At 40.5% G+C, this 53,760-nt stretch overlaps 1 protein-coding gene across 1 annotated transcript; it reads right to left on the bottom strand.

Annotated features, from left to right (window-relative positions):
- Positions 1–360: 360 nt before the first annotated feature.
- On the bottom strand, positions 361–45,124 carry CTDSPL2 (CTD small phosphatase like 2). Its single transcript, XM_059823804.1, has 13 exons — positions 45,104–45,124; positions 24,007–24,215; positions 19,338–19,476; positions 17,038–17,187; positions 16,341–16,556; positions 15,180–15,258; positions 14,793–14,904; positions 13,846–13,932; positions 6,582–6,644; positions 6,407–6,486; positions 3,956–4,082; positions 2,992–3,087; positions 361–2,477 (listed from the first exon to the last, which is right to left on the bottom strand). The coding sequence occupies exons 2-13, from the start codon at positions 24,196–24,198 to the stop codon at positions 2,412–2,414; spliced, it is 1,407 nt and encodes a 468-aa protein (XP_059679787.1). The 5' UTR covers positions 24,199–24,215; positions 45,104–45,124; the 3' UTR covers positions 361–2,411.
- Positions 45,125–53,760: the final 8,636 nt, after the last annotated feature.

The raw sequence follows: 53,760 nt of genomic DNA on the forward strand, positions 1-53,760 counted from the left end.
TATTGGAACAGGTGATCGTCTCTTTTTACAGTCCGAGAAAAGCGATGAACTACTCAACAAAAATCGGTTCATTCTGGTAGACTAGTGAATTTTGAAGTGGTTCTATTATGTCAGTTACTTGGAGAAATCTGGAAGAATTCCACATTGAACAAGGATTCACTGTTAAACTAATTAAAAATCTCAGATTTAGATTTACATTTTAACGAACAAGTAAAAAATGGTTGGCAAACCATGTAGCAATTCAAATACAAGCTGACCATTTTCAAAATCTGTAAGTATTTCCAGAACCATCTTATTGACAGAAGACCAGGAAGGAACGGGGATGGTTACAGGGTTCACACGTCTGCGCAAAAGCATATATAAAGGTAATGTTATGTACATTTTATTTCAATAAAGACATAAGACAAACAGCGTAAAGATGCCCAGATGCCCTAAAGATAAATACATTTAAAAGATTCTCATTAAAATGAATCTGTAGTATTTCTTTCCTGCAAGCAAAATACCTTTCTTTAAATACAAAAAAAATCAGTATTCTGAATTGCAAATGTTTTCACTTTTTTGCAGAAAATCTGCTATGATGATTTTTTTTTTTAATGAATAAGGATTTTCCACAAAACAGGCTTGCTCTACATGCTATTTTCTTTAAACAGTTCAGTGACACAATGTGCTAGCTACATACACAACAGATAATATAGTAAGAAAACACTCAACCTGATGAAAAGTTAAAATCTTCATTAATACACTGGAAAAAGTTGACATAACTCATGCCTTTTAAAATCAAAAATACAAAAATTAAATGTTTTCCTAAAAAGATTTTCCTTATTTTAAGGACTCATTTGAAAATGAAGCTGCATGTAATTTGTACAATAAAATTGTACAAGTAAACAGGTAATATACATAAAAAATTAATTGACATACTTCTCAATTATCAGTTGTCCACCTTTAATTTCCAATACTGTACTTTCTTAACAAGCATACAAAATATCAAACTTCTCTTTAGAAAAAGTGCCGTTCTGTGACATCTTTTACACAAAAACAGTCTGAGCCTGTGGCGCGTTAATGCAGTCGAGAGGCAAAGCATCCTAACTTTTACAAATTATACCTTCCATAAAAAGCCTCCTGAAAAGGAGATTACACACCGTTATAAAAATATCGACCTCTTGTAGCAGCTGCATTAGAGACCCAAGGCTGAAAGACTATTTCCATATAGCATAGAAAACCACTATGATAGCAGACGGACTGCGCCGCTGGCGTGGGAGTGTGCTGTACCACAGGATGATGCACAGCTACTGCCAGGTACCTTGGCTGTCACACAGAGCTTAGAACTGATTGTAACGACGAGTGTCACAGAGGTACCGTCAGCCCATGCAAAACATCTTAAAATACTGAGCCACTGTGCAGAACACTTCCATCTCGGAGGAAACAGAAGGCAGCAGTAACTGAACTGCGTCAAACCTAAGAGGTGACCAAACTAGTTCTCCTTTCAGGACTGGCATGCACAGCATGGTCTGAGGTATTCCTTGTCCATCGGTTGTTTGTGCCACTGCCAGATATTGTCTGTCCAGCGTACATGCCATCACAATGGTTTAAAATATTCTGAATATTAGTAATTCTTATATTCTTCTTATCTAGCCAGTCTCTTGATTTTTTGAAAAGATTTCAACTACAGTAGAATATTACAGAAAGAAAATATAAATGCAGGGTTTTTCTTTCTAAATGAAACTTACATGGACTAAAACTAGAGAATATTTTTAAACAAATATACAGTATGCAGGCAGACGAAGCAGGAAAACGGCCATCCAACTGTTTAATAAAAAACTAAGAAAATTTGGCTATTTCCAGAAAAACTATGAAGCGCCTCAACTAAAAGGAATGCATAATGAAAGTCTAATCTAATACAGGTCAAAAATGTAAAAAGGTTATAAACCTTAACAGGAAAAATAAAACAACTTTTACTGGCCATTCCTGTTGAAATGAGAGTCCTAAAAGTAACAGAAAAGTGGCTACAAACCCACTTAGAGCACCGAACAGAGAGAAAATAAGAGTCCATTTTCAATCTCTGTTATATCATAAAATCCTGTGTTTCTACAGGTCAAACTGCTGGTGGCAGAAACAGAATTCTTTATAAACTGCAGATGTCCTGTACATAAAAAAATTTCATTGGAGTTGCACTAGTTCTAAAGACTTTTCTGTTCTAGCCTACCTACTGCGTTGTACTGTATTGTACTGAATGTATTCAATCTCCGATATAGAAAGTCTCTTTCTGTAACCCTTGATCATTGTTGGGCACCAAAGATAAGAAAAGCAAGACGGGGTACAAAAATGCAAAATTTCAACAGTAATGGCAATGTTTTGTTTTAGTCCAAAAGGGTCCTGCATTTTCTCCCCCTTCAGTAATGAGACAAAAGGCTTTAATCTGGGGGTAGCAAGTCATGCAAGCGAAATCTGTCTCTGATGTGAGGTCGGACATCTTCGTTCTGTGGGAAGGGGGAAAAAAAAAAAAAAGGTGCAGGATTTAGGAGAATGAACACATCTATAAATCAGATTTGAACAGGGTCCATTTTCTAACACCGGTATTTTAATATAACAAAATATAAGCCATGAATATATGTAATCACAAGAGACTTACAGAAATAACTACGTAACATTCACAACAATTTAGGAGTACTTTATTTACATTTTAAGAATAAAGGCAAGCATCACAGCCAACGATAGGCATTATTTAATCTAAATGCCTACAGATTCTCAATTTCATTGTAAATGATGTTACAATTTTCCATTTCTTGATTAAAAGCACAGTTAGAAATAATGACATTCTGCCTTTTACTGGGCAGTCCTTACTGCCCAGAGTATCCTTTTCAAAAAGACATATGTGACTTTTACCAGTCTAAATCTCAGCGACTAAAAAAATCTTAAAATATGTGAAAATACTTAAAAGAGCTAACTAACATATTGGGGGAGGGGGGAAGGCCAAATAAAGGAAACACTTACCAGCTCTACAAGTTTCTCCAGAAATGGAATCAATTTTAGGAGTTCGTTGTCATTTTTATCCATGAACCAGCTTTCTATAGGAATTCCATTTGAAAGCTAAAGTAAAGAAAAAATAAAAATCATCAACACATGATTTATAGTTTATTTATCTAAAAATACGACTTGTGAAATAGCATTTTGGGGAAAAATGTTTCCAAGCTAGACTTAATTAATACGTATTTTTCCTCTACAGTTTGTATTAAAATTAATTTCCAAAATATCTCCTTCCTTTGCATACATCACTACAAAAATTTCCACATCAAAGCTGAAATAGAACGAGCTCTAAAAGCGTTGGTATTTTGAGAACATTTTATGCTAAAGCGCACATGGATACTAACTGTGTACTGGCTGTACGCAGTTTGTGCAGATGAGGCTAAGTCAAACAGGGTTTTGGGGTTTTGCTTCTTTAATGTTGCTGAGACGTTCGAGATCACACTCTGGACTTCTTTATCTATATAACAGACTAACTGAAATAGTGACATACCGTACTTCTGGGAAAACCTAAATCACAGGGTATAACTTTGTAACATGTAAGCATGAGCCATTTTCACAGCTGTGCGGCAATTCAACCAGCGATTTGTTCTTAATCATTTCCCTAGCATTAAAAAACTAAATCCACAATAAATTCCACGCAACAGACTGAGCAGATCAGTGGTTTCTTTAGAAAAGCTGAACGAGAAATAAAACTGACTGGTTATACAGTCTGTTCGTGTTCAAGTCACTTAGTTTGCACTCGATCAGCTCTTCACAAAAATAAGAGAAAAGCAAGCGCACCCGAGTGATTTGTTACAGTTTGGTTTGTAAATCTAAATACAAACTTAAGCACAAAAATTAGGTAAGTTAAATCAAAATGTAGTGTTTCGCTGTCTTCCTTCAGAAAGTTTTTTGCCATAGCTGAGAAGTCTGCTGACAGCAGCATCCTTACCTGATAAGCAAAGGCTTGCGGTGAATTGTCAATTATGATCGTTTTTGAAAGATCTCTACCAAGAATGTTTAAATCCTTTATGTAATTTCCTTGTACACAGACACAATGCTCACGGAAAAGTCGATGCCTGTGATTAAAGTAAAATACTAATTAATGAGACAGATTACATCATCTACATTGCACAGGGGAAAAGAAGAGTGAACTTTGCCAAAGGTTATCCAGTTTTTTTTCTCTTCTGATCCACTTTGCTCCTTTTAAAGAATTGTTCCCTTTTCTTCAATTCGCTTTTGAGCTTTTTACTGGTAAAATTACTAGTTAAGGTGATTTTATATTAACCTAGTTCTGCAGGCAGTTGTATTTAAACAGAAAAGCTCAACTCAGATGTAACAAATATTTGTCAACAGGGTCTTGCTTTCTAACCATTTTTGCAGATGGATTGACAAAGGGACCTGAAATACTCAAATGATTTTGCAAGGCCCCAAGATCAGAGATTAGTTCTGCACAGGAGCCAGTTTATTGGGTCCTTTATTTTGTTCCAGCTGTTACAGCACACGGCCTCCCTATGCCACTGCATGCTAGAACACAAAGTATTAGAAGAAATGTTTTCTTTTTCATGTTACCTCTGTTTGCAATTAACCTATTTCAGTTATTAGAGCTTGAAAAAAGCCTTGAGGCCAAAACATTCCATCAACTTCTTCCTTTCCAATTAGTCTACTCCCTTGTAATTTATTAGAGAAGAAATACATAGTAAATGGATGGATAGACTAAAAGGACTCAGATTAAAAAATACCAGGAATAAAACTGAAATTTCATGGAACATCAACGTAATCATGTTAAAAATAAACTGTAAACTAGACAGATTTTGGGTTTTACACAGCCGTATCACAATGCAGTTTCTTTAAGGCTGCTTATATTTTTAAATGAAGTTTTCAGAAGCTGTACATAGTGTGCTTAATTTCATAAAGGGGTTGAGTTCCTAATGTTGCTATGGAGGAAAATAGGCTGATGCCTCGGCAGCGAATGAATTTATATATAGATTCTGAGTCACACGTGTGGAGTGCCTGACAAGTCTACCTTTAGGCTAATGTCAAAACTAATCATGCTTTGATGTCAGCTTTTCAGTGGCACATGAATCACAACTAAATTCATGCATCACGTGACTCTTTCTGCAAATTCTTAGAATATTCTTTGCCTGTATATTTTATTACCTTTTTCCTCTTCCTAACACAGTTTAAACTGCAGTCCTGAATCATATGTATTACATTCTTGGAGAAAGATTTTTAACGCTACGGATGCACGCTTAGACTCATTTTCTGTACGTACAAATATCTTGCTTGTTGATACATCCCGTTTGGCTGTGTGATTCAGCTAGGCTCAGATATTCCAATGATTGAAAGCCTTTGAAAGTCTACTTTTGTTTCCCCGTTCCAAACGCAGCAACAAGTAAGTTTACCGAAACCAAACTAGGACTTTGTTGTGTGTGCCACATAAAAACAAGCAGTAAGATGACTGTTCCTCGATGAAAACTAGTGAACAGTTTATCTTTACGCTCCTAAGGAAAATGAGTTACGATGTGCCTCAACTACCAAGCGAAAACAATGGATGCAACCACTGTCTCAGTCCAAATGGTAATTTTATTATGTGTGTAAAGAAAATCAAGTTTTCACTGCAGAATATTACAGTAAAATGATGCAGAGAAGTGCTCTGCCAATGATGTCTCAGGTACGGAATTTATACAGTTCTGACCCTCATCAAGTACAGTTGTTTTCTTCCCTTACTTGGGACACCCTATGTAGGGTGAACCCCTGAGAAGACCCCTCTTTGGTTTCAACTTCCCACATAACAGTCCACCTTCCAGATGAGAGTAACAGAAAGAATCTCATCCGGCAGCATTTCTTGATGCCTGAAGGAACTGTTCTTGAGAAATGCCAATCACTTCCAAACAAAGCTCAGTAGTCAGAAAAAACCAAAACAACCCACAAATTATTTTGTGATTGAGTAAGAAAGAAAAACATGCTGATTGTAAAGATAACTATACAATTAATAATTTATCAATAATACATCAAGTTTGAATACTTTAAAAGTCATTTAACACTCAGTTCATTGTCTTTATTCGCAATGTATATTCCAAAGCAGCTCAAACACATTTTTGATACCCAAGAGGTCACTGTCCGTGAGCAAGTCTAACACGCTACCGAGGATGAATGGGTACGTTTTCTGGCCACAGAGGGCAATGTAAAGCTGCCTGGGTTTATCTTATCCCCAAGGCAATAATTCAACCACTTCATTTCACTTTTCTTCCACTCTTAGACCAAACAAAACCACAAAGAATCAGTTTAGTGAGACACACTGCAATAACGAACATGTCATAATCACTTTCTTCGCCACGTTTGTTAGGAAATAGTAGTTAGTTTGCTTACAACAGGTATGTTCACAATGTTTTATTTTTACCTGACCAGTTGCTTTTTAGGGTCTAGTATGTTCAATAACTTGTCTGCATACACCTTCTTAGAAGCAGTAAAAAGAATGATCTATGGATTAAAGGGGAAAAAGTAATTATTTTACACAGAAGTATGTGAATATAATTTAAAAATTAAATTCAAAGGTAACGTCTAATTGTTTTTACCTCATAAATCTGAGACATACGTTCCAGGAATTCTCGGAAGAACGGCCTTAACCGGACATAAACCTGAAGCAGAAATGGACTTTATTAAGGATTCAAAACACATCAGCTATTCACCTCACTACTAAGTATCAGTTTGTAAAGATTAGGTCAAAAAGAGCATTACGAGTAAAGTAAACAGCAAGTATTAACCTCCTACAGAATAACAACTCAATTAAAACAATATTAAATTAGCTTGCAGCCTAAGCAGCTATAAGTGAAAGCATACGATGATAAAATTAGGCTTAACAATTTTACTGGAAAATTTCATGGAATTAGAAATTATTTCAATTAAAAGTTGGACAATCTCTAAAGAAAAAATGAAACTGGTTGCTTTGACTAAACATTTTGAATCAGCTTTCATCAGCTGGGCAGCATCAGTTCAATTACTAGATAATGTGTGCCAGCACATAAACTAAATAATCTTCTTAATAACCTTCTTCCACTAAGAATTACACACTGAATAGGGGGGTGTCAGAAGTGATTAAAAAAGAAAAAAAAAAAAAAAAGGCTTCAGCTGCTTCCAAATTGCCATAAACTCCAATTCCACTGGCACAGAACTGCACACGTACATAAATTATTCCCTGTAAAAAGTTGCGGACTCGCAAGAAGAGATACCAAGTTTGGAGACTTCTGCATCTCTCTGATTTAACTCAAAATACAAGACTTGGGCTCGCATGGAGGCATCTATATAAATCTGAAGCTTCAGGGCAACGGCCCCACACCACAGCAGATGTGAGGGCACGTATCAAGCACTATTCCATTCCTGTGGTACAACACACAAATTGATATTTGAGTGATGGTCTGGTGTGGTGTTTGGTACAGATCTGGACTTGACCTCAACCAACAGTGACGACACACGCTAAGGGGTGAAAATGACAGCCTTATGCTCTGCTTACCTTTCTTTTTGGTTCAGAGATTGCCCACATATAGAGTTACAGTTTTGAGGAAAGAGTTACTAAAATATCCAGAAAGAGAAGGGAGTGTACTGAACTTCTTTTAATTTCAGCTGAGGTAATTTCAGCTTTATCAATTTTTTTTAACAGCCAGTTAGGAACGGGCTTAAATTTACCTTCAAATCACAGTAAATCTCCAGAAAGGATTTGCATTACTTGAACCGAACTGTATCAAATTTATAAGTGGACACAACCAAGTGACCAGAGGGCTAGAAAAGGGGAATAGTTTAAGTGAATACAAAATTTCATATTGTTAGCACATGCTGCAATAGATCTTAGTCCCTTAAAGGAAGCACGTATCTCTAAACCAATGTGAATTTCATTATTTAGCTTAAAATTTGGTAAGGCTTTTATTTCTTTCTTTCTTAAAGTGTCTAAAGTTCTGACTGAAGTTTGCAGAGTGACCAGTTACTACAGTAACACTTAAGTTTTTGTTCTTTTTCTACGCGAGGAGCAATCATCAAGAGCAGACAATCCTACCACGACTGGTAACAGGACCTCTGCTTCTGGCATGTGAAGATACACCCGTTGTCTGTGCAGACAATGTCTGCCTCCCTTCTCATTCTGGCAGACCCACATTTGGAGGCAGTAAAACAGTATCCCTCAAATCGGCTACCAAGAATGGTTTGGAGAGACCGCAGCCTGTGCTTAACAGGCTTCCGGGCTGCATTTAGCCGAGAAAACTTCTGAAAAGACGACTTCCTAAATACAGAGTTGACAAGTGTGTCTTCACACCAGTCTGCTGACATGAAATCTTTGTGAAAGTGACGCCTCATCTTGCCATAATAAGGTAGTGAAGTTTTGCTCAAAGGTTAGATGACGTGTTTACCTTACCACAAGAACAAATGCAAAGAATTAACTCAGAGTCTCCAGGTGACCAGATGCTAAATAACACTCAAGTTGTCCATGACTGTAAATTCGGTGCAAATTGTTCACTCTGAACGTTTGCTCTGTATCTAGCAAGCACATCCTGCAGCCAGCAACCTCCCTAGTTGTAACCCAGAGTTTAAGGGAAGGTAAGTTTTTCTTTGCAAATGCCAAAAGGATTATTCTGTTCATGTCATTTTTCCTGAGCAAATATTTACTTTATTGTGACCTAAATCTTTCTCTTCAAAACTAAATAGTCAGTCACAGAAAGGATATTAATGTTTTCACTGCACACAAGATAACAGTTGCTAGTAACGGTAGGTAAAGAGGATGATATTTCTTAGGTTTCTTCAAGAGCTTGATTTCAAATTAACAAGCCTATTCTCTCTTATGGAAGAAACACAGATGTCATTTCAGAAACAGTCTCTTCAGCATCTCTTCTACAAACTCTCCTGGCAACCGAAGCCGTAAGCTAAGGTATCTGTCTATGTAATATAAGTAAAACCATTTTCTATGTAATTTATTGCTCCTTTTAAATCTGGATTGAGTTATATTGGTCACAATGGCCAGTTAAAAGAATTTTTAAATTCATTCAATTGGATCAGAGAACGGTTATGGCTGCTTGGGTTCCTCACGAGTGCACACTCTTTCCGGTTTATTTTTTAGTTTGTTTAGCCTGTGGATAATTGCAGCATCTTTGTAATGTTTTCTACTTTAGATTACTGCTACACAGTTATAAGTGTGTATCTGTCTTAATATAATATCTATTTTAATATCAATCTTTCTCTAAGAAGTTCACAGGTGAATGCAAACAAGAAATCCAGGGAAAATAATTTCTTTGTAGAATACATATTTCTAATCACAGCTTATACACACACACATATAATTTAACAATGACGTCGATGGCAGATTCACTGCTCTGTTTTTACTGGTTTGTGACACTCTGGCACAACATAAGGCAACCACATCCTTACACCCAGCTACGATGATCAGACACAGAACTCCGGGTAACCAAAGTAGAAGAATTAAGTAACCAACAAAACGCATCCATCGCTCTGATGAGCGGATCTAACATGAAAGATAATTTTTGAAAATATAGATAGAAGTCTAATAATAATTTTCACCATTTTTAATGACTGAAAGTTTGTCAACAGAGATCCATGATATCATCTACTTCAAAGTGACTTATCAATGCGTAACATGTATGAAAAGCCCCCTCAAAGTTTTTTGGTGGTTTTCTTTTTTGTTTGTTGGGGGTTTTTTTTCCCCCCAAATGATCATCACATCCCACTATTTCAATGGCAACAAAATCTAAATGTGCAAAATCAAAATTGTCATTCAATGTCTTCCTTGTTCAAAATACATAGGACTTTAATTCTTTGAAGGTGGAATTGGAAGGAAACATTATTCCTTTCGTGCACTAAAAAACCCCAACAAAAGACGTGTTCCGCTTAGTGTCAAAATCCCTGAAATTACAATACTGAATTTCACTATACCTGTAACATATCTCTATACCTGATGATTTTACATCATTTAACACAGTGAAAACCAGAGACAGGTTAGTTAACTTGCCCATGTGAAGCTGCACTTATCCACTGCACTTCCAAGATGAGCACTCTGCAGCACGGCAAGACCCCCTGTCTGGCCCAGCTGCATCCACGTACCCCAGCCGCATCCACGTACCCCAGCCGACCTCAGGGCACGCCAGACACCGATACCAAGCTAACCTGACTGCTCCTAGTTTGCCCTGAAATAGCCTTGATGCAGTCTGCTGCAGGGACAGGTGGCACGTGCAGACAGCCTTAGCTCAGACTGCACGAGACACACACGATGCATGGAGCTGGGTCTTGCTCTAGGCCTGCAACGGGCTGGACTTGCCAGGTAAACAAGCCCGACTCATTTCCGACTGGACCGTGTCTTAAGTGACTCAAGACGAAGACTGTCTCATAACCAGACAGAACTGCCTGACAGTAGCCAGCCACAGCTCTGCAAGGGGCAGAAGTGCAATTCTAGAGGTTCTACTGAACTATAATTAAGTCTTCCCAACCCAAGACCAGATTTCTTTATAGATGCTGCCCAAGAGACACTAAAGCTTCCTGGCTTTCAGATCCAAAGATTGACGGCTCTTCTGTTATTTCTGAGAGACAGACAGAGTGGAGCTCATGAGAAGGGAGAGACAGAATTCACAAGCATTGTTTGCCTCATTCCACTGCAGTAACAAAGTAAAGCATTTAAGTTGTCACTGGTGACGGTAAGATGGAACACATGTAACACTATATTCAATAACCTACAACTGACCTATGGAGTTCCAGAACATCTTTCAAGGATCACGAAGATCAAAGGGAATTACTCTGTGATAGATCAGTAAAGTTGCATTTCAACTGAGTGAAAACATCTGCCTTTTGACTACAGCCTGCTAATGCTCGGAAGGTGCCCTTTGAGTGGCAAAGAGGGTGAGATGATCTCATGTCTGGGACTTGAAGCCAGCAACAGAAACAAAACCTCTTTACCAAAAAAAAAAAAAAAGATTAATTTCTTCGTAAGATAAGCTGCTTGTCTTATTATGTAAAGTAATACAAAGAGTACAAAGTCTAAAGTCTACAGTGGAAGAGCTGAACATTTATTTTTGTTTTCCAGTCAGATGTAAGATAGCACTTAACAGATACAGTATTTAAGAAAATTTCAGTTTTGCAAAGACTGTATTTTTACTAAGTTCAAAACTTAAACACTGGCATAATTTAGAGATTTTTTCAACCAAGAAAACACAAACAAATTCATTGTCTCAAAAGCCTGATGTAAGTAAGCCCCACTGTACCCATTTCACAGATTATTTTTTCATTTTTTATTTTTAAACAGAAATCAGTAAGTGACTCATCCAAAGGTTTAAAAAAACCTGTATGTCAGTGCTGGAATCACACAGTAATTTTTAAGTTTGCAGAACACTGCTCTATAATCAGGCATTGAATAGTTCTTCTCTTCTCCATAACTCTGGGTAAGTTGTGAGAAACAACTTATAAGCAAACAAGCCCATGTTTATAGAATCCTTTCTTTAAAAACAGACCATCACTTACAATCACTGAAACACGCAACAACAGAGCTGAGCTCCTGGACGTGAAACCTGTGCTTGTCTCAGAGGCCAATGGAGTTTAGCTGCATTTTACAACAGACCTTCTAGAACCCAAGTCAATCTGATTCTTAGATGTAGCATCCTACAGAGGCCAGCTCTGGAGCATCTTTTCGAGAAGTGCCTGGTTTATCATCACACTATTACTGCAAGAGCACTGGCTTGATGCCTTCAGATGGGTAAGAAAACTGAAATGCTATGAACCCAGGCTCACATTTGTATTAGTATTAGTCAGTATTAGTCAGACTTAAGGTGAGAAAGATAAGATATTCGGTAGGAAAACAAGCGCTTAGCTAGGTTCTACTCTTCCTTAATAAATAATTACCAAGATATTGCCTAGTATTTCTGGAAAACCTACATGAAAGTGGTACATATTTTGATACTAATGGAAAACATCTTCAGAAATGTCTCTTTCACATCTAGCATTGTTTTCAGTGGGTTATATTACGCAATACTTTATATATAGTAACTTGCTGACTTCTACTTTGCTCAGACAGCTTAGCGTCTGCTTCTCTGTTGCCAGCTGAAATGACTTTCAAAATTAATTATGGAGATGTGAAATTAATACAGGACTATACCAGAGGTGATGGTCAAATTGATAAGCCAAAAAATACATTTTAAATGCTGATAAATAGCTCATCATTGACTAAAAATGCTAAGAAGGGTATTGTCAGCTTTTATCACGGGAGAAAATTATTTGTCTTTTTGCGTATTATACCCTAGTTAAACATGAATTTAATTGTATCCTTAAAATAGGTGTCTTGCTTATTACCTGTTACTTAGCAAGAGGTGACTGTTTTGTCAGTGTGTACTGTGATGTAAAACCAGCAAAACAGGGTATAGTGATCAGGAGAGTGTGCTCAAAGACAGTGGCCGACTCTCTCAAGGCTGCAAGAAGCTATTGTTCCATGGCAAATCCAGGCCAGACTCTAGAGAACTAAGAGAAAACTTGTCCAGGACCCACATAGTACCTGTGCTGTATCAAGGGCTATACAGCCTTGTGTACGATGCCGTGAAATAAAGCTTTAGAAATACTGTAAGTCACTCTTTCCATTAACTTCCATTTCCTAAAGGCAAAATCCTGGTTAGATCTCAGCATAAACATACAACCACCCAAAGGACCACAGTTATAGACAGAAAATACTCAAATCATACTAAGATCTCTTAAGAGAAGGAAGGAAAAGAATGAAGCTTTAGTCTTCCTGATTCTGTTAGCAGTGTCAAGAACGTCCAAAGAACTAATTCTAAGGCTCATTCTGAGTTCAGCCTGGAGGAAACTGTGCATGGCCGTCACCAAATAAGAGGTAAGATAAACCCATGTTCAAAAATTATTTCAGCTTTTCAGATTCCAAGGGTTTTAATATGAAACAGCGAAGAAAAACATTTTTAAAATCAGGAAAAATACCTGGACAAGTATCCTTTTAAGGTGCCTGATGACTGGCTCACTCTCCAAAGATACTACAGTGGGGTCCAATATCGTGCGAACTACATGGTGGGGAAGCTGTTGCTACTCCCAGGTACATCACACAAAAGGACCTGAGAACAACAGCCTGGGTCAGTGCAGCATCTTTGGTAGTTGCTGGAAGAGAGTTCCTCCTTCCCATGCTTGTTCCTCTGTGGTACGTCCATGTAAAACACACACAACTAACAACGCCTCCCAAAGCAGAACAAAAACCTAAGTCTAGCAGTCTCCACAAGACAATCAAAAATCACTCTAAGTACCCCGCAGACTCTCTCTGGGAGTAAAGAGGTAGAACTGGCACTGGCAAAGTCTACAGCAACACTAACGACCGAGGCGGAAGCTAGTTAATGTCAGGCTCTGAAGAAGTCTTCTGTGTAGAAAGAAACGATCGAGCAATGTGGACTGGTTTTCCCTACGAAGGGAAGGAAGTTAACAGTCCGTGAGAAGCTGTACCTGGGAGACGATACCGGCTAAACTGCCGGTGTTCCTGCCTCCACCTGCCGGCAAGGAGAAAGGCTGCTGCCGAAGATTGCTGCTGCAAAGATCCTTCGCGCGCTCGCAGCAACGAACGTTTACAGCTGGAATCAGTGACCGACATTACCACGCTGTGGCGGCAATGAACAGTGCTCCACAGGGTTTCTCACAGAGAAAGAATCCACCTCGCAAAATTTGACGCCCGCAGTTTATAACCCAGACAGTTGTTAAATGCCAGATAGTTACTTCTCTCTCTTTAAACAAGATGGTAACAAATACACACAGCAAGAATTCACATGTTGAACAAAATAAAAAGGTATATATTTTTTTATGCACACTAATTACCTGGTAAATGACATCTTGAAAAAGAACTGGAAAAGTGAGTGCAGCATCTTCTAATTCATTTAGACTACAGTGCACTAATGTTTCATCCTATTAAAAACAATAGAAGATGGTATAAAAGAGAGGTTGTGAAAAGAATGCTGAAAACAGAATTCGTTTTCTGGATTTTTATGCTTATTTTAAGGTAAGTTTATTTTTGTGCAAGTGCTGTCAAGATCGAAGAAGAATTCTTAGAATGAATTATACATTTCATTATTCTTGCAGTTTTCCACTTAGAATTGTGTGCTAGGGGCATAATTATGAGAAGATATTTTAATTTTGTAAGCTATCCTGTCATTCAGTTCCAAACTGCATCTGTCAATTTGAATAGTCTATCCATTCATACGACCACTAGAGGACATGCTAGCTGATATCGTTCATGACAAAATAATGTTCCTGACATCGTTAACAGGGTCTGAAACAACTTTCAAAACAGACAGACTAAAAGAAATTATTATAAAGACAAATATATTTTCTATGAATATTTTAAAAAGCGGGTTTGTGCCCTCTAAGAATAAGAATGTTCTAAGAATCAAAAGATTCATTCTTGATCAATCTTGATGCAAGACTTATGAAGCTGAATTTTCCTATTTCTTACATCTCACTTTTTTCCACATTGGATTTAGGAAAGCTTTATGGGGACAAATAACTCTTTGTTTGAGACGATAAAAATCGGAATGCCTTTTTTTTTTTTAACAGGATGTTAAGTATTCAACAAATACAGCAAGCATTCTATTCTTGCCACTATTGATTTTTTTTTAATGCAGACTATAACTAAAAATACTAAAAATTGTGTAACATTCAACAAAGCCTTTTTGTTTAAAGCAAACATTACTAATTTCAGCAACAAACAAAATAAATTAAATGCTACAGATCGCCTGCTTTTGGTATGTGTTTATAAAGATATTTACCAAGTCTAGAACTAATGAGAATTCTGGTGTGCTTCTTGTTTTCAGTGGAAGAGCTGGCTTCCTGTTAAGTTGTTCTTCTGTTAGTGGTGGAACATGTTTGATGAAATAATATCTGAAAAGAATACAGATTTTGCTGTAGAAATGCATATACGTTATTTAACTGGCAATGTTGTAGCCCAACTTAGTATTTCAAATATTTAAGGCTGCACAAGAAATAAGTATTTTAAATTGAAAACCCCCACATCAATATACACTTATTTTTTAAGTTAAGAGCTTTTGGAATTCATTACCATAATATAAAAAGGGTCCAGCTAGAAAAAGAAACTGTCTTAATCCAATACCCCAAATGATCAATTTAGTATTTTCAGTACAAACATTAGCACTTACGGATCAAAGACTTCCCAGTCTTCTTCATAGGTGGCTTCTGCATGAGCTGATGAGTAGCCACTGTCTGGAGATACTGGTGCTAAAATTCAACGAAAATGACCAAAACAAAAAATAAAACAAAAAACCACAAGAGCTAGTCTTATTAGTGCAGTTTTTAAAAGTGAAAATTTGCACTTGATACAGGAGTGCCTCAAATAACAGTGAAAAAACAATCTCCCTTCAGCCCCACTCTCTCAGTCCCCATGTCTCATCTGAAATAGCCTGCAGAGCTCCTCGGGAAGCTACCCGAGAGCCTGACGTCACGTCACGCTACAGACCTGCACGACCTGGCCAAACTGGAAGTGCCGTATGACACAGCGAGGCCTCCATACAACTCTGATGATGCGAGCTACCCGGATGCACATTCCAGCCTAAGAAGCGAGCGCAACTCTTCCAGTCTGCGGCTCGCTCTCACCTCGTGTCCAAGGGGCTCTTCTGACAGACCAGGTCCAAACCGGGGCTGGAGCTGCGGATCACAGATCAGCCCCTCTGTTTAGAGGTTACACTCACTTCCTTGAAAGGAGTTCTCAAAAACCTCAGTACTACTTAACTACCAACGTTTTGAGGGTCTCGGGAGGATTTAGGTAACTGTTAAGAATTTGATGCTGGGCATCCACAAAGAGGACAAGCTGAATTTTATGGATACAATTTTTGTCAAAAAAGATGTATGATGAGTCTTTTGAAGGAAATGTGGAAAATTAATGTAGGATCTGTACGTTCCTCATTCACCTCACCATGTTGTTCTAATATAAGATATCAAAATGTTGCAAATTTCTCTTTTGTGATCAGCAAGTTTAGGGTGTGCATTTTCAATGGAGGGGGGTGGGGAGGGCTCAATATTAATAAAAATGCCTTTCTTCTGGAAACTTTGTTTTCATTTGAAGAAATGCTATGAGGTCAACTGAGTTATATCGGGAATAGATGAGACTCGCCAAAACTGGGTCTTTAGTGCATAAAAGAGATTTGTCTGTTAAACATAAAAATCAATATTAATACTGTTTGCATGCCCTAAGCAAAAGTGAAATATTAATTTATATAAAATGCAGGTGTTAGGATTTCTGTAAGAGTATAAATTACATACAGCTTCAATACTGGTGTCCAAGGCAAGTACACATTTCTTACCTGTAAGTGGTGGCAGGTCACGGTCATTTGTTTCCTCCACCTCTTCCAAACCATTGTTGACAGTAGATCTGACCTGCACTGCTTGGCTAGTGTAAGCTGCTCCGTTGGTTGATGTTGCAGTACTTGTAGTAATCTCATCTACCTGTTCCATATCAAGCTGTTTGACTATTTCTTCAGCTTCAACAGCTTGTCCTGGAGAATCTGATCCTGATGTTCCTGAATTAAGATTTCAGTACACTCATAGTCATTATCTTTAAGGTGAGTTACCTATCAGAATACTGATTGTCATTATTAGCCACACAAAAAAAGTTTCCGAATAATTGAAGATGGCTGCATTTGATTCACGTTATGAAAATAAGAACCAAAATGAAGACCATGACAAATGCCTTGTCCATTTGGGACAAGGAACTTAATACCCTTTTTTTTCTTCTTCCCTTTTTTTTTTTTTTTTTTTTAATAGAAGGCACACTGCTAGATACTTACACCTATGAAAGAAATGTTCTAAAGCATATAAATTTATTCCTTCTTTTATTAATGATCAACCTTCTAAGAATTAAGGAGACCTTTTATCTGGTAGTAGTAACTCTTGGTCTGTAAATCAGAATGAAAAGTGTATTGCTGCTCAAAACAGCTTTTTCTTAAAAAAAAATCTATCATTCTTAGCTTTAACACTACTGGCTTTTTCAATAACACTCACCATTTTTATTTGCTGGTGAAAAAAAATTGAAAACAGGAGAAAATATGGTTCCCAGTAATGTAGTTCGTGGGGGACTGCCAGTGGCAGGATTATCTTCTAATTTTCCATTTTGCTTTACATGTTGGTTTGTCATTTCGTAACTTCCAGCTTCTGTAAAAGAAAAGTTATGAAGTATAATACCATGCTTCTCTTCTTAACAGTTACATCCTCTCTTTTATTGTTATTATTTTCACTATAGGAAAGATCCCTCTTGCTCATGGTTCAACTTGGTCGACAACAAAATTAGCTTAAGTATTTAATTGAAAAAAAAAAAGCTAGCAATTTAGTATCAACATAAAAACAATATGGCAATTTTCAACACCATCTTAAGTTTAACACTACAAATTAGGAAGCACTCATTGTTTCTACAAAGTATGCTATAAATTAACAAATAATAGAAGCTTAAATCCTTTAAACGGGCTTGATGATGGAAGACAGAGTTTAAGGTGCTGCGCAGCTTTCACAACAGATAGATGTCAGTATCAGTGGGACTCCACTAGATGGAAACAAGAGAAAGGGTCAATGGAACTCCAGTGGCTGAACCTCCAAACTTCACAAGATCAAGTCCGTAGTTTATTATTCTCCACATATATGCATAAATACAATTATGAAATAAAGTAATTTTTAGTTGTTATCACAGATAACAAAGGACATAGAACTAAAAAATCTTCCCATTACAAAACATAACACATAACAATTAAGGTTTTCTATAAATGTGCGTGTACAGTAAAATACATCCTAGAACTAAAAATTGCTGTCTCATGGCTGAGATCCAAGACACAGTTCTGAGACTGAAATGAAAGAGAAGTTATTTACTTCACAGTAACAAGTCTTTGAGACGTCTGTCCATATGGAAGGAAGCAAATGTATTTTGTGCACATGAGCTGAGAACCTTTTTGTCAGCTGAGCGTGATGGAGCTGCACAAGTACTTCACACTTCCCATCGTTTCTATATAAAACGCAGGGTGTGCCAGCTGCAGCTCGGTGCCTTCACTAATGTGGAATATTTTACCTAAGAACTTCATACTGCTGTAAGAGTAACATGGGCCCAGTGTGCCCTATGTGCGTATCTCGGAACACACTTTATTTAAGTCAATAGTTTCTCTTTCATCTTTGAGCACTGTCTGCATGCATCGCACTCTAAGTGGGTGCATATCCATTATCTCTCCAGGAGGGAAAAACCCTTAATTAACAGCAGCAAGTATTGGAAAAGGGGTTTCTCCTAAAGCCATGTTACACAGACATCTGACAACAACCAAACAAGGAGTTCTCCCACATTGTAACCTTTCCATCACCGAAGTCAGTCATCTGGAGCTCTATCCTCTACTTAGCTACCGATTTTGCAAACCTTGTTGGACTATAACATCTTTGAGACCTCTGCCTTGCTGACAAACTTGGCAGAAACCAGACAATGGATTCCCAAGTTACTGGGGGAATGGAGAACGAAGGAACACTGACAGGCAGCGCAATCACATTAAATCTTGTTTCCTTAGAAAAGAAGTCTAAAAAATGTTTTTTTTTAAAGTCAGACTTGGAACTACAGCTGATACTTTAAATACCATTGACCATTTTATCATGTCATTTTAGATATATTAAAAAAAAAACAATTTGCACAGGGAACAAACAGGGTTGTGGAATCTCCATCCTTAGAGATATTCAAAACTTGACTGGACCAGGCTCTGAGCAGCCTGATCAAACTCCAAAGCTAGATCTCGCTTTAAGCTGGATCAACATTGCTGTGAGGGGAGCGGGGGGAACCGGCCCAGGTGACCTTCAGAGGCCCCTTCCAATCTAAATTTTCCTATGATTCTATGACAGAAACCCGTCTATGTGTTTGACAACTGCTTTCAATATCTAAGGACACCTGGTTACTTCCATAAAGGTCATGAGTTGGGAAGTCATATTTCACTTTTTTTGTAAGAAAATGGGAGAAGAACTAAATCAAACAATTATCACTGGCTTTTCAGAATAACAATTTTTTTAAAAGAAGTTAAATTAGTTCCAAAATAGCTGGTCACGATCACATATCCAAATTGTTCTTACAAAGATACTATGGATGTGTCTGAGAAGTAATGTAATTGTGCTTACAGTCTTATAAATCTTATTTTGCTACTATTAGCTCAGCCTTGCTCTCACTGAAGTCAGTCACAAAACCCTTAATAACCTCCACCACTGAAGAAATGTCTTGTATTAGTTAACAGCTGGAAGACTACTGAATCACCATTCAACTGCAACAACACACAATCAGAATATTTACAAACCTCCATTCATTTGACTTTTCCGTCGTACTCGAGAGATCTGTTTATTAGGCTTTTCTCCTGTTTGAGGTGTGGATGTAATCAAGTTGTTATCTATATCCCGTTCAATTCTACTTCTTTTTGCAGGATTTTCTCTTTCTTCCTTAAAATAGAAAAGGGGGAAAAAAGAAACATACTGAATCGTGCCTTTTTTCTCCACTGAACACTACCAGAAAATGCTAGCTGTTAGAGAAAGTTTCACAAAGATCCATTTATTGTTCCACTTCCAGATGCAGAAAATGCAACATCTATCTGGCCAGCTGGAATTTTAAACTCATTTAAACTGACACAGCTCAAGGTAAATAGCAAAGTATCGGGCAAGAAAACTGTACTTGGAACTTCTGTAGCAGAAAAACTGGCTTTAAGCACTATTTCACTGGAGAGCCAAGTTATAAATAAAGTGCTAGGGAGTTGGGGAAATGTAGAGACAAGGCAACTAAAATTATCTGAAACTTGATTTCTCTGCCTCTTAAATACACAGGAAGTAAACTGCACAACAATATCCAATATGAAATTCTCCACCATGCTCCCTACATAAAGTGGCTTGCTAAATTGTATACAAGTATATAACTCGCTGCTATTCAATCCGTATCAGCTAGTACATGGCAAAACTTAGCTGTTAAAGATGTTGTAAGCAAGGGTTATGACCCAATGATTCTTCTTCCCTTTAAGTAAATGACTGTTCTTCCCTGGGGCACTTACATGAATGATACAGAACCAAATATTTTTGCATGTTTTCTGTGCACGAATACATGTGTAGGCACACGTGTTTAAGACAGGTTTCGTCCCCTTTTTCCCCAAAGCACCTACTACAACTTGATAAAATGGCAATCTGAAATCTAAAGCATGACATACAGAGTACACTGAAATGTAAGGTGTGAGACAATGCAAAACAAATTGAGTATCAAAATAAGTAACAAGGCCACAGACCATATCAAAGTTAATTAAAATTTCAACTTTAGAATCACAATATTACCTTTCTGGAGCAGCAGTTTCACATCTTTAAAAAGAAAAGAGAAAAATGGTTTGCGTGCTCCAAAAAAAAAAAAAAAAAAAAAAAGTAAATAGATTTTTTAGAAAAATTAATCTAAAGCCCATGCTAACAGCACAGTAGCTAAAAGAAATACTAACAAACATGGAAATGTATTGACATCCATATCAGAAAACAAGTGAACACCACTGATCCCAAAAGCTTCCTACTGGCAATACCCTTGACCAACAACCTTGGTGAGAACAATCTAATTACTACCACTTAGAATTAATCACATTGTATGTACCATAAATCCATATAATGAGAGAAAAGGGATGGCTCACTGAACTGATAAAAGAACAGTAAGGCATCTCATCTTCTAGGTCATTTCTTCAAATGTTCAACACCGGAGGAAAAATGGGAGAAATTAACTAACTTCTAAAAGCTATCCATCGGCCTTCACAAAATGAGTTGTGCTCTCATTCTGCTTTATGGAAAACAAGTAGTGGAAGCAGGAAATCCGGCTGATGGTATCAGCCGAGGCATAAAGAATTCATGACATCTGGAGACTCCTTTCACCCCCCAGAAGAGGAGCTATCATGACGTGGTGGGAAAGCTCACACTGCTGTGCCCATGTTGTGCTAGTTAATAGAATTCAAAGGTGGAACTAGATATAATGTTATTGTGCTACTTGGTTTATACACTGAAAATTTTATTGCACAGATATAGAATTAAATATACCTATTATATGTATTTATGTAACAATCTATTTGAATTCTACAATCTATTCAATTCAGTATTACCTATTATTATCAATAGTTGTGCCATAAGAAACACGGCAGCATCACACTGACATAAACATTTTGTTTGCTTTTAGGTTGTTTTCGAAAACCATGTACGTATTAAGGAATGGCCTAAAGTGAGACTAGAAGTAATGACAACACATTCAAAGTGAATGCGATTTCTGACAGAACCCCCCAAATTGAACAAGTTTAGAGGAGCTTGCACCCGCAAGTTCTACAATATTTCCGATGTTAACATTTAAAAATTTTAACAGTACTTCCTGTACGCATACGTGTGTCAGTTTTCCTGGTGTATCAGATTTGTCATTTTGTAAATGTCAAATACCGTTGCGCACTCCATACTATTGCTGACTTGCGCGGGGGCTGTGAATTCGCAAAAGACCTCAAGATCAGACCTATCACCATCCACATTCGAAGAGCCACATTTTAGTCTCTCGCTTCTCTAAATAAAGAGCTATAAGGTTTTTTCAGGTTTTGTTTGTTTAAAGAGTATTTCTAATAAGACGTCTTTACAATACCAGATAAATGACCTACGACTACGATCAAAATTGTCAAGATATACTTGTTATGAAGACACTTATTGCCGTAAATCCATGTAACCCGAGTGGGGATTCAGATTTTAGCATACCCATAAACGAAGTACTATGCAAGTTGTACACATACACTATCTCAAAGAGTTATAACGTTGCCATGGCAGCCACAAGACTACTTTGTTAAGTCATCAGCGCTTTGGAAGATAGCCCGGCAGTATCAGTATCATGCCATGCTAACGCCACTGGAACCACTCCAAGTCCTGCTACAGGCACAGGACAGGACATGAAAGGAAACAGGAGAAAAATGTGGACATTTTATGTTAAAAAACCTGTCAAGAAAAAAAAAGAATAAAATGTAATCCAGAGATTTGGGAGAGAAATAGAAGAGGGGAAGAGAGAAAGTTAACAAAACCTTAAAGAGACAAAGGAAAGGAAAACCAGACATATTTTCCTTATCTTAAAATTCCAATGTAAAATGTTTTGCTTAGATTTCAGCATTTTGTTGCAGTGGTTTTGCAGCCAAAATGTTGCACTACTGAGCTACAATGTAGATGCTGAATTAATTGTTCCAGTTTAATGAAAAACAAAATGTAAGCAGATTCAATAATTTGTTTTTTCTGAAATATTTCTTTGTCAGTACAACAATGTTTCCATGATAGGTAATTAACACATGCCACGAAATATTATATTTCACTATATTTTTGACAATTTAAGAATATATTGTTATTTTAATTAAAATTATTTCAATTTCAGCTTGTTACAAAATTATGGTTTCAACACTTAGTTCAAAACCCAGAAAATACTTCTGAATTTATATCATATTTTTATTTATCATATAGTTAATCTGGGATAAATTTTAATTTAGTTATGACTTCTTGGCTACTCTTCTTCAAAATCTAATGCTACATAATGTCAATATCTGGACTGCTGGGACTGAATGAAGTTTTTTTAACTGGCCTCCCCTTACAGAAAAAAACACAGGTTTTTGAGACAATTGCAAGGTTACATTCAGCCTATCAAAGTAACATATATCATCACAGAATCATAGAGTGGTTTAGGTTGGAAGTGACCTTAAAGATCACCTAGTTCCAACCCCCCTGCCATGGGCAGGGACACCTTCCACCAGACCAGGTTGCTCAAAGCCCCATCCAACCTGGCCTTGAACACTTCCAGGGTTGGGGCATCCACAACTTCTCTGGGCAACCTGTTCCAGTGCCTCACCACCCTCATGGCGAAGATTTCTTCCTAATATCTAATCTAAATCTCCCCTCTTTCAGCTTAAAGCCATTACCCCTCGTCCTATCACTATGTGCCCTTGTGAAAAGTCCCTCTCCAGCTTTCCTGTAGGTCCCTTCAGGTACTGGATGGCAGCTAGAAGGTCTCCCCGGAGCCTTCTCCAGGCTGAACAACCCCAACTCTCTCAGCCTGTCCTCACAGGAGAGGTGGTCCAGCCCTCTGATCATCTTCGTGCCCTCCTCTGGACTCGCTCCAACAGGTCCCTGTCCTCCTGATGTTGGGGGTCCCAGGGCTGGATGCAGTACTGCAGGTGGGGTCCCACCAGAGCGGAGTAGAGGGGGAGAATCCCCTCCCTCGACCTGCTGGTCACGCTGCTTTTGATGCAGCCCAGGATACGGTTGGCTTTCCGGGCTGCAAGTGCACTGCTGGCTCATATAATTCACCCTCAAAACATACACGCAACAGGTTTTGATGTATGAAGGTTAGCAAAGTTCAGATGCCTGTCTGGATCAACAGAGATGAGATTTAGTGGTTTAGCCCTGAAAATGTTTGATTTGACCCACTAAGCGGGGGCAGCGTTCACTGCAATAATACACTGAGCAGTCATATCAATTTCATGATAGTAGAATTTGTGAGGTTTGACCTTTATTGATTGATGGACTCCTAAACAATTTTGAATAAAAATACTAAAAATATTCAGGAAATTTATGCTTACAGACTTGCTTTTCTTAGTTGCCAGTACTGGTAATTCCCAAATTCAAGGAATCTTTAAAAACAGAAATTAAAAATCTACTGAATTTATTAGTCAATATTTTCACAATCACAGGTAATAAATCCTGTGATTTATTGGATTATCTTAAATATGCCTACAATTGACTCCTGTAGGGTTTGAAAGTCTGCTTTTTTTAAAAAAAATATCTGTTACCTGACACAACTATCACAGGTACTCCTTGCCTTCCAATTCTTTACAAGAATGTTTTACTTCCACCACATTACACGTTTATTTATTCTTAATAGAAATGGTTTTAAATTAAATTTAACCAAAAATGACCCAAATAAAAAACAAAAGAAGAAACCCACTGATACTGTACCTTGGGTGTGCTTCCTTTAATAAACTTTTTGATTGAAGACAACAAGCCAGTTTCATTTTTCTGTGGTTTTCCTCCACCAACAGGTAAGCTCTCTTCCACCTCCGAATGTTTCCTCTTTGCCCTCAAAGCACGCTGTGTGTGAATTTGATTCGATTGCTGAGAAGCTTTCCGCGTTCTCAGCCTCATTTTCATGTGTACCACATGTAAAGCTATAAAAGGAAAAAACAAGAATACTTAGTCATTGAAGAAATGTATTAAGCTTCAGATCATGAATTCAAAAAATTATATAACACTGACAGTGTTCTGATGCACTGAGCTTTCACATCCATATATATGGCTTAATTTAAATCGAAGAGAAGAGCTATTTAAGTTAAAGCATAACATTGGCAGAAGAACAAATGAATATAATCTGGCCATGGATACATCTAACCATTAGATCAATGAGGTTTTTGCATAACCCTCCAATCCGAGTAGCAGGAACAAAAAATCTACCTGCTTTTAAGATGAAAAGGATTGTATGGTGCCTGGTGTCTTCAGTATCAAATGACTAGACTCAATGACCTAGGCAGTCCTTTCCAGCTCTGTGTTTCTCACAATACTTCATTTTAAGTCTCTACATTAAATTTGAGATGAGGCATAAATCTAAATTCGTGTCAAATGTTCACAGAAGAAGAAATCATAAATGAGACTATGCATTCAATATGGCTGAGGATATAGCAGCTCAACAAAGGAACCTAGGATTGATCTTCAATACAACTGTACTTGGGAATAAGATTAGACCACCGGAAGACTCATGCAAGGGCAATACTTATTAAAGCAGAGTAAAAGGCCATTCCAGGGAATCTGTCCCATTTATCTCCAGCCTTCAATTGGACTGCTGGTATAGTCAAATTTGTGCATAAATATAACTGCTTTTCTGGACTGAGGGATAGGCCTTCTCCAGTTGACTGAAGCTCATTCTTGGGTTGATCTGAATGGGACTACTCATGTGCTTAAAATTATGCATATACCGGATCAGGAGCAGAAAAAAGTAGCAAGAAATCCATCCGAGTTGTAAAGCACAGAAATACTGGTATGAAAGTAGTATGCATTTTCTGGCCGAAGTCATGACAAGAAGCATTTTTTTTTTAAAGAAAAGCATATGCTTATCATGATAGGAATCAGTATCTGCTTTTCTGAAGTTCATTTAGCATGCATCTTATTGCTGAATAGACATAATAAATAATCTATAACATTTAAATTGTAAGTGATGTCACAAGCTATCTTGTTTAGGAAAAGGCAATGGTAGCACTGGTATGATTCACAGACATAGGAATACTGTGATAATATTTTTCATAAACAGCCCAAAAACTGCGCACAGTTGCATTTGTTCGCAGTCAGATAAATCTCAACCTCAAATGAAAGGTGTTCCAGCTAATGAGGAATAACAGAACTACTGACACTATTTTTAGAAGACTTAGCAAAAAAAGTACTCAATTGGTGTTGTCAAGAGTGAAATATTTTAGTTACGTGTAATATTTAACTGCCAGCAGACATGGGATTTCATTTTTCATACATACATGTCCAGCATTTTCCACCAGTAGTTAACACAACAACTGTTTACAGACGGGAAAAGGACAAGTCAAGATTCTTAAATGACTGAAGTAACTACAGCAAAAGTGATACGTGAGGTTTAAGGAAAGACAACAGAAACTGTAGCCTACATTTATAAAAACTGGTTCCTTATAATCTCGTGCCCTCTAGTAAGAGAAGCATTAAAACTCTGAGTCCATGAGAGTATCCTTTCATTACTAATATTTGCAATAAAATTTGTATTTTGTTTAAAAGAATCTACTGTATGTGGAAAAAACCAATGCAGAGAAATAATGAAAAAAATCCCTGAAGATTTTAATCCAATTTTCTGTTCCTACTCCTTGCCACTAGAAAAATAAAAAGATAAAAATAACATTCTTATACAAAGACATAAAATAAATGTCTGCTATCAGAAATTGCATCTCGACTTTTCTTTCTTACAAACTGCTGCCAGATTAATTTTTTGGGTATGATTTATAGTGGGAAGGATCCACAACAATAGACATGGGCTCCTACTGTACTTCTGTACAAATCAGGTAGACCTAATTATAAAATTGAAGAAATTATCAAACATCAATGGACAGGATGGTCCAAAGATACCTTAAAACATGTCATGTATTTTCACTTCAGAAATATTGAGGAAAGCATTATTTTTTATCAACACGGTGTGGATTAAATCGTGTACTTTAAGTTAGTATGACTTACCAAAATCATATTATCCTAGGCGGCTGAAAAAAGAACAATTACATTTAAAGTTTCTCAGTGTTCTTGTATGCGGGAGATGAACTAATTCACAACCCTAGCAGGAAATGCAGCCTGAGACAGAAAACGGCCGTTAAACTTTTAAACCAAATAGTTTAAATATATCAATGTTTCCAGTTAAATAGTTAGCAATTTGTTGGAATGAAGTTAGAGAAAAACAACACTGTTTTGCCATGTTAAAAATATTTTTTAAACTCTCCAAGGAGCTCTAGCCCTTCCATGCTTTGAAAAGGCAATTTTATTAGCAGTATTATCAACCTGTTTAGGAATTAACTTGGTTGAATTATAACTCTCTGAAATTCTTCCATCTGTATATTGCAAGGAGACACACATTAGATGAGAGACAGCAATCTCTAGGACAGAGAAGTGAGCAGAGGAGGAGTGCAGACAGCAGGGTCGTGAACACTTCAACCATCCCAGCTTCGGCTGGTTTCAAAGGGGTCCCATCAGCCCCAGCACGCGAGGCTCCTCCGCGTCTCTGACGTGCCAGCCCGTCCTATGCCACCCAGAACGACTAACCATTCTTTTTTTGTATTCCGCAAATTGAATGGATTTTTGTTTGCAATCCTTCCTGCCAGGAAGCCCTGGGAGTCAGGCACAGGAACAGAGCAACGAGGCAGCCTATACCCATGATGGTCCCTTGGGTACAGGAAACAAGTTTATGCTGAGAAGTTGAGGAGAAGTGGTAAAAGGGGGATAAAATCAGAAAGATATTGGAAAAAAGGTACAAGAATATGTAATCATCAGAGCAACTCAAAGACCAGGCTAGCTCACTGAGCAAACAGGAAAAAAAAAAAACATACTTCATTTTTATGCCAGTTTAATCAGTTTATAAAGGGAATCAATAGGCATCCGAGTAATGCAACAGAGCAGGCACTGGAGAAGGAGAACACACAGCACACCTCGTGAGCTAGACATCGCACAGCCTACTGAGCTGGGCTATTTTGGAGACCTGAAGAGGACAGAGGTCCAAAGACAGATGGAGGGAAGCTGGGACTCACTACAGGCTCCATTCCCAGAGTACTCGCTGTGATAGAGCACGGGGTTCAAAGCAGCCCTCATGTCTCGGAGCAAAGAGGTGGGCAGTGTGTGCGTGAAGCCAAGCACCAAGCACGCAGCATGGAGCGCAGTCAGGCCCACCAACTGCAGTCCAAGAATTCCCTGATCTCCATGACATCTGCCAATGCCATCACAGAATCATTTAGGTTGGAAAAGAGCTTTAAGATCATCAAGTCCAACCGTTAACCTAACACTACCAAATCCACCACTAAACCATGTCCCTAAGCACCACATCTACACATCTTTTAAATACCTCCAGGGATGGGGACTCCACCACCTCCCTGGGCAGCCTGTTCCAGTGTCTGGCAACCCTTTCAGTGAAGAAGTTTTTCCTAATATCCAGCCTAAACCTCCCCTGGCACAACTTGAGGCCATTTCCTCTTGTCCTATCACTTGTCACTTGGGAGAAGAGACCAACACCCACCTCACCACAACCCCCTTTCAGGCAGTTGTAGAGAGCGATGAGGTCTCCCCTCAGCCTCCTCTTCTCCAGACTGAACAACCCCAGCTCCCTCAGCCGCTCCTCATCAGACTTGTGCTCCAGACCCCTCACCAGCTTCGTCGCCCTTCTCTGGACACACTCCAGCACCTCAGTGTCCTTCTTGGAGTGAGGGGCCCAAAACTGAACACAGCATTCGAGGTGCGGCCTCACCAGCGCCGAGTACAGGGGCACGATCCCCTCCCTACTCCCGCTGGCCACACCATTTCTGATACAGGCCAGGATGCCGTTGGCCTTCTTGGCCACCTGGGCACACTGCTGGCTCATATCCAGCCGCTGTCGACCAACACCCCCAGGTCCTTTTCCACCAACAGCTTTCCAGCCACTCGTCCCCAAGCCTGTAGCATTGCATGGGGTTGCTGTGACCCAAGTGTAGGACCCGGCACTTGGCCTTGTTGAACCTCACACAATTGGCCTCAGCCCATCGATCCAGCCTGTCCAGATCCCTCTGTAGAGCACAGGAAGAGGACACCCTAACCTAAACACCAAAGCTGGGGCCTGAGCATTGCTGTTCTTAATGTTTTCTATACCGTAATGCTTTTGTGCCACTCATAACTGTGGTCTCAAGTTAATCCAACTACAGAAACTAATTTTCAATCAGCTGTGCTATGAACTCTGTGGAAAGGGTATATTACACAGAACTGAAATAGTCAGGACTCCCTACAATATATATGTTGAGCATATAAACATATCCACAAGCGAGATTCTTATTTCTCACTTACCTAGTTCAAAAAACTCTAGAAAGTAAGAAGAGACTTACAACGAACTAATTCAAGTTTCTGATGGACAATGGATAACCATTTACCACGGGGAATTAGGAATTGAGTAAATGAACACTCAAATATAATGGGATTTAGTATATTCAAAGATGTAAACCACATTCATTAAAATGTTACTTATACATTTTGAAAAACTGGAAAACATCCTGCAATGTGACTTTATAAAACAGCAGTCTTTTAAAATATTCTCGTGAGAAATCTAAGATGACTGCCATTTCCTGGGTAGGAATTAAACAAGACTATACTAAAACCAAATGTGTGTAAAAAGGAATTAGACAAAATTGTAAAACATTGAAAGAAGACTGACACTAGTGCAATTCCAATTGGAGAATGAAAACATTACTTAAAATTTGCTATACTACAAGTTGCCTGATTTTTCTAGAACTGAAACAAGTATTAGGCAGACAAAAGATGAACCAATTTAATGTTTGTAAGTGGTGAGCATGTATTTATCCAGCAAGGAACCATTCAACTCATCTGTACACTACTGCCAGAGTGTTCTCTGGCTCATTTCACATCCTGGGTATCAAGCCTCAGGTTATAAATATCTCTAATGGACTTAGCAACAGTTACCTACAATCCTCTCAATGACAGAAGTTTGCTTTCCTAACGCTTGATACGTTTGGCAGTGGACAGTTTTTACTTGCATTATATTTGTATTTCTTTTCTGAAACAAGCATAAACCAGACTACAATACTTAACACACTCTCTCAGTCAAAATAATCAAGTCCAAACATGTACATGAATTTCCTTCCTCAAACACGTACAATTCGGATTTCACCACAGCGTGCCATTCAGCAGAGAGCCCGACTAAATGACCGTGTAACCAAGTATCTCAGCCACATTCAGCCAAGACCTCGGTTGGGCCAGGGACACGCGCTAAGACCAAAGTTGAACAGTCGTACTGTCGGTGGCATGTGGGATTATACTAAACAATCCTAAGCAATTTTTGAACCTTAGTTCTCTTTTCAGCAGATTATCTTTCAGGAGCTTGCAGCTCAAAATCCTCTCTCTGTACAATAGTGTAATTCCTTCACCTCATGAAAAGTTGATACTGAAGTATTGCCACAACATCATGAACCCAAAGTCAACTAAATACATTAACAGCAAATACTGAACGTTTAAAGACTCAACATGTTTCTGCACTATATACATGTCGTATTTTGAACTCTCAAAAACTCCTTCTTTTTTTAATTTCTTCTACATCTATAATAAACCCGGGGGGGTGGGGAACCTCATTCTCCAAAAGAGAACTACATGGCAAAGAGGGACTAAATGGAATTCTCATTAAACAATTTGTGAGACAGGAAAATAAGAAATGAAGGAGCTATTAAAAAGCAGCAGCTGAATGAGCTACAGCTGCAATAAATTCCCCATTTTCCTGAGTTCCCACACACTAAGTTGTTAGGCTCACTACCCTGTAAATACTGTTGTTATTCCATGGCACAGGTACAGTGTACCTACAGGAAAGAAATTCCTGTGAATGACTCATATTTCTAAATAAGAGCGTACCTCCACGAAATTTTCAGTTAGGGATGATTTATTTTCTCAGCACATACAGTACTACTGTTTTATCTATTTTCCCCAAAACTATTAAAAGAAAAATGAGGTGAGGCACATATAATTACAGGGTTTAAGGCTTTTTGATACAGGAAAAAGTTTAAGATGGTAAAAGAACAATAGTGGCAAACAATAGGAATTGATAACTGACAAGAAAATTTAAAATTATAGTGTTGAACGATTTCTACATTTAATTTGGCACTCAGTAATACCACTGAATTGCCACGACTGAAAACTATATATTCCAAGCCTGAACACTGCAAGAGCTCTGGAGGATTAAGACAACTGAACGCGCTTCAGGAGCGTAACTTGGTGAGCGACAGGAACACTTTGGGTGAATTTATTATTTTTCTTTTTAAAATTTATTTGGGTTTTTTCTATCTATCTCATCAATTTCTCTAGCATTCTAATGTAACGCCCAGGCCTTTCCGAGGCAGATCAGAGAGATGCTATGAATCCTCACTGGATCTCACAGAGTATCGTGCTCTCCCCAGCACCACAGAAGGGGGACGGACAGAGCTAGCGAGGGCTTGGAGCCTACCTGGCGGCCCTCCACGGTGTCGGGAGGGAGACTGAGCTTCTCCTCAGAGGTGAGATACTAAGAGATGAGGAAAGGATGAAACTTGTGTCAGCTGTGTTGGGATCCTCAACATCTTTTACACAACAGAGCTTCTGCTGCTACAGATTATATTAAGCTCCTATTGTGGACACAGCCTATGTTGACAGAATACTTTTTTCTGCTGCCACAGTACACCTCCCTTCCAAATGACAGGAGTAAGCCAAAAAATGCTCCCTTCTCTCAGAGTAACTGTGCCCATACTTTAGTTTTTTCCGTCATGGAGTCGATGACCAGCAAGTATGAAAAATTCACACTGCAAAATAAAGCGTACCAAGAAATTTTGTGGAATATATCTGGTTTTAGCAACCACAATATTCTTCCTGCATTACCTGCACAGCGTTTCTTGAAACATTTGTCTACATAAAGCCAAGAAGGCAGTAATTTTTTTTTACTTTTTTAGATTTTCAGCGAGAGTATCAATGCATGCTGTTTATGTTGTAGATACAGACGGACACATGACCAACACACACAAAGCTGTGAACTGTCACCAAATTTAACAGCTGTGACAACTCATGCCTGGGTTTGAACTTGTGAGCTACCAGTAGCGGGTTCAGTGTCCCACTATCAACCAGCTCAGATAATGCAGACTTCACTGCTGAGAAAATGTGCTCATTTCATTCAAATATTTCTTGACGTACGGGCTGGATCACAGAAAGAGGAACCAAGAACAAATATTTCCTCTTAAACAAATAATACCAGTCATATTTTGTCAGCACATTACTGTGATGTGACCCAGATTTCAAGTATGAAGAAACATCCCAACGAGAAGACGTGTTCATTGAGCTGGCTGACGTCCATTCACATGGTACTAGTGATGCTTTCAAGAAACCTAAGATCTTATGCTAGTGTACAAAGCAGCCCAAGTCACCATGGGAAATGGACAAAAAGTTGATAAGGCTGTGTCTGGTGGGGAGAGAGAAACATGCGACAAATGATAACCCTAGTGTAATGATATACCTGTCTGGACTCACACAAAGTCAAGGAAAATTACTTATAGATAAAGTCCTTCATCCAGAGAGGCCCCAAAGCAATCTACAAACTTCAAGAAAATGCTTTTTGTTAGTTCAAAGGTGTTGAGACTTTTCCCCCTCAGAGACTCTTGGCCTTTCTTTAACCAACTTTTTCTCCCTCCCTAGAAAATTACAGCAATTTCATGTTATTCCAGCTGATGTATTTCATATTTTGCAACATACTGCATTACTTGTCACTTTTCTCAAATCTTCAAGTGTGTTTTCCTGCAACTGCCTCCTAGAGAGACAACTATTAACTAGGAAAGCATGATTCAAAGAAGACTGGAAGTAGTGCTAGTATAGTGCAGGTAAAAGCAAAACAAAGACAATGACTTATAAAAACAGCAAAACACACAATACGTACTGTTCAAATGTTGGTGCTTGGTTATGAAATCTGGATAAATGTATAAAGAAACCACAAGTTCCATCAAAACAATAGCTAGCAACTACAGCTATCAAAGACGCAATGCAAATGGCACCCCTAAATTTTCCTTGTTTCACTGAAAGCACCTCTTCTTCGCCTCCCTATCTTTCAGGTTACTAAGTCATTTCAATCCGAAATAAAGTCACCCTCGAAAACCCTGGGCCTCAGTCCCCTTGTTTTAACCACTATTCCTCAGTACGTCTGCCTTGGGCTCACATTCATAGTTCTACGCTCCCAAAGCTTAAGCATCTCCCCTGAAACATTTTCTTAGAAAGATTTTGCCAAAGAATGAATGCAGCTTTTTGTAATTGGCCTTAACAGAAAATAGATTTTCTGTTACTTTATTTTTCTGCTCTCGCAATCATATTTCTAGGCACCATTGTTTTGCTAGTGAGGCTTTGTTTTGATTATATTATAGGCGTTTGGAACCAAAAGTTTATTCCCTCCTGGCCAAGATATTCTTCTCTTTGCGACTGAGGCTACACACTTGCAATTAATTCAATCTTTTCAGTTTGGGTCAGACTACTAACCAACAAAGAAAAATGGAGAGCTTAATCATAGAAGAGTTAATCTCAGAACAGAACCCCAAAATCTGCCGCCAAAGAAAGATACTATTTTCAATCTCTGATGTTGCCAAGACAAGAATTTTACATTAGTCATCTTCAGATATTGCAGAGCTCACCAATAGCTGAGACGTTTTGAAATAAAAGTTTGCAGTGCTCGAGTTTTAGACGGATAACAAATTCCACTAGAACCAGCCCTGTTCCTGGGGAGATTCTGGAACGGACCAGCTGTCTTTAGACATATTTGGCTCTCTGGACATTTAATCCATGCTGCCAGGCACACAGGGAGCCTATTTTTGGAAGTCATCTCCCTCTTGTTACAACCCGTGGTATAGACAGGTTGCTAAACACTTCCTGAACAGACCTTCCAGGATGTTGTCTGACCACAAAAAATCCTAATGAGTTAACTTTTTTTAATTGTTCGTCTCATCCATATTAGTTATCTTTTTAACTAAAAAAAGCCAACAAAAAAAAATAAAGAAAATTAATAAGCCCAGGTAAGTCTGTGTTGGACTATAGAAGCCATGGAGTAACTCCTGTGTTTCTTATGAGAAGCTGATAATTTTTGCAAGGTCTACACAGACAAGAAAGCTGCATTTTGCTTAACTTCACCAGAAAACCTAATCTTGCTCTGCTTCACCTTAATCTTCCTGTGGGATCAGAACCACAATCACGTATTCCACAGGACTTTGTGAGGTTGCTATCTTTTAAAAGGCTAGATAACTTTTTTGGCTGCTCCTTTGGCCTTAAAAATAGCAGACTATTTTTACTGTAGGATAAAAACTCTTTAAGTGATAATATGATTCTTATTGCCCTGGAAAACATTATTCCTTAGTGAACTATATAGCTTCAAAACCTTAAAAATAGTTTAAACTGTGCTCTCTACCTTGTCAGGGGCTGCTATTATGCTCTTCTCACACCTGGTTTTCCCGATTTAAAAATAAAAAAATACAACATCAACCAACTCTGTTGTTAAAAATGGGGGAAATGCCATCACAGTCAAGATTTTTATCAGTCACTGTCGATACAAATTTTAAATCGAACGTTTTCCATTACATACACATGCTGATTTAAAGCTGACTTTTTCATAGCCCATTCTGGCCTATTTCTTGCACGGAAAACTTCATTCTTAGAAATTTCAGTCTCTGAGATTAATTTGCTAATTAGTGCATGTACCTAAGTTAAAAGTGATATGAAAACAAGTGCTAAAATTTTAACAGCTTTACTAATTTGTGAGTGATATTATGCTTTAACATATAACCTTAAAAACATAATATTGAGACATTATGAACTTGGATCTCATTCAGTTTCAAAAACTTAACTGAAAAGAGTTTCAGGGGCCTGTCTGATCCATCATAACGAGGCTATTTCACACATTTTATTTTCTTTCATCCATTTTTTTTCCTATTTTATTTTGTGTGAAAAATCCACAAGAAAAAAACAAACCTCATTGGCTATTCAGTGGAAAGTTATAGGAGGTTTCTGGTCAATATTCCAATAATACAAAATATAATAAGCACAACTTACCAACAGCAACAAAAGTTTTGTAAGCCAAAACTGATCTGCATGCACACTATAATGCTTCCATTCTTCTTTGATTCTACCCTGAATTTCACTTATTTATTTCACAAGCTAATTGCCTCCAGTTTGGTCTAACATGACTCTGCCACTTTAAAATGCATGACATGTAATGAAATAATAACTTTATGGCTGTAAAGTAGCAGATATGGCTCTGTAAACAAGCAGGGAATTGCCCTGTTGAGTGAGAAGATAGCGTTTGTCTAGTGCTTACTTTGGGAAGTTTATGTCTGAGAAAAAGGTAGGAGCTATAGAACTATTAATACTACCGCTACCTATGCGGCATGGTACAGGTTTACATTCTTAAGAAAAAACACGCAAAACCAGCTAGCATTTTGGTATGCCTGGCAACCTGAGAGACTTTCTGAGTCAGGGAAAAGGGAGGTTGTGCATCTGCATCAGAGGGCATGGATTCATACGCTCCACTAGTGAATCTGGATGGAATAGAGGTGGCTGAAGTCCACTAATCTCCACACTTGCCCCATGAGTCTGTACCTACGTATTTTAAAACAGAGAAATCTGCAAGAACAAAAAGCGCTGGTATCACCTGTGAGCTTACGCGGTTGTTGGATTTTTTCCCAATCATTCCCCAGTATTAGGATTAAACTAGCGTCTCCATCAGGAATCCTACAGAATAAGAAGGGGCCATGCCACATTCCAAAGCCATGCAAGTCGTCTTGACAGTGGTTAATTTATTACATTACAAAGCAGTTACATTATAATTTTGGAGAATTTTCCAGATACTGAGGGGACCTAATTTAACTTAACTTGCATTCGCTTTGGTATTTAACTTAAATATCAAACAAACACTTGGAAGAAAATTAGTTGTCACCTTTGTGCCTTCGATATATACGACAGAGCACGCAATACTCTTCACTAGAAGCGCTGAAGAAACAATTTAGCAAAATCACGGAGGAGTATTCTTGATACTTTAAACATTTTAATGAAAATAGAAGGAATGCTTTCTAATTTCCACACCTCCTTCCTCTACATCCCTTCCAGCTCAGATGGTACTTTTTCATTCTGCAGTATGACCAAGGGGGGGTGCAGGTGGAGAGGGAAAGAAAAGGCGGGCTATAGTTCAGTGATGCTTTCTCCGACAGTAAAGTCAATTTAAGGATCTCGTCATTCCTCCACTGACTGTGCCGTTTGTTGCCTTTCAGCATGTAGTTGCAAGACGTTCGTTTTTGCCGAGCAGCTGGCACAGGGAGTTCCAGCCTCCCCTTCTCCAGCACAGCTCACTCTCACCCGCATGATGGAGTTTGCTGCTCTGACAGGCTGTGGCTCCATGACAGCCTAAGCCAATCTAATTGCTGTCATACTCCTGCACCCTCCCTGAGGCAGCTTTGGCACTCGGCTAACCCTCCATTTAGCCATATTTTTAGGCCAGCTTACTAAACTGAAATGTTTCAACACAGAATCACAGGGGTGGAATAAAAACATACAACTCCTGGCAGGGGAAAGGACAGCTGTAGTAGTAAACCAGCAAGCCCAGGGCATGGGGTTAAAGCACTGAACCACGATCACCCACGTGTAACTACGTAACTTAACACAACCCTTTAGCTGTCAGCATGCTCTCTGGCACAGCCACGGATGGTATCAATGGCACAGCGTTGTCCTGGATGACGCTCAGGAACAGCTCAAAGCACTACATGGGAGAGGGCTGTTCCCTACAGGCAGGGCAGAGGAGGTCACCCTGCTTTGGAGGAAGAGAGCTGAGCTGGGAGGATGCAGCCTGTGTCACACCACTTGCTCTCAAGGCCAAGAACACATCCTGGCCCATTCCACTTACTGGTAAGTGGGACTGCAGCAGCAAAAAGACTCTTCTAAGCTGCTGGGGAACCACAGCCTCAGCTGCTCCAGTATCAACTGTGAGGCCGGCTTTTTTGTTGATGTAGTCACTGAAACTATTTGGGTTTAAAATTTTGCTTTGTTATTTTAACAAAGACCATCCGGTCACAAATTTTTAAAGCAACAGTATTTTATGTCGTGGGTTTCATTCGCTTATTGTACTCTTTGAAGGGCTGTATTCTTTAGCATAAACATTGATAAGCTTTTTCTATTACAGTTGATTTTTTCTTACAGCCTGGTTTCTAGAGAAAATAAGGCTTTTACAACTGCACTGCCCATAACTGTCTGTGTGTCTGCCAGTCCTCCCCTGGCAAATGCAGAACCCACTGACCAATATTAACCCAATTTCACAGAGGGAGAGAAATTTCAAACATACTAAGTTCCTACAAGTTTCCTGAAAATCAAAAGCTATGTAGGTAAGACACACCCGTTTAGTGTCCCCAATAAGCATAAGATGGCCACAGCCCAGTCCTCACCCCACATCCACGCTGGCTACACACAGACACACTCCACCTCGCCTCCCTTCCTAGCCTGCCTCTGAAAAAAAGGTCAGCTCCTCAGCAGAGACAGGGCAGTGAATGAACAGCCGTGCATTCTGCTCCCAGCTCAGCCAGCAGCAAAGCCAGCGTAGGCACTTCGGGCACCAGGAGGGAGAGCAAACAGGAGGTACTCTGGCTGGAGGCAGGGATACCTGAAATACTGTGGATAGAGAGTCTGGAGGTTATTACAGGAGACGAGAGGGCTGGATGGCACAAAAGAATACAAGCCTGTGGGAAAACAATCCTTATCAGTCCTGCTGTTCAAGAAACAACATGTAACTAACTGGATTATTTTAGCTTGCACTCGTGATTATCTCGTTAAGAAGAATCCTCATTTATGATACAATATGACAATAAAATAACTCAGAAATAGAATTTGAAGAAAAATGCGAAGTACACCATTCGTGTAAATGGTTAACATCTTTTCTCCCTGAGCACTACAGTGGATCAAAACTCCTACAGAGTAATATTTAAAAACCTGCACATTAAAGTGGGGGGGGAATCATCCTCTTCTCATTCTTTCAGTATCATCTATGTTATAAAACAGAACTTAGCTTCTTAAACTCTCTTTGAACACAGAGGATAAACAAAGTCCACCCAGATTAGTTTAAACAACCATCTCTTGCAAAGCGAGTTAATTCGGCAGATTTTGTGCAGAAGCAGATGAGGAGCGTCCATCTAGCCACAGGGAAAAGCACAGAGCCAAGCTATGGAACTGAAGTAACAGGTGAAAAAGCATCTGTTCAGACAGTCAGGAAACTCGGTACAGATTTTACGCTATTTGCTTCTATCCTCTGATGGTTGACTGAAGGCTCTTAACCCTCTTTTACAGCCTTTTCGCATCAGATTTGTCCCTTCTTCTATCAACTGCCATGTGCTTCTCACTCTTTTCACAAGGAACTTAACACAAACAAAAACTTTAAAAGTGGCATGCCATCTTCTGCCCTCTCCTAAGGCAAGTTATTGCTTAACATAAATCTGCAGCATTTTTTTCGTTTGGATCTAGCGTGAGCTTTTGAAGCAGATCTTCTCATCACCCCATTTGTAGTGCTTCCGTTCACATAACAAAGCAGCCTCAGAGCACACCAACTGGAGTCCTCTGACTGAAACTAAGCTGGAAGATACGCTTCGACCACTAAAGGACATGGGACCAGACCGAGCTAAAACCTCCAGAAATGCAATCAACATGGACATCACATCCTCAACACCAACAGACTCATTCTACAGGTTTGCTCCTACTGCACCATACTCTTTCACAATACAGATGAAGACTAACAACACTCTGAGTAAACTGATATAACAGTAGTGGGTTTATCAGCATAGTTACTTTAGTTTAAAAATAAAACTAAACCATCAAACAAAAAAAAAGCCCTTTACCCTAGTAATGCTGACAAAATACCAGCTATCTGCAAACGCAGGCACAGAGCCTTTCAAATTCCCAGCAAGAAAGTAAATGGCACATTAACAGCTACACATACTCCTCTAACCTTACAGCACCGAAAGTAAAAGGGAACAGAAAATACCTGAAGAGGAGAAAGAGCAAAGAGCAATCTTCTTGAATAACTTTTTAATTTTGAAAGCATGGACCACTGATGACAAATGTTTATTTTCTAATCTTAAATTATTTTATGGTTTGGAACCCTATTATGTTAATTGACTCAGGACATTTTTATATTAACTATTAATCTTTGAGATTGAACATTATCAAACATTTTCCAGGTGTATAAAAAACCATTCTCCTACCAAAACAGAATTATCTTCAAATAAGTCCACCAGGGTATTTAAGCATAACAACTAAGCATGACACCTATTCACCTGAAACTGTATCTGTAGAGCCCATTTTTCCAACTGGGCTCTCAAAGACTTTTTCTTCAGAGTGCTAGTAATCTTTCTAGTCCCTAAGTAACACAAAACTAAGGAACTCTAAATCCAGTACTTACAGTTGTTTAAGAATATCACTTTAGCTACATTAAAGTCTCCAAAAGTTTCTTCCAAATCTGTATTTTTAAAGAACATAAATTAGAAGTATCAAGATTACACTTTCTTGTTTTCTTCTTTAATATTCATCAGTTCTGTCTTGATAAGCAAAATAAACAAGCTTTTCCAAGCACATTTAAATTGATTTAATTACAACTGCTTGGTCTTGACAAGAGTTTAAGGTGTCAAATAAATTGAGCTAGGTAATTCAATCAAATATACTATATTTAAGTCTAGTATACACAAAGCCCATAAGTACCTTTAATGTTCTCGTAGATATTTCTGCTATTTATAAATTACCTCCTTTACTTCTTGTAAACCTCTGCAAACAAACCCTAAAACTTCAGTTCATACTATGCTTTTCTTCGCAAACACAGAAACGACATAACTGTTGCCCATGTAACTACTAATATAGCTTCTCTTATCCTCTTTATTTATTTCTTTAACTTCTGACGGACATTCTTCTCCATCATTTCTCAGACATGCACACAGACACACGCCGCAGACACAGGACTGCAGTACACGCAGGGTGTCACGGTTAGCCACATTTTCGAAAGAGAACGATCTCAGCCCTCACCTATAGGATTTAGCTCCCTGCCAGGTGATGGATTTGAATCAGGTCACCAGGCATCACACGACAGCCCGAAGGCATTATTTCATATAAAAGGAAGCCTGCTGCACCTAAATGAGCTCCCCTAGGACAGTAAAATGAGAGAAGTTCCTGGGAAAGGGAGAAAAGAGAAGCAACTCAGGTAGCGTTATCTCATATGAAAAGGGTAGTGGAAAATGAAGCGAGGACCAAGGAGACTATAGAACCTAGCTGTTACCTCGAGTCAGCCCACTCCTTCCTGAAATAGTGAATACTCCAAAAACACCAGCTATGAGATGTAAGCTAGAGAATAGCGAGCCTAGAGGAAACTACAACAGATGAAGCAAAATCCTGCCACGGGGGGTAAGAAATAAATATCCCCGTACTAGACTCTCTGCTCCAGCACCTTCAGCCCCTGTATACTGAGCAGAAGATACTGAGTACCCTTAAGCTCTATCTAGACTAAGGAAATCTGTGTTAGACTGTGTCTAAACCAGAAGCTCTACCCGTTCAATACTACCTGTTAGAAATGTGAAAGGAAGGGGGAAATACTATTTTCCCCTAGTCAAATATAGCTAGGGTAACAAGCCTCCCAGTGAGTGCAAATGCAACTCGTGCTGACAAAAGGAACCCCTTTGTGCAGGGTTTTACCGCTAACTAGGCTGGTATCGCTGTGCCAGTAAAGTCCTTGTGGTATACTCTAATCCTTAGATTGAATTACCTACCTTCCTCTAATTAGCACCTCCTAAAATATAGGGTGAATCAAAGCAATCGTGTTTGAGTATGGCCTAAAGTAAACTGAGTTAAGATTTAGACTGAATCAGTACAGCTACAGCTAAAGTGCTTAGAACAACTGCTCTGATTTGATCCGAGTTCCTGTTAATTTATTAACTTGAATTAGCTATTCCTAAACACAGCCTAAATAAGGACAGGTTCCTTCTCGTTCATACGAGGTGTCAAGGATGCTAACATGCCCTACGGTATCACCTTCCTAGCCTTACTCTGCTGATAATGACACTCCTGCTGTGCTGCCACTGCGCCTGTTTATGTATATAAAATAAAGTAATTTATTTATAGGTAAATTCTAATCCAAATGTTTTCGAGTATTAAATCTTTTTTTCTCCTACTTACCCTTGGTATATTGGCAATGAATAGCAGGATATATTTTTTAGCATTGTGCTACTTTAAGTAAGTATGCATAGCTTATTTTCCAGATGCTGTGAAGTTAACAGCTCCTTTTAGTTACACTTATTTTCATGAGAATGCTATACTTAAAGTTACACTGCTACAATAAATATTATGAATTCAAAACCAGAAGCATTCTGTGCCTTCTAACTAGATTCCTCACCCAACAAAAAGAAATTCTGAAGTCAGACAGGAGTTAGGACTGTTAGGGATAACTTCAGTTTCCATCATCTCTTTTACATGCAACTCTGGCATCCACATCACTTAGTGGACAGAGGATCCTCATTAGATCTAATGCAACAGATAGGCGACTTCCCAAATGTTGGCTTTAGGGTTATTTTTAGCTAGATGCATAGAAATCTGATTGATGGAGCTGGACTCCCATAAATCTTTCCCCATGGGGAGCTGTATTTTTTCTGTCACAACGCAGCAGAGATCAATGAGGCTGCTGAGTTAATCCCGTCCACCAGCGACTGCACGTTTCCTTCCCCTTGGCTTGTCCACAGATCTCACTATTACCATAAATACTAACCCATCAGATAGGGAAACTGAGGCAACAAAGGACGTGTGTCAGATCGCACATCTGACAGCGTTGGCAAAGGTGAAAATACACTTCAGGCTGATACTCAGCTCATTTTCTTACACCAGACTGTCCTGACAAGTGTTTTGCACAGATCACAAGGTACGATGAAAGGACTCCATATTTTCCATAGTTAAGAGGACCTTAATCAAAGCAATTACTGAAACTGATCTGATTGAGAAGTAATCTATTTAGAAAAAGTTAAGACTGCCAACTGAGAAGCTACTATCTAACCTCTGAAACTGATTGCTTTAGATGTGGATGATTTTACACTTAATTTTTCAAGTGCTATTGAAAATGTCTTCACCTGTAAATGTAAAATATTTATTTTTCTAAAATACTAAATAATGGCCATCTAGGCAACTCAACATGTAAACAACATGTTATATTGGCTTTCAAGTATCTCGGTGTATGTGAGTTTCTCCTCCAAGCAATCAGAAGAGATACACTGCACTGCAACTAACACTGCACTTCAGCAAATTAGTCTATGTTTAAAGCACTCTATAGGGCCTGACACTGTCAAAATCCCTGCCTGCGACAGCTACTCTTTTTAAACAAGCTTGTAAAGAGCTTACTGTTCCCTTACAGGATCAGAGCAGCATGATTCAATTTAAATATTCTGCCCCCTAAAAATTGTAATCCATTATGAATTTGATTAAGCAACTATGCACTTATGGTGCGTATTTGCATTTTTGAAGACTTAACTGGGATGTATAAACATCAAATGAACTTGTCATATACAATAGATGAAAAACAATCTCCATTTAAAATTTACAAGAGATTGGTGCCAACACTTTAGTGGTAATGTAAGCTGCCAGCAAATGAAAGAATTTAATTCAGGCTTAGTCCTTTACTTTCTGGGCTAATAAGAGTAAGAACCATCATATCTGATCTACTCACTGTAATGAATCAGAAAGGCTCTTGCCTGAGAGGAATGCCCCTGAGAAAGTATGGAATAAGGATGCAGTCACAGGGGGAGTGTGTGGGGGGCACGACAGCCTTTAAATCTGGGATAATCCTAATAGTCCTATGCTGACATTATCAAGGTCCAAAAACCATGATACACAGGAATTGGCTCCCCTAGGGAGACCCGGCTGAAAACACACAGAGAGGGAAGAACTTGTGCTGCAAACCGTAAACTGGAAAAGGCAATTTTAGAGTTATACAATTACACTGGCTTCATCTGTGATCTTGAAATTATCATGATGATGTTCTGGAACTTCCAGTTATTCCTTCAAAACGGCAAGAAGTCTCAAGCTTCTGTCAGAGCATACATATGTCTAGAAATGCACATTAATTTTAAATTTCTGCCAAATTCCAGTCCTACTTGATACATCCTGCTTTTACAGACTCACAGAACGGTTGAGGTTGGAAGGGAACTCTGGAGGTCATCTTGTCCAACCCCCCTGCTCAAGCTTTTCTTGCAAGCTCTTGCCAAAATACTTCAGTTTGACTTTCAGTATTGGTTCTTCCAGAAACGTGCAAGTACTCCAAGTTATTACTCCACTTACACCTATGAAAAAGTTTCTTCCACGGGAATGAAACATTTGCATAGAAAACTGTCAGAAGAGAAAATGTGATTCCTAAAGTCTTCTGCAAGCACTATTTTTGTTGGTGTCAACCTCAGCAGCATTACAAGTGATCAAAGAAAATAAAAGCCAATACAGTATGGAAAAACTTTGTAAGATGAAGACTAAGTTTCCTTTTGAATTCAGTAGACTTTTTTTTTTAACTGCTTAATGCTATTCAGCCTGCAACAGCGTCACGTCAGTGTGCTGGGGAATCAACATAGTGGAAGGAAGTTATCAACACTTGCGGTGGAAGTCTGAAGATGGAAAATTAGCTTTAAATTATGAAAATGCATGTACAGCTCCAGCATATGTGGAATGTTTACATCTTTAGAAAAATGATCTAACTGTACCATTAAATCTCTGGGACAGACTGACAAGAGACTTTTTTTCTTTAATGAAAGAACTTTCTCAGATGAAACAGGAATGTCAGCTTTAGTGCATACTCCACTGACTGGAACAGGATCAAGTCTTAACTAAGTTCCACACAATGTTTTCAGGGGAAAAGTGGAGAATGTTTTATGGAATTTAAGTCTGGATTTGGCTTGCATCCTAGAACATATATCTTGTTATGAAAACTGCTGAAACACTTTTAAGTGGGCAAGCCACAAGTGTCCTTGGAGCTATCCAGTCAACTGGAAGTCACACAGGGAAAACCTCCTAAAGTAGAAAAGCTTGAAATTGGAAGGGGGGGTGAGGGAGGGGCAAATAATCTTGGAAGCATATCTGTTATATAGAACTGTTCGCTTGTGCCTACAGCGTGGAGTAGTTACAACTTGTTTTCTGCTATTGTCACAGATCCAATACGTTACTCTAGCTAAATCATAATCTCTTCCTGCCTCAGTTCATCCATCTGTAACCCTGGTTTGCTAACTCTTACCTTAATGTGTCATGGGGCTTAATTAATAACACTTAGGTCTTTTAAGCCCTCTACAAACATTAACTACTTCTTGTAACAACTCTCCGAGGTATTATTATCCCCATTTTACTGATGGAGAAATGGCAAAAGGGGTTGTGGCTTGCCCAAGGCAACAGAGTAATAGTTATACTTAGAGATCTTCTTCATGGACTACTGTATTGTAACAGTGGAAACGTATCAAGAAAGGCAAAGTCGGTAAATATAATCTCAAAATTACTTTTAAAAGTGTACCATAAGCAACCGGACTACTATGAAAAGCCCCTACCAGAAACAACAGGCTTGGGATCAGGACAAGTGCTATAATCATCATTGCAGAGGGAGAAATATCCTAGGCGGATCTCGGCTAGAGCTCACCAAAGCAGTCACAAAGAAACAGAAAGACCTGTCCTCTCATGTGCTCCTAAGTACCATAAAATCGAGCAACAGGCTTGTACAGTACTCCTCGGTAACACAGAAGTGAGCAGATAATCAATGTGGCATGCAACATGCCAATACCTCACGCCGCGTTCCCAGCATCGCCAGGGAATGCCAATAACGGGTTTGGATGGCGGGGGTCCTGCACGCTACTGGCCGGTACATCCCGGCCGCCGTGCCCCCGCTCCTGCCCTCACAAGTGACAGCAGACGAAGTCGGTGTTACTGCCCGCTGCCCAGCCGCGCTGACAGCCTCCGCAGCAGCCTCTCGCCGCCCGGGATCCCTGCCCGGGCAGCCTGCGGCGTCGCGCCGCTCGCTGCCCGCCACCCGCCGGGGAGGCAGCGGGGCGGCAGCCCCCCCCCGCATCGCCCCCCCCCCGCCCCGGAGCCGGTGACAGCCACGTCCAGCGCTGCCGCCCCGGCGACAACAGCCAGCAACAGGCGCGTCCTGCGCGGCGCTCCGCGGAAGCCAGCGGCGGGCACGGCCCGCCCGTGTGTAGCAGGGGCTGGGATGCAGCCCGCAGAGCTACGCCCCCTGAGCCGGCCCGGCCCGGCCCGGGACGCGCCCCCGCCGCCCGCCGCCGCCCCCCGCCGCGCACCGCGCAGCCCCCGCGGCGCCCACCGCCGCCCGGGGCGCGGGACGGGACGGGACGGGGCGGGCGGGACGGGGGGCGGCGGGCGGCGGAGACTCACCGCAGGCCTCGGCCTAGAGGGGGAGGCGGGGGGTGTCAGCGCGGGGGTGACAGCCGCGCCGCCCGCTCCTCCGGGGAGCCGGGGCTGGCCCGGGAGGGCTGCGCCCCCGCTCCGGCGCGGCCGGGGCTGGCTGGCCTCCGCGGCCGGCGAGGGGAGGTGAGCGGGGAGGGACGGGGTGTCTCCGCACGCAGCGGGGCGCGGAGCCCGGCGGGCGGGCGGGGACGCGGGGCGCCGGGGCCCGCGGCGGGGCAGGCCCTGAGGGGAGGCTCCCGCCGGTCACTCCGCAGCGGCCACCCCTTGCCTTCCCACCTGATCCCGGGCTGGGACCCCGCGCTGCCCGAGCCGCCGCGTCAGTTACCTGCGGGTGCGGGGTGCCGGGGAGGCGGGCCCCCGCTGTCCGGGTCCCCGGCGGCCGGCCGGACCGGGCCGGGCCGGGCCGGGCGGGCGCCGCTGTGTTTACACCGCCACCGGGGCTCCGCGCTCCGCAGCCGCTCAGCAGCCAGTCGCCATTTCCCGCCTACCGACCTGCTACACCGCACGGAGGGACCCGGATGGGGAGAGGGGCCGCCGCGCAGGCGCAGCCCGGCCGGGGGAGGGGGGCCTGGGGACGGCGGCGCCGGGGCAGGCCGGGAAGGAGGGGAGCCGGGGCCTGGCGCGGGGAGCGGCGCCCTGAGGCGGCGGGCCCGGCGGGCGGGCGGAGAGCGACGGGCCGCGACGCAGCGGGGGTGCGGGAGAGGGCCCGGCCGCCTCTTTCCCGGGCCGGGAGCCGCCGCCAAGGGCGGGAGGCTGCGCCGCAGGCGCCGGGGCCGAGGGTGCCTCGCGCAGAGGAGGCAGCGGCCGCCTCGCTCTCTTGGCGCCGAGCCGAGCCGACCGCCGGCCCGCCGCGCCCGGAGGTGAGGCGAGGCGAGGCGAGGGGCGAGCTGTGAGGAGGAGCGCGGCGGGGGGGGGGCGCGAGCGGTGCGGGGTCCCGCCGAGCCCTGAGGCGCGGGGGGGGAGAGCTGAGGGGAGGGGAGGGGCGGCCGGTCCCTGCCCGGGTCGCGGCGGCCTTCCCGGGGCCCTGCCGGCTGGGGAGCGCCGGGGCCGGCCGGCAGCGAGCGGCAGGGCGGGGGTGAGCGGGCGCCCGGGCTGGCCGCCCGCGGCCCGGCTCGGTTCCCCCCCACCCCCCCGCCGAGGAGGCGGGCGCGCCGGGGCAGACCTCGCCCGCTGCGGCCGGGCGCAGCCCGGGGAAGCCGCTGCGGCCGGGAGGGAGTGTTTCCCGGCGGAGCGGGGGGCGGAGAAGCGGCGCGGTTGCGGGCGGGAGTAGCGTTTTCCTGCGCTCCCCGGGGAGGAGGCGGCGCGGCGGGAAGCGCCGGGGAGGGCTCGCCGCGGCCGGTGCGCGGCCACAGCTGCAGCCGGAGGGGCCGGCGGGGCCTCCCGGCGGCCGTGGGGCCGCGGCCCCGTTGCCGCGTCCCGTGGGCGCTCCCGAGCGGGCCCGGGGGGGGCGGGGCGGGGGGGGTCAGTCGCCGCTCCGGCCGTCCCCTCCCCTGCGCGGAGGGTTGGCGACCTCGCTGCCCTTAAAGCGTTCCCCTCGGCTGGTCAGTCTGGCCTTCTGCGGGAGGCTGCTGGCTCCGCGCCCGCGGCTGGAAGCGCCGTGGCGGTGTTGTGGTCCTGCCCTCTCGCCTGGCCTGCCGTGTTTCGGATTGCTCGGCTTACGGCGCTTTACCTTCCTTTGCAAAGCACGGGGCAGTGCTAGTTCTGTGGTTTGAGTTTGTGTTTTAAGACGCCTGTGGAGTCTAGTGTGAAGTTTTATTTCCACTTTCTCTTTTTTTCTTTTTTTTTTTTTTTTTAGGCAGCCTCTTTCGGTGTGAAATGCTGAGGATGCTGCATGCTTTAGTATTTGAATGACAGTGAAGCAGCTTGACCATCTTGTGCAGTAAAGCATAAGAGGATGTAGCGAGGTTAGAGTTGTAATTTGCATCCTGCTGAACTTGTATATCTGATTTTTCTTTCTATTGGTGATCACTTTTATCCACCAAGCTTTTTAAGCAGAAATCTTCAGTTCCCAGGTTAATATGCGTTACGACATTACAATAACTTCTTAAGGTATTGCTGAAAATGGGACGTTTTTACGAAAGTAGCTTGTATCCACGTTCTCTAATTTAGCAGTAGGCAGAAACCCACATAATTGTGTGTTTTCTTTTTCTAGTACCTGTTGACTCCCTTCTTAGCTTTTAAACCTGGATCATATTATAAAAGTCCCAGCTCTCTAGTCACTTAAAATGTTTATTGGCTTGTTAAACTGAACCACATCTGCTGCTGTGAAGCCAAGATTTGTTTTAGAATTCTATCACAGGACTGTAGTATTCCTTAGCAGAAGACATTAGAAAGCTAATTTTACCATAGTTTCTTAAGAAAAGAGGTAATAAAAAGGCAGTGGAAACGTGTAGCCCTCATTCAGAACAGGTAGCCTTATTCCTTTAAAGCATTAAAGTATTTCTAAACACACTCATTAACCATAGCACCTGAATATTTTTTTGTACGATCAGCTGCAGAAAAGGTTAGCTTGGACATGTTAAAACTTAATTAAGATTGTTTGCCAGTCCATTAAGAGGAACTAGTATGGCAAGATAACTTTGTGATGTCTCATAGTACAAGCCCAAAAGGACATTCACTGATAGTTAGAAAGTGGGAGTTTTGAAAAATGGTAGGTGGAAATACTTTTTCAAACCATGTAATTAGAATGAAACTAGCTGCCAGAGGAAATCATTCAGCAAGATTCAAGGCAAGCAGATATTTCTATGAATACCAAAACCGTCTAGAGCCTTTATAACGAAAGCCAAAAAAACATTTAGAAGAGAGATTAAAGCATATGACTCAGGGTTCAAACTAATCTTTATGGGAGTGAGAACTGTACTTTTCTGTGTTACAGAATATTAAAATATGTCTTCCACAGCGGTCTCGTGCTGTCTTCGAGTTACCTGGTTCTGAGCCGTCTCAGGGAGAGGGTATTGGACCAGCAGGATTGTGAGCTTTGCCACATGTCAGCAATATGATTTTACATATTCCCACCTGACTGGTGTTGCTGGGAAGGCAAAAGTTCGAAGGTCCACCTGCTGTAACCTGTTCCCCACGTTATAATGTATACCATGAAAAGAGCATCAGCTCTGCGTGTGTGTAAAACGTAAAAACGCTAAATAATGCCATGTCTGCCTGTGTACACATGAAGCATTAGAAGCTTCGAACGTGTATTCGCTTGAAAGAAGAGGCTCAGGTATTAGCAGCGGCGGGTTTTTCCCCTGACAGGGGATTTCGGGCACTCTCTGTCAGACTGAGATATTCTAGGTGCATGTTTTCTTTACAGAGAAACTGAAGGAAAAAAATGTACGGTTGCCAGAATGTTGCACATTCTTGAAACGTTATGCTCTGAATGTTCATTTGAAAGGCCATTCTTCTTATTTTATGATTTCTTCCCAACTGTTTTTTTTCTAAGTCTTGCTGATCCATTAGCTTGTTTTAATATGCTCATTTAAAATGACGTGCTTTAGAGTGACTTCCCTATTTGTTGTAGAGATTAAGTATTGGTGAGTCCACCAGTTTCTCCTGGGAAGCTGTTTCAAGTATCTGTAGTTAGGGGTTATATTTAGTTTCAGGTTTGAGTTTAACTTCCAGCTGTTGCATCTAATGCTTCTCAGCAAGATTCAAAAGTCACAGACTGCTGGAGTTCCTCTTTCATGTGTCAGGACCCACGTGTAGGGATCAGGTCATCCCTCAGAATTCTGTTTCATAAGCTAAAATCCTAAATCTTGCCTTGTGGGCTTTGCTTTTTCAAGGGGAAAGGGTTTAATTGCCTGGATAATTTGGGGGGGGAGTGTCTTCCTTTAAGTTCTCTCTAGTATTTCAGCATCCTTCTCGCAGATCCCACTTGGTACTCTGAGCGCAGCCGTTCAATCTGGTTTATTTTGCCAAAGTGAAAACAACTGTGACATGACTGAGAGATAGTTGTTGTATAAGCAAAACAATTCTTGTTTGGGTTTGTATTTTTAAAATTACCTATTTCCAGTAATTGTTGTTTCTTTTGCTTATCTGAAGGGAGTAAATTTTGTTTAATAGGTAGACAGAACCATGCACTTGACTGAAATGAGAAGCAGCTACTGGGCTGTGCTTGCTCCTTCGTGCCTAGACGTCTGTGATCCAATCTGTCTGTCCAGGAACAGCTATAGACTTGCTGTTCTCGCTGCTGACACTTCAGCTGACAGCAATCAGAATTCATGTGGTACATGTACAGGGAATGAATTTCCCCCTACAGAAACAAAGGCGAGTGCAAATTTAAATGAACTTTTCTGTATGTTTGATCTAGCACAGTGCATCATTGAACAGTCTACAGTCATAAACCAGTCCTCTAGGGATAGAAATACACATCCACAAGTGGTCAAGTCCAGTTTTAGGAAGTTAAACTGTAGAGTATCTACACTAGCAATCCCATTGTGCCTACATGGGGAGAGTTTGATATAGATTGAGGAATTAGAGTATTATGATTTCTATATTGGCATGAAGTTCTTGCATAAATATCATTACCCTGTTTCTGGCTGGCTTGAAAATTCCACCACATTCCAGTAAATAGGTATATATGCCCCCAATTGTTTGGTGGGGTTTTTTTCTGTTTTAGTTAAACCAGTGCTGTACTAGAAATGTGGTCTCCTTAGTCCTGGAGTCAACTAGAAAGCTCGAGCTAGTGCAGAACACTGTGCTGTTCCTCCACAGTGATACAAAGTGCCCAGTCTCACATTTGCTAGTTTATTGCAACAAGATTTTTTATTCTATTAAATATTCTGGTCTTTCTCCTCCAGGAAGGGTCCCAGGGTACTTCAACTTCAACTTAAAGTTAACCTACTTGGGTCCCAGGTTACTTAAAGTTCCGTATATATCCTGGAATAAGGATTGCAACAGACAGCTGGATTTACGGCATGCTGAAATTCTCCGTAATACAAATAAAGCAGAAAGTTGTCAGATACATTATTTCTTCAGAAACTGGTTTTGAACAGTGAAACGGATTCTGCTAAGAACTCAGGACTTCAAAAACTTGCTTCGAGTCAGATAGCATTCTTCGATCCAGCTTTTCTCCAATATGCAAACAAAATAGTGGTATTAAATGCATTGATATAGAACAAAACCTTTTATACGCTCCATTACATAGATTTCTTTGCCTTGGGAACATGTAAGAACATTTTGACAGCTGTTAATCAGTTCTGTTGATTCACTGTTTTGAGGATGTGCAACCAATGTTGATAATGCACACCGTGTTTTGAGCAAGCTTAATAATGGGCTGCTTGTGCTAACAATTTTATTGTTGCTACCTGAGAAACACAGTTTTAGGGTAATAAAACGTCATGGGTTCACATAAAATTTGGCCTTTTCTTGTGGCGTATGGAAGTTGAGGAAATCACTTTGTTCATGTTTCGTTGGAGTATGTGCCAGCGTGTAAATTCTTTAGTCGCTGTAAGAAATTCAGGAAGGATTGACCTTGTGGAGCGGAGGTGAGTTCTTCACATACCACCAGTACACACCACACGTGTATTTGTTCAGGCCAATCCCCGAGAGTTTGAAGTGAGCAGTAAATGGTTATGTGTGCGGAAAAGTGCCTAATTAGTGGATGTACCATAAAGTGACAGATAAAGACCTGGCTCCTCTTCCTCTTTCAGTGTTGGTTTGGCCTCTGGCAGGTCATATATTGAAGGGGGGGGGGGGGATTTATTGTAGCATTTTATAACTGAGTTTTCAAAAATTGTTTGTGCAGAGGGTCTACTGTGTGTATTAATGTTAAACTGAAGCAGAAGTGCATGACAACGTGTGTAAAGTCTAGTCAGCCTTGTGTATTTTCCAGGCAAATCATGCCATGATTCACTGAAAACGTTTAATGTTCTATTGCAAAATACTTGCTTACAAGAGATCGTTTGTTCCACAGGCTTTGGATTTTTCACTGTTTATGATTTTGTCTATATGAAAATGTAAAATGGTAACATTCAATAAAATACATACACCATTAGTTATTTAGTGTCTGTTTTTATCTTGTCACTTTATTCTCCAGAGTATTTTAAGCAGAATGCTCTTTGCGGCTATTAAAATTCTGAAAAAGTGGTTATTTTTAATTTGTTGCGTATAGAGCCAGTGTTTACCTTTTGGTGAGATACTACCCATCAGTTTGTTTGGTTTTCCTAATGTTTAAACTAAAATAGGTTCATCAGTGAGTCTTAGCTTTTGTGGGGTCCGTGTAACTTTGAGAAAGCTTTGGCAAAGCCTGTTTACTGAAAACTTACAAAAAACCTACAAAATTGGACAGCTGGGACTAACTAGACTAAATGGAGTTATTTCTTTGACTGTTCGTTGTAGGTGCCTGCATTTCTCATACTTGTTGAAATCATCCTTCAGTCTTGGCAGCAAAGTCTTCAGCTGACTGTTAATTGTTTTCCTTCTGTTCGTTACAGAGGTACTTGGAATTTATGTAGTCATGGCTATGCTGAGGTTTTTCCCACTAAGCAGGATAAACACCCCTCTAATTTCACACTTACTAGGTTTGAAGACTGAATCAAATCATCTTAAGAGGAAAATTTAGTCTTTTTTGGGGGGAGAGAGAGAAAGGAACATTGAAGCGAGGAAGAGGGGAGGGAAGAAAACAACAGTGGCAGAGAGAACATTAAGTGAATTCTGGTTGGGATTTTTTTACCTCCTCAACAAGCTGAATTTTTACCAGCTTCAAATTTCATGTATGTCTCTGAGGTATAAGTACTCATATTTTAAACTGAAACAAAGATTTATTCTCTGATTTTTAACAACCTAATTGATTTGAGCTGTCTGTAATGGAATAACAGTTGCATAAGCTTTGAAAGTTCATATCCCATTTGTATGCTAATGTCTCTTCAAGTCAGATTTCTCTTCAGGGCTGGGCATAAAAACAAAGTACTGCAATCACTCACTGATCAAAAATTACTTGGGAATATGTATTTTCTCAGTTTAACCTTGGGCAAAATATTTTTGGCATCCCAGCATTCATATACATGGACTTACGAGTGCTTTTAAAGTATAGGCATTTATAATTAGGGTTTTTAACGTTTGGTTATTTATGCAAAGTGTATAGGTGTTTCGTTCTCTTGTAATTTTGCATTTGAAATCTTTAGGAAATGGGACAATTGCAAGAATTTTCTCGGTCTTTGATGCCGTATCAGCTCTCAGTGTTTGAGGAATTCAGTATTTTCCTAAATTTCCTCACACAGCTGTTATATGTTAATTAGTTTATATCTGTACTGTGCTTTGAAGCTGTAAAGTGTTGTTCTTTAATTAAAAAATTGGTAGAGATCACCATGTTTAAGTGGATGCAGATAACTCACAATGCATTCAAAGCAATTCTTCCAATAGCCCTGCTGCCACAGTCTGTATTGTATTTTTAATTTCCCCATAGTTCTACTGGATGCCAAAATCTGGGGTTTGCATCTTGTCCCTAAAGAAGGAAGACGCCCAGATGTCTGCTGCTTGGGCAGCTGTCATCGTACCTTTACACCAAGCACTGTGTGTAACGCTTGTTTACTTTATTTAACCCACGCAGCCTTCACGGTTCCCGTAAGTTTTGGAGCCAGACAAGGAATTACTGCAGCCATTTGAATACTAGTTTCACCCACCCTAAAACTTCTTGGTTGACATCAGCCCAACTTCAGCCAGCACGGAGATGCAGTAGGCGCTTACTCTGCCGACTGGGACCTGGCAGTCACAGCGGAGGTTGCTGTGCTTGGCTTTTGAAACGGCAGGAGAGGGAGGTAGAAGAGGGTTGAACTGCATGGAGAAATCCCAAATATGTGTACGTGTTCAGAACATAAATACTTCTTGTGCCTCTCTTTTTGAAGGATGGATACATTTCTTCGATGGAAATTTGTTTGCTGGATGCCCTCACTAAGGATATCATAAACTGGGTCCAACAAAATGACCTCGCTAAAGCAAGATCTGAATGGGTTCAGTCCTTCACCTCCCTGGGTTCATCCCGCTCACTTCAAGCACTTAGCCTAGATGTCTAAATCAGGAGCCCCCGAGGAGAGAGAGACGAATCTCCGTTTGGAGGAGCCTCTTCCTTTCCATGAACTGTAATAAGAAATGCAGAACAATTAGACGCTTCACAAATTATCCTCACCAAGTGCCTGAAGTTGAGTAGTACGAATCAAAGCCTTTGTACCAGAAATCAGCTGAGTGCTGCTAACAGTTACTGCGTCTGTCTGTCTTCTGTTCTCCAAATAACGAGGCTTCCATTTTATCACAACTTCCAGTGTGATTTTGATTAGTAGATTGAAAAATGAAGTGTAGGGAACGAAATGGGGAATAAAGGCTTTGGGTTACCCTGTAATAAAACTTTTGCAATGTCATGATGTATTGCAAAATGGTGTGGATAATTCGAACTGTGTGTGTAGTCACTGCTAGCCCTGACAGGGATTCAGATGTAGTGGCAGTTACTTCCAAAGTAGAAATACAAAAGGAAAATTTATCACGTTGGGATGTTCCTTATGTTACGAAAGTTTGGGTTTTTTTACATACTCAAAAAGGGAGTCTCTTGATGCAACTGTTCTTCCTGTGTATTTAATCACAGCTCTAAATGGGAGTATATTTAACGTGTGAAAAAATGTCCGTTAGACCCAGCCCGAGATAATTTGTTCTCTCTTGTCCAATTTCCTAAGTTTTCTGTGGAGATTATTAGCAGGTGAAATTCTACATGCTCGGGAATAATCCCTCTCTTATCCTTGCATGCAGAGCTGTGTATCTAGACAACGTGCCAGAAGGGAAGAGGTAAGAATGCATAGCTTGCAAAGCAAGACGTATATGGCCTTTCTGTTCTAATAATTACTGTCAACAATCACGGTTCTTAACCCTTAAGTTGGGTCCAAAATGTTGTGTCATCGTATACTGTTTAATGTTTTCATAAACCACCAATTTCTGTACCTTTTGCCAGATGAGATCTCCAAGCTTTACTTTTTTAAAAAGCTATTTTACTTTTTATCCCCC

Source organism: Gavia stellata, chromosome 13 (genome assembly GCF_030936135.1).
Source record: "Gavia stellata isolate bGavSte3 chromosome 13, bGavSte3.hap2, whole genome shotgun sequence".
In the NCBI taxonomy this organism is placed as follows: Eukaryota; Metazoa; Chordata; class Aves; order Gaviiformes; family Gaviidae; genus Gavia; species Gavia stellata.

Coding starts and splice junctions, on each gene's coding strand:
- CTDSPL2 (XM_059823804.1), bottom strand. CDS start 24,198: ATGAAAATGAGGCTGAGAACGCGGAAAGCTTCTCAGCAATCGAATCAA. Junction 13,933..14,792: donor TCTCATTAGTTCTAGACTTG/GTAAATATCTTT, acceptor TGTTTTTAATAG/GATGAAACATTAGTGCACTG. Junction 3,088..3,955: donor CGCAAGCCTTTGCTTATCAG/GTAAGGATGCTG, acceptor TCTTTACTTTAG/CTTTCAAATGGAATTCCTAT.